General features: G+C 34.3%; 6 protein-coding genes across 12 annotated transcripts; 4 read left to right on the top strand and 2 right to left on the bottom strand.

Annotated features, from left to right (window-relative positions):
• Positions 1 to 17,826: 17,826 nt before the first annotated feature.
• Positions 17,827 to 23,873, bottom strand: LOC132060261 (protein S-acyltransferase 11-like). Of its 2 annotated transcripts, none has more exons than XM_059453208.1 (5): positions 23,613 to 23,873; positions 22,289 to 22,514; positions 21,250 to 21,548; positions 18,632 to 19,129; positions 17,827 to 17,914 (listed from the first exon to the last, which is right to left on the bottom strand). In XM_059453208.1, the coding sequence occupies exons 1-4, from the start codon at positions 23,688 to 23,690 to the stop codon at positions 18,644 to 18,646; spliced, it is 1,089 nt and encodes a 362-aa protein (XP_059309191.1). In that variant the 5' UTR covers positions 23,691 to 23,873; the 3' UTR covers positions 17,827 to 17,914; positions 18,632 to 18,643. The 2 variants fall into 2 exon arrangements, with proteins under 2 accessions (XP_059309191.1, XP_059309190.1); XM_059453207.1 differs by having other exon boundaries at positions 17,827 to 17,924; positions 23,613 to 23,872.
• Positions 23,874 to 26,977: 3,104 nt separating this feature from the next.
• LOC132060260 (uncharacterized) lies at positions 26,978 to 33,301 on the top strand. Of its 2 annotated transcripts, none has more exons than XM_059453206.1 (6): positions 26,978 to 27,205; positions 30,023 to 30,299; positions 30,384 to 30,518; positions 30,940 to 30,996; positions 31,893 to 32,027; positions 32,987 to 33,301. In XM_059453206.1, the coding sequence occupies exons 2-6, from the start codon at positions 30,024 to 30,026 to the stop codon at positions 33,050 to 33,052; spliced, it is 669 nt and encodes a 222-aa protein (XP_059309189.1). In that variant the 5' UTR covers positions 26,978 to 27,205; position 30,023; the 3' UTR covers positions 33,053 to 33,301. The 2 variants fall into 2 exon arrangements, with proteins under 2 accessions (XP_059309189.1, XP_059309188.1); XM_059453205.1 differs by lacking the exon at positions 26,978 to 27,205 and adding an exon at positions 27,237 to 27,379.
• A 2,011-nt stretch (positions 33,302 to 35,312) lies between these two features.
• Positions 35,313 to 41,392, top strand: LOC132060259 (uncharacterized). The gene is made up of 4 exons (XM_059453204.1): positions 35,313 to 35,851; positions 38,771 to 38,935; positions 39,739 to 40,223; positions 40,990 to 41,392. The coding sequence occupies exons 1-4, from the start codon at positions 35,563 to 35,565 to the stop codon at positions 41,362 to 41,364; spliced, it is 1,314 nt and encodes a 437-aa protein (XP_059309187.1). The 5' UTR covers positions 35,313 to 35,562; the 3' UTR covers positions 41,365 to 41,392.
• A 1,946-nt stretch (positions 41,393 to 43,338) lies between these two features.
• LOC132060258 (histidinol-phosphate aminotransferase, chloroplastic) lies at positions 43,339 to 50,937 on the top strand. 3 transcript variants are annotated; one of them, XM_059453202.1, is made up of 10 exons: positions 43,339 to 43,368; positions 43,528 to 43,766; positions 46,259 to 46,342; positions 46,461 to 46,615; positions 46,718 to 46,815; positions 47,767 to 47,875; positions 49,027 to 49,184; positions 49,459 to 49,601; positions 49,708 to 49,848; positions 50,402 to 50,843. In XM_059453202.1, exons 2-10 carry the CDS (start codon positions 43,548 to 43,550, stop codon positions 50,531 to 50,533), a joined length of 1,239 nt encoding a protein of 412 aa, XP_059309185.1. In that variant the 5' UTR covers positions 43,339 to 43,368; positions 43,528 to 43,547; the 3' UTR covers positions 50,534 to 50,843. The 3 variants fall into 3 exon arrangements, 2 of the variants coding, with proteins under 2 accessions (XP_059309185.1, XP_059309186.1); XR_009415905.1 differs by lacking the exon at positions 43,339 to 43,368 and adding an exon at positions 50,849 to 50,937 and having other exon boundaries at positions 43,508 to 43,766; positions 50,402 to 50,789; XM_059453203.1 differs by lacking the exons at positions 43,339 to 43,368; positions 43,528 to 43,766 and having other exon boundaries at positions 46,279 to 46,346.
• Positions 50,938 to 53,084: 2,147 nt separating this feature from the next.
• LOC132060257 (uncharacterized) lies at positions 53,085 to 61,584 on the top strand. Of its 2 annotated transcripts, none has more exons than XM_059453199.1 (12): positions 53,085 to 53,715; positions 55,438 to 55,554; positions 55,642 to 55,834; positions 56,024 to 56,190; positions 56,277 to 56,451; positions 57,955 to 58,016; positions 58,716 to 58,797; positions 59,050 to 59,107; positions 59,305 to 59,405; positions 59,850 to 59,933; positions 60,024 to 60,094; positions 61,115 to 61,584. In XM_059453199.1, exons 1-12 carry the CDS (start codon positions 53,321 to 53,323, stop codon positions 61,239 to 61,241), a joined length of 1,632 nt encoding a protein of 543 aa, XP_059309182.1. In that variant the 5' UTR covers positions 53,085 to 53,320; the 3' UTR covers positions 61,242 to 61,584. The 2 variants fall into 2 exon arrangements, with proteins under 2 accessions (XP_059309182.1, XP_059309183.1); XM_059453200.1 differs by having other exon boundaries at positions 53,514 to 53,715; positions 55,632 to 55,834.
• Positions 61,585 to 62,346: 762 nt separating this feature from the next.
• Positions 62,347 to 66,279, bottom strand: LOC132060256 (BTB/POZ domain-containing protein At3g19850-like). Of its 2 annotated transcripts, XM_059453198.1 has the most exons (4): positions 66,084 to 66,279; positions 65,091 to 65,979; positions 64,855 to 65,003; positions 62,347 to 62,971 (listed from the first exon to the last, which is right to left on the bottom strand). In XM_059453198.1, exons 1-4 carry the CDS (start codon positions 66,150 to 66,152, stop codon positions 62,525 to 62,527), a joined length of 1,554 nt encoding a protein of 517 aa, XP_059309181.1. In that variant the 5' UTR covers positions 66,153 to 66,279; the 3' UTR covers positions 62,347 to 62,524. The 2 variants fall into 2 exon arrangements, with proteins under 2 accessions (XP_059309181.1, XP_059309180.1); XM_059453197.1 differs by having other exon boundaries at positions 64,855 to 65,979.
• Positions 66,280 to 70,511: the final 4,232 nt, after the last annotated feature.

The raw sequence follows: 70,511 nt of genomic DNA, 5'->3' as shown, positions 1-70,511 counted from the left end.
ACAACAACAACAACAAGAACATACCCAGTGAGATCCCACAATGTGTCCGATGTGAAAGAAACAGACGTATACTTTTACCCCACCTGGAAGGTAGGAAAGGTCATTTTCCGAAAGACGCTCGGCAAAATTGAGAATGTTAAATTATTTTCTAATGACATCTTTTACCTCAATGTTAAAATTATTGTCTAATACTTTACATTTTTGTACCTCATAAAACAACTATAATATAATTACAAGTAATACTACCTAACATTTCTTTTTGGTGATAATTGATACGGAATAATGTCCAATGCACTTTCGTAGAAACTAGTATGTATATGTATATGTGTATATGTGTATATATATATATATATATATACAAAGTTTCAAAATACGAGTCGATGATACAACTTATGTTTTACTTGCTTCGCGTGTATTCGTGTATTTGAGTGTATTCAAATACACTATTTTCTCCTTCGAAGCACAAAAATACAAGTGAATACAAAACCTACACTGTATTTACATTAAAAATGAAGAATAAAGTCAAATTTGTTAAATCTTACACCGTATTTAAAAATAGATAATACAATCAAATGTGTTAGTATCTTCGGCTAAATAAAAAATACACTATATTTACACTAATAAAATGGAGAATATACTCAATCCGCTTAAGAATGTACTACATTTACTCAAAAAGTTGTATACAAACAATAAAATTTCAGATTTACTGTATTTGAAAGTATCCGAGCCCTGATCAAAATGTCCGGCGGCGACCAAATCTGAAACTGGTTGAATATATATGAGCTCCGAAATAATGCGACCACCGACGACCTTGTTGAATAATGTATTCAACGATGTATTTAAAGTAAAAAATGAAGAATGCACTCAAAAGATACACCGTATTCATACCCATTCCAGCGAAACTTGTTATTGGTTCAACACCTTTAGATGTTTCCAAAACTAATCTTTCTTCTTCCATTAGTGGTCTTCGCCTGTTTGGTGGAATTACTGAACCTGTCGCCATTGCTTCCATGGTGTTTGATGAAATGCCACACAGAAAAAAAAAAAAAAATCGTGTATGGCTCATGGCCGGTTGTTTATAAGATTGAAAGAAGGAGAAGCCCCAATTGTATTTTTGGTATGGATTTTATGTGAACAGACTGAGAGAGGAACCGATGTAAATTGTACTGTGTGGAGTAATATTTGTACATCTGACCCGATCCCAATTATGTGAGCTTTTTCCTTTTTAGTATGTCTAAAAAAAAAAAACTATACTTTTCTATAATTAGATTTAATTTTAATTTTTTTTTATCCTTAATGAAATAATTTATATTAACACGAATATGTAAGGTTTGTTTTAAACTATAAAATTTCAAAAGTCTTTCAAGTTAAACAGTGTCACATAAAATGAGATAGAGGGAGTATTATAATTAATTACTCCTTGTGTCCCAATTTAAGTGATATCGTTTGAATTTCGAGAGTCAAACTTGTTAATCTTGACCTATGTTTGAATAACGAATTTTTAAATTTTTTGATATAAAATTTACATATTTAGAAATTACATAAAAAAAATTATAAATTACAATAATTGACAATTCAAAATGTTTAAAAGAATCGTGTTTAAGGAAATCTTTATACAGAAAAAACGTGCCCTTTTGAAAGGAAAACGCGAGAGAGAGAGAAGGAGAAGCCGCAATTGTATATGGTATGGAGTAATATCTGTACATCCGACCCGACCCGAATTGAGCACTTCTCTTTAATTTTTTTTGTTTTTTTGTTTTTTGGTAGACTTCTCTTTAATTTATTAAAGTACTACAATTAATTAATTACATTGACAACTAATTCATTTCATACCTTGAAGGCTGGAGGATAAAGTAGTAGAGTGGTAATGATTTGGTTTGAGTGGATACAGATTATGCAATGCCTTTTTCGAATCATTTGACTTGGCAGGCTAGTTGTACAAAAATATTGTTGATAATGTGGTATGAGGCTAACTTGAGCAGTCCTTGACTAATTTCAGCAGAATATCTTCTATTCACTAGCAACATAAGTGTTGGATAACTTCACCAATGTTTGATGGAATTGGAAGAAACTGTCCGATGTAGTCATACATCAATTTTATATAGCAAATATTAATAATTAAATATTATGTGAATAATAACGCAAAGAGTTAAGAGTTATTCGATAGAATAAAATGCGATTATTTTTATCCCTACTTTTTAAATCATTTGATCAGCGAAGTATTCTTATGTGAATATAACGTGTGAAATTACACAATTTATAAGGATTTCAGTGTTTTTATGCAACTTACTTTTGAGACAGTTTTATCTTTAAATAGTGCTTTCTCCACAGCCTGTGCTATCCTTAGATGATCAATTGCAGAATACTAGTGGTACGATTCAAGACAGTCAATTGCAGAATACTAGTGGTACGATTCAAGACAGTAACAAGAAGCCGCAGTCTATATTTGAACACAAAGATGTGAAAGCCAAGACTAGTACTAGTAGTAATAACTTCAGGGAGCACACAAGCATTTATCTACATCAATAGTTCTTCACAACTAGTTTGAGATTTCATATATAGAAGCTAAGTCGATTGACTGAGGGGTTCTTCACAAGCCTACAAGCAAAGGCACTTAATTAGGACAGCAGGTTAAATATCTTACAAGTTCCTCCGACTTGTCTTTTCCATGAATCCTCAACAATCAATTGGTCGACTCCCCAATCTTCATAACTGATAAAAAGAACAGGAAAAAAGGGGTATGTTGGTCAAGAAACAATGAGTAATGGGAGGACAGCAACGAGGAAGAGAACAACTGAAGCAGACTTCAAAAAAGAAAAAAAAAAAAATTGCCTTCTATCAGGCAGGTATCGACGAGTTGTGAAGGGTATCTTTTTTTCTCGGAGCTCCTTCATTGCAATCTTTTCAAGCAAATGGACATTAAGGAAGATACATCAGATATTCTAAACTCTTGTTTTGGCATTGACTTCAGATGAACTTTTTCTTGATTAGTCACTGGAAGGATATAAAATGCAAAATAGAAAAAAACAATCTCACCTCAAGAGGATCAGTTTCACCTTCCAACTCGACCATCACAGGAGCATTCATGCTGCATGAGCATAAAAAAACTTATTATGTCATGAAAATCCCAAGTGTTTCAATGTTCAATACATAACGCCTATGAAAAGGCTAAATTAGGTAAGAATGGGGCCAGAACCTGATCTGGGGTGCTCGAGTACCCAAGATTCTTGCACATTCCTATTTTGTTATATACTTGAGGTATTCCGAGGTCGCTCCATGGGCTTTTGCTCTGGTTTTTCCTCACCTTCACCCAATAGGGGGTCTGATATGCCCTCTAATTTTGGGTGTGCGCGAAGAAAGACCTCAACTCAGATAAGAAGTTGAACAAGTAAAAACACAAATGATTTACAGACAATCCACGTGACACATAAATAATATTGGAGGCCCACATCAATGTCACGTCAGTATTTGTGTTACTGGCTTCAACTTTATACAAGTTGAAGTGCCTACTTGTGCACATCCAAAATTTAATGGCATACATGCCAGCTGAAGCCAGGTTTAAGGGTCAATTTATGTATTATGCCTTTTCTTCTTCTATCTCTGCTCCTTCCTGACTGTGAAACCCAACAATGTTTCACAATCAATAGAGTTAAGCAACATGAATTACATTCAAATACCGCGGAATATGAAAAGAAATTATCTTACATCAAGCTCAGGCTCAATGGGCTGATCATCCTCGTATCTGCATCAATGGACAGAGTTAAATGCCCAAAATCAATAGTCTCAATATATTTGGAAAATGATTGGAAAATAAGTAATTAATGTTAAGGCTAAAATAAGGAAAAAAATATTTGTCTTCTCTTGATATGCTAAAGTGGACAAGTGTAAATTTATTTTTAGGATCGTGGACAAGTAAAAATGAATAGAGGGAGTATGTTTTTCACCTTCTCGTTTGGTTGGGGAACAAGTTATCCCGGGATTGTTATTCCACCCTCTATATGGGATAAAATAACCGGGATAACTAATCCCGGATTAGTTACCCTGTGATTTTATCCCAACCAAACGTGGGATAAGATGGTACTAAATTTTTATCCCAGAACTATTTTTGCTTATCCATCGTACCAAATGACCCCTAAATGCCTAAAGTAAAGTTTATTGATATAAAATGCCTAGTATTTTATAACCTTCAATGTACACAGTTAAATGCCAAGAACAAAATGACCTTTCCAACGGTCCAACATAATTCATCTTCACAGTAATTAAATAAGCTAGGAACCACAACAAGAAACCGGTAAAATAATGCTTAACCATAAAAGACAACGTTTTGTAGAACCAACCAAGTCAAAACAATACTAATGCATGAGATGTGTGCCCTCCAATCACCATTCCCAACTAGTGAAAATAATGCGATTGGCGGCCGTTAACAAAAACAGAATCATTTACACTACAATAGAGCTTCAAATTGCACTAATTTGCTAAGGGACACAGTAATCACTTTAAACCAGTGGAACTATCTATCTTGCATCCTCCGTGCAACGTAGTGGCATCGAGTTCATCAAAACCCAGTACTTTTGTCGTGAAACATAACCAAACACAACTGGTGAAATTTGAAAAACACTTAAAACCATGTTTTTACTTTCAGTACATTCAAACAACCAATTATTTTTTGCGAAGAACTATAATCAAACACAACTCTCAAATATAAGTGAAAAATATTTGATTTTCATGGCCAAATGCCAACTTCATAATTAAATGTAAACCCTACTACATGAACAGATAAACCCCGATACTAAGCTCTACACAGATAATAATAATCGTACAAGACAACCAAATAAAATACGGTACAAAGAATAATCGTACAATACAACCAAATAAAACACTCAGAATAACTAATACTACTACTACTACTGCAGCAACAACAATATTACTGTCAATAGCAGAGGAGTGAAAATATGTGAAGGCTTTGTGGAAATGTAGAATGTAAGGGAAATACCGAACTCTCCAATATCCATATTAATTGATGTTTAGTCTTAAATTTTGAGAAATGATTTGAGGAATAAATAATTAATGCAAAATATGAAGAAAAAAATACTTCTTCCGTTCATTTTTACTTGTCCACTTTTGGCACTGCATTCTCCTTAAGAATTAATAAACAAAGTATATATGTTACCATAACACTCATATTAATTGGTGTATAGTCTCAATATATTTGGAAAATGATTTGAAAATAAGTAGTAATTAATGTTAAGGCTAAAATAAGGAAATTTTTTTTGTCTCTCTTGATATGCTAAAGTGGGCAAGTAAAAGTGAAAATTTATTTTTAGTATAGTAGACAAGTAAAAATGAACGGAGGGAGTATGTTTTTCTCCTTAATATGTTAAATATACAACAACAAACACAACAACAAGCTCAGTATAATCCCACCATGTGCCCCTGAGTGGGAAGGAGTAGAGTGTCTGTGACCAACCCCCACCTCGAAAGGTAGTGCTTATCAAGTTTCTCCTTAATATGTTAAATATGACGAGTAAAAACGAACTAATTTTTAGTTTTAGCAAAAAAAAAAAAAAAGAGAGTTTAAACATATTCATGATGTTTGTTTAATTTTGTATTATTCCATGTTAAATTTATTTAGTGATGTATATGTTGTGTTAATTATTAAGGTTACAAAAGTTTGAAGACACACATTGGATATAAATTCTACGTCCGAATTATAAAGTAAATAATTGCATAATTGGTTTTTTTTTTTTTGTTTTTTTTATACACTCCTATTTTTGGATATCGAATTTATTGAGACGTACATAATTAAATGGGGATGAATATAAATAAAAGATTTATATAGTCAACGCTATTAGTTTGAACTTGAACTGTACTTGATTCTGTATTTGATCCATAAACTACATAATTCATTTGTTATGTTAACTTAAAATCGACAATGCTACTGTGAATCCTCCTATAGACTGTTCAGTCAGTTTTCAATTGTTTATGTAACTTATTTTAAAAGTTAAGTCAAGAAATGATCTCTTATGATCAGTTACAATCAAATGAGAAAATTAATTTTATGATCTGTTTCAAATGTTTTTTTTAGTTATTTGACCTTTTTAACAAAAAGGTACGTAAATAAAGCACATGACATCTTTAAGGGTCGTTTTAACAAAAAGGTACGTAAATAAAGCACATGACATCTTTAAGGGTCGTTTCTTAGTACAAATTATTATTGATCGTAGGAAATCATTTCCTTGATGGCAGAGAGGAAAAAGTTAGAGCAGAACAATTGCTCCAAGAATCTACAACTTCGGATTTCTTAAAAGTTGATCAAATATATAATCAAACTAGAAACATTGAGTTGAATGATTCAGCAATGTTTGATGTCAGCACTTCAAATCTATTCCCCGGGAAAGACGCCATGCTCCATTTATCGAACCCAACTTCATCCCTATGGCAATCAGCTACATCTGTTGCAACGCGCTGTATTTCACTAAAGTGATCATAGAACACCTCCGAGGTATATGCTTTTGCTGCTTTGTAAAAGAATTTCTCGAAGGATCCGTTATGGAACCTCCCACGCATTCTCTCACAAAGATGCCTTGTGCAAACACCGTGGTGAGCATTGTGAGCATTGGTGTAAACATCTCGTATAGCTTTCTTAATGTTGAGGTGCCTATCAGATATTATGCACAAATCTAAGCTGTTAGGCACAATGTCAAGCAACAGTTGGAAAAAGTAATTCCAAGAGGCATCACACTCCGAGTCAACCACACAGTAGGCCACTGGGAAAACATGGTTCTCCACATCTTGTGCCACAACAGTCAACAAAATACCTCCATACTTTTCCTTTAAGTATGTGCCATAAACTGCTATGACCATTCTCATGTGCTTAAATCCCCTGATCCACGCTTCAAAAGCCAAGAAGTAATATAAGAATCTCCCCTCCTCATCAAGCTTTAAGTGTGTCTTGCTTCCGAGGTTTGTTCTATGTACGATCCAACTATAAGGAAAAAATTTCGGATACCCATCAGCCGCTGACCCCCTTACGAATTCCTTAGCAATTATGCCTGCCTGATAGGCCTTCCAATAGCTAATTTCATAGCCAAATCTTTCAGAAACTTCCTTCTGTATTTGTTTGGGAGTGATCCCTGCGCCTTCTTCAAATTTACCCATAATGTGCTTTGCTATAACTACACATGATGCTTTTGAATGGTTAGTAGAAACGTGTTGTATGCCGCATATGTTCTCGTTACAGTACACAGTCATAATAAACCTAGAACTTCTCACGTATTTATTGGCGCGCAGTCTCCACCTGCAAGAATCATCAATACATCTAGCCACATATTTTTTACGATTTGTTCTTCCAAACATAGAAATTGAAGCGTGCCTTCAAAGCAGTCGTCCCAAGTGCTTCCACTAGCATATGCTTGTCCTTGAAAGTGTCGCCACTCTTAAAACTTGTTCCATCAACATAACTATGGTTCTTTGAAGTCGGATTCTCAAATCATCTCCGTGATTCTCCAAATCATCTCCATGAACATTACCGGGATAGTCGTTGTCCATCGGAGGTTTTGAGGATCTTCGGTGATGTCATTGTCAGGCGGGAGGTTCGCAAGGGTCTTTTATCGATGATTGGTGAGGCCGCTCTGAATGAATTCTGTCGGTGATGAATTTGGACTTTCAACAATCCTCTCCTTCAAACTTACATATAACCTAGGTTTCGGAACCATCCTTATCAACATTCAGCCCGATATAGACGGACTTGATGGTCATTTATGATATAGGTAGGAGGCAATCCTTTGTGTGAGCATCGATTGCATAAGCTAACGGACACTTCGTCGACAAGGGGTCTATATTATCGGATTAATCACGCTCTCAACAAATCATCATAGGTGTAATGATTGTCCAATTCAACGGGTTGGATGTTTTGTGGAGAATTCCGTTTCCGGGCGGTTTTAAAAACAAACCCGGTTACCATCAAAATCACCAGCTGCTATCTTTTTACCCTCCATAATAAACTTAAATTGGTCTATACTACATGCAAATTACCAGAAATTATAAATTTTAAAGAACATGAATTAAAGCTTACCAGATCACGAATTAAAGCTACTGTGACCAAACTATAACCAAAATGAGTAATTCCTAAGCCAGAAACCTTAAAATAACCACCCAAATCGGAATTTATTTTCAAAAGCTTCAACGGGTTTAACAACGGCAGCTGGGAAAGAAGCAACAGGAGGAGAAAAGGAGAAGGAAAGCTCTGCTATATTAGGGTTAAGATCGAAAGAGAGGAGAAGAGAAGATTTGGGAGCTTCATCGAATGAAAAAGGTGAGAATGGAAGAGACGAATGGGGGTATTTTTTGTTTATAATTTTATAATATTTTTTATTTTATTGTTTTTATTTTTTAGATCCTTGGACGAAAGTGAATTTTTTAAAAATTGGGGGCTCATTTTGACGCCCCTATAGCTTGTATCCACTTAATTAGCACTAATCATAAAGGGGTCCTAATACCTAATAATTAAACTTGGGGTCTAGAACCCAAATAAATATCTTGTTTGGGCCCCGTGACCACACTCTTCTGCCATTGTGCTAAACTGAAAATCTTTTTCGAAGAATAACACACACACGTACCTCCCAAAGGTCTCTTGCCTCTACAAGACTGTTAGCAGGGATGTCAATGTCGTCCCAGAGATCTGAGCAGCATGAGTGTTAGGTGTTAATGTTGGGGCTTGATGGCCATTATTTAGTCTTTTTTACACTCAAATTTAAGTTAATAATAGCCTTTATTTCCCAAAAAAAAAAGAAAAAGGAGTGTCGTAATTTTAAACCATCACCAACCTTGTCAAACACACCGAGATGGTACAAGTAAAAATCGTCTGTGCATTATTATTTTTTAATATATTGTAGCTGGCAAGTTTTCTTCAACAACTATTTGGGTTTAAAATACAAGCAGTCGCATTTATATATGTGCTCTTTATCTTAAAAACTTCTGCACCAACTTCTTAACTATCTTCCATTAACATGTATTTGTTTGTTTATGTTTTGAACGTGCAGGATTTAATGTCTTACTTAGCTTACACATTTTTTACAAATTTAGACCATTGCTATTCATAACAGAAAATCAGTTAGACATTTGATCTAAGTCTTATTAATTTTATTTAATTTAATAGGACTATATACGAAATACCAAAAACGTCATCTACAAAGTACATACAGTCAAATACAACAACATAACATATTGGTAACTCATATAATAAATATTTATAATTACAAACATGATAATGCACCTAAAAATTTCATCTTCGGAGGTTTAGAAGATACTCAATTACTTGGAATTCAACCATTACGTCAACTAGTTAGGTGAGGCCCGGGAATATATATAAATTGTGATATTTTAATTAAAGAGTATAATTTGTATCATATATTCTTACTCCATAATTAATATAGTTCAATGACACATTATACATGTATTGTTGGTAAGCCTTCATAAGTATTAAAGTTTCTTAGTCACCTAATTAGATAATTTCTAAACAAAAAATTGTTTGTGAGGAAAGAGGTTTGGCACGAGAATTAGCAAATACCAAAGATATACAAATGACTCGACATTCTGTAAAGTAACATGATTTAAATTATATAAAATAGTTACAACTTAGTGCAAAAACATAATTAAAATGAAAGAAATGTAGCATTTTTATGGATTTGTGAGCATATTATTTCCATATTTAAAGATAGAAATGGATTTTTTATATTTAATAAGTTTTAATTTCACTCATGATATTTCACGTGGGAAGAGTTTATGCTAGTTAAAGTGATTATTTAAGCTTAGTATCGAAAAATTAAAATGATTATTTAAGCTTAGTATTAGACAAAATTAAAGTGATTATTTAAGCTTAGTATTAGACAAAATTAAGGAAAAAAACTAAATTCATTGAGTGTCTAAATTTTAATTTTAAAACATTAAATTGATCTTGTCACGCCCCGAACCATGGCCGGGGCGTAACACGGCACTCGGTGTCTATTTGCGTGTGTGTATAACATCCCGTAATCTTAAGCGAACGGTGGCACCCAAGCGTTAATTAAAGCGATTATTAAAGCTAGATCAACATGTGGTATAACCGATATCTAAATATGATAAACACATGCCAATCGAGTGAGAATAACTGACTGAAATATATCTTTGCGGAAGAAATACCAAAAGTATACAATACTGAATAAGTAGTAGCCAAAAGGGCTAACTTAATAATCGACAAAATACGTTTGTAGGATTAAATATCGTTTTATAGCCGTATTAGTTAATCTATTAAGCCTAGTTCGATGAATAAGGAAATACTAGCGACTATCGGGACAAGTCCCTAAATGCTAAATACCTATTATTCTAAAGTGGACCGAAATCGGCTATAACTTGTCACGCTGACATACAAATGGTTGAATAGAAAGATAAAGGTAGGGCCTCGAAGCCGAGGCTCGCGCGACTAGAAACAAGAATACGAAGGCCTCACAGCGGCCGCAGTCGTCTCCGTGTACATGTATATCGGTAATGCATCATGAGATGCGGGCCCGAAGCAAATGGGACGTGAGTAGGCTTAAAGGAATTGTCTTGGCAAAATGTAAAGCAATAATGAATGAAATAATATTCGGTGAATTTAACAATGCTCGAAATGTACGATTAACTGGATTGAACGAGAATGGTAAAGATATGGATACTCTGGTTATCCGAATAATGAATAACAAGTTTATAAAAAAGAAAAGTTACTTTCGACGACCTTAGGTCCGATAATAATAATATGCATGCAAAATACAGAATTAATACAGGGGCATGATGCCTAAGTATACGTATACATAATGCGTGATCTTAGGTCTGGAAGCCAGCGTCGTGCTATATACAAAGAGGGCGGATGCTTGACAACAAAATTAAAATACGGTATTCGATAACAGGGCGAGATATATGATCGAGATAATGAGCTAAACAAAAGATAAAATAATTTAGATAAGATAACACTGAACATACGGAGGAATGATTATGAAGATAAAGCTGGCAGTGGCCCTTAGCTCATAATAATTCTAAGCATTCATGACGAAACTCATGAGATACAATTCACATCTATATGGATTACGTATTGAGTTCATGATATTCAAATTAATCACCGTGAGCAGATCAATTTCGAAACTATAAGCCTAGAAGATAACAATTCTACAGCTATTCAAGAAACTAGGGTTAAATTGTATTCTGAGTCAATTTACAGATGAGTATGAAGAATGATACGTAGGGAGAATCATGAACATTCGCTAATGTAGATAGTTAGCCTCACATACCTTCTTTGCTTCACAATCCTCAGTCCAAAAGTCTGAATTTTGAGAAGAACCCAAAAGCCTGTGTCTCAAACCTTATCTGTGGGTTTTCATGAAAACTCTAGGTTAAGAACAATGAATTCCATCTTAGATTATCTAAATACATGATAGAATTTGATTGGAATGGATAGAACTTGCTTACCTTAGAGTTCTTGGGGTTGGAGAGGAGAAACAAGTCGTCTTTAGGGTTTTCAGAACTAGAAAAAAAAAAAGTTAGAACTGAAAATCAAGTATTTATAGGTTCTGGTGCGGGTTGAGAAATACGGTCCGTATTCTGAATTACGGTCTGTAAACCTGGACCGTAATTTAACATATATTCAAAACAGAAGCACTGCTTTATTTTTCCTCCTCAAATACGATCGCAGTTTATGAACCGTATTCCAAAATACTGTCTGTATTTAACAATATCGATTCCCCAAGCCAAATTCCAGGAAGCACAGTGATTTAGATGCCACATTACGATTTAAAATACGGGCCGTTTACTGAAATACGGTCCGTATTCTGGGGCGTAAATCCCCATCTGACAATTGATGAGAAATTTTCAATTCCCACATTCTTTATCTGGTTTTCTAAGTCTAGAATCGTGGTCAAAACTTAAGTTAAAGGTCTGAGATGCTACATATCTAATTTAATTTAGCTTCAAAGTTATAATTTTCACATACATTAAACAAAAGAGTAATTAGTAAGATCTAATACATGCTCCAGTTGAATAAGAATTGTGGCTTCAAAGTTGCCTAAATTTTACCAAAATGTATAAAGACAAATAACGTAAAGAGTAATTAAATACTCCCTCCGATCCATATTATATGGTGTTTTTGGGTTGGACACTTTTTCTTAAGAAATCACTTACTCCTAGAAAGAAAAAAGTGTTTTCACTAAATTACCCTTAATTAAACAGCATTCCCACCAGTTCAAAAAGAGTGTCCACTTAGTCATTTGCACACCCATTAAGAGAATACTACTCGTAAGCAAAAATAGGTATTTTGACTAAATTACCCCTAATTAAACATGTATTGTGATTTGGTCACTTAATACTTAATAAGGGTAAATCTAGAAAGATAAGGTAAATATTTTCTTGATTTGGTAAGTAAACACTTTTTTTGAACCAAAATATAAAGGCTAAGTGGGCACTCTTGACTAGAGAGAGTATCAATTTAAGAAAACTATTAATAGCTTCTTGATTATGTAAAAAATTATTTATTTTTGATTAAATGTAAAAATTAAAAATACCATATAATATGAATCGGAGAGAGTAATGGCAAGAATATATTCACAAAAAGTTACTCCCTCCATCCCAATTTGTGTGACACTTTTCAGATGTTGAGATTCAAACAAATCTTTTTTTGATCATAATTTTTTCACATATGTTTTAAATATTTTGAACTGTCAATTGTTACAACTTATAGTACTTTTTACTTAGCAACTGAATATGTAAATTTTATTTCAAAATATTTAAAGATTATATGCCCCAATTCATGATCAAAATTAAACCATTTGACTCTCAAAAATCATATTGTGGCACACAAATTGATACCAGTGAGTACCACAATATCAACATACACCAATTATAAAGGTCCATGTACGAATGAAGCTAAAAAAAACAAAGGAATGAGTGCAAAAATTGAAATAGACAAGAAAGGCAGCCACGTATAGCTAATGTCATCAATTTATCAAAATTCTTGTTGTGCCCCTGTGAGGACGACAACTCTTTCGTATCCGCATTTATATATTGTAACTAGCATAACAACATTTATTTTTTTATTTAAGTGAATGTTGCATATGTTTCAACTCAATTACTATTGCACATAATTGATTCTTATTCTATATTTTATACATTTTCTATTATCAAACGCAGAATACACGCTATAACTAGTTAAAGAAACAATCCATATTTATCCTAACATGTTTGTTGTTAACCGTACAAGTAAAATATGAAAAGAATGGGCTATAACCTATAAAGTGGATTTCTCGATGGCATATTTAAAATGGGACGACCAAAGGGTTGAGCCGGAGCCGTCCCTACAACCCTTTCCATGAATATTACGTCCTTCACTACTTCCGGAGGGTCAGCGTTTTGGTCTTCTACATTTCGACTCCAATAACGTTTTGACGATGAATATTGATGATGCCATTAATGACTTTGAGAGGGTTTGCTTGATTAGTTTTGACCAGTGTTTTAAAAGGCGGGGCGTTTTACATTTTTCACGGCGAGGCGTAAGCCCCAAGAGTATTTATTTTTAGTATTTCATAAGATATTATAATTACAATAAATATTTTTAAATAGGTGAAATTACATAAAAAATAAAAGAAAACTGTAAATAAATGACATAGAGTAACATCAGTATCTATATTAGTGAGGATCAATTCAAGTCAATAAGATATTAACCATGTGTTTTAAAGACATTACCCAAGATGTTATTGTAAAATCTTTATTTAATAATATGGAGATTTGAGTAGTTTAGTCCAAAGTTTTAGAATATTGCTCTTAAAAAGTAGATAATGTTTTTTCTTTCTTTTGTTATATATATTTTGTACTTCTTTTTACAATTTTCAATATTATCTAAGAGAAACTTAAACCATAAAATTTATCGGTAAAATTTTTTGGGGCCTCAAAAATTTTGAGGGCCTAAAACAAAAGCTTTACTAGTCTCACCCTTGAGCCACCCCTGCTTACAACTTATATAATATAATTTTACAAGTATAAACAATACAATAAAATAAAAGCTATTAGGGAATACAAATCAACTCCAACATCTTAACTTTCAAACAATGAAAAAATCACAATTTCTAAAACAATATTACTATTATACTATTCATTTTATATCAATAAACTTTATTAGTATTATAAGTAAATCTTCTATGTATTTTTAAAAGAAATATTAAGTTATATTCACCCTCACGATATTCTCAAATAGTAAATATTGATTTGTTATTTGAGTTACACTCAATCTTCTTATTTTTATAGATGAAAAACTATTAAGTATTATTCATGTGTTAAATAATTATGAGGGTCAACGATTTTAATTAAGGAATTTGACATATAATTTGTGTAAGAACTGTTAGGCGAGCCCCGAGTGTTGGGCGTTAGGTGTGTTTAGGGCGTACAATCGGGCACTTAGGGCGTAAGCCTCGCAAAAACTAAGTTCCGCACGTGAGTCCTGGACGTTTTGTCAGTACCTCACCCCGAGGCGAGTCTTGAAATTGCCTTTTAAAACACTGGTTTTGACGTTGAAAAGCAAGAAATTATCCTTTACTATTTCTTGCTCCTTGATTTCCTATATAAAAAGAAAAAAAGGTAGTAAGTTAATGAGTGTAGGGGTGACCCGCCTACATACAAAAAAATATTATACTATAATCGTCACTTTATGAAAATAAATAAAATATAATTACTAGTAAGAAAGCTTACCAGCTTGAGTCTCTTTCCCATGGTTACGAAATGTGAACGCTTCTCCATCTTCTAATTACTTAATCACTAATGGTATTGACGGTGCTTCGCGCGGTAAGTATAAGATTTATTGGATTTTTTAATTACTTTGGCCCTTTCCGTACAAAAAAATATTGTACTATAATCGTCTTTATGAAAATCAATAAAAATAATGTAGAAATAATCTCTCTTGGGATAAAATGTCTCTCTTGGTTACGAATGTGAACGCTTCTCCATCTTCTAATTACTTAATCATATCATAAAATTTATTGGATTTTTTAATTACTCTTTCTATAAATTTAATAATATATAATTAAATATCATTATAAATATAATAAATATCATTAACCATAGATCAAGAGCAAATTAAGAATGTGAGAAAAGAAATTAATAATAACCACTAAAGCAATGTTTGAGCTCACATTTTAGGTACAGAAAAGGGTCGAAAATATCCTTAACGTATGAAAGTGTCTTGCAAGAATTCTCCATCCTCATTTTGATCTAGAAATACCATCCGTCTTTACGTTATTCATATTATTTCGATAATACAAAACTAATGCAACTTGTAAACTTTCTAATTAGTGAAAAGGTTTAGTATGAGAATGCAATGGGAGCAGCGTTATCCTCTACTAATGGAGTGGTGCAATAACGTCTAAAAAGGTGTTTGGACTTTTTATAATAATCACATCAATAATTTTTTTTAAAGGAGGAAAAACCCAAAAAATTAAGATAAAAGACAAATAAAAATTCTGGCTTTAGAGAGTGTCACGTCACCTCTCTCAGTACCCCCAATAAAGACCAAAATAGTTTCGAGCCTTCCATCAGCTTCCTCCTCTCTCGTGGAAATTAAAAGCCACCATTGCGTATTAATTTAATTTCAAAAGAAGGTTGCTTTTGAAAATGCTTTATGAGTGCAAATTTGGTATAAATTTTCTCCACTATGTAACTCTGCAGAAAGAAACAAAGAAGAAGAGATAGAGTAAAACACAAGTGAGGAAGGCTAAATATATCAAAAAGATGAAGACATTACTAATAATGTGTTTACTATGCATAAAACTGGCAACTTCTTTTGGTTCAAAAGAATGTGTATTTTTCTTTGAAGAATACATCCTCAAATTCGCACGCAAGATAGGAAAAGATAATTGCACTGACTAACAAAAAAGAAGAGTTTCGAAACAGCTGTACACACTATTTAAATTTGTAACTGATCACTAAACTCAAACACAGATTTCAGAAAGAGTTACAAGAAGTGACTACCAAGTTTCCTTCATGCGCAGTTTTTCCTTAGTTACAATCAAAACGTTGCACCTAATGAGAATAAAACATTGTTTCTAGTAACTTTTTAGGCTACTAATTCTCGAAAGGGTGTGACTTTTGAGCAGGGCTTCTAGTTAAGGCCGATACTACTCCTAATAATAGGGAGACACTCAAAGCAACATTTCAAAATTGTGTGTCAAATCGTTTAGAGAAACCCTTTATTCTTCACTCGTCATTCCAACCAAACGCCTCAGTTCTGCAATTCCAGTGCCACAATGTAACAGAAAAGTAGTTTACCAGACCTAACGAAAAATGTTATAAGAATGGTTAAATGGGGACAACGGGAGAATTTGGAAGATAAATTATCAGGTATATATATATATTGGAGGAAATCCTACTCAAACGAATATGCAAACTTGCAAAACATTGTAGTTGGGGAAAATGTTGTGTTTGCGCATAATTTGCATGATGTATCTATATATAGTATCAAACATAGGAATTGGAAGTGTACCTTTACCAAAATCTACTAAAAGAGCCATGGTGGAACCGAAATGCTCTCTTGTTCTTGTTGTTGTTTTTCACTATCTCCCCTTAGTATACAGTGTTTCTTGTTTGGATGAATAAATTTCTTAGCGGAAGAAATTAAATAGGTTCAATCGATTAAATGATATATACGTTATAATTGAAGGAGCAATTGAGTAATATAGTTTAATGGGCTGATAAATAAATTCACCAAAATGGAGGAAAGTGATTTCCCATTTTGCACGGAAAGAAGTGACTCTTAATTGTTAATATGGCAACTGGAACAAAACATTGTGTCTGTTAGAGTAGGAAAGCAACGTTTTTTTTTTCCCCCTTAATTCAGGAAAATAAGGCAAAAAATCCAAAAATTTGAGGGAAAAAATGTAAATTCTAGCTTAAGAGAGTACCACATCATCAGCCCCATGTCCCTGCTTTTTATAGATATATAGATATAGATACTTACAACTCTCAGTAAAAAATTACAAGACGAGTATACAAACTTTGCCACTATTCTAAAACAACTTTCAACTTTGCATTTGTAACAAGTTTAACCCGTTGCAACACTTATCATATCTTTATAGTTTTCATTCACCCGACAGTAGTTTCTCTTTTAATTAAATTTTCCCTTTTTAATGTAGTTGTCTATAGGAAGCACGAAGTAGTGACTTTTTTCCAAAAAGTACTTTGATTGTGCAAGAATACTTTACAACTGTCATTATATGAAAACTAAACCTGTTTGTCCAATGTATGGAAAAATTCTATCAAATTCTAAATCTGATTGCTGATTCTATAATTTCAATATAATAATAGGACCACATTCATCAACTTTCTGCATTAATGTGGATTTGACTCAATCGAGTTAGAAGGTCAAATATTACAAAGGAGTAAATTTATCCATAAAAAATAAATTGGGCGGGGGTTTTGTCCTCATGAATTACAATCTAACAAAACCAGAAAAAGAAAAGATTCAAGGTCAAGGTAAAACAAGACTATATGCACCAAAATTTATTTATTTAAAAAAAAAAAAAAAAAAAAGGAACATGCCTACCCCACCAATACTTTAATTTCCTTGCAGGAGATATGATCATTTTTAAGGCATATGACACTGTCTTCTGTAGCTTCACCAGATTATAGGTTCTTGTCCACCATTGAACTATAAGTTAAACAAGAAGAGGGGGAAGGGGGTGGAGGGGGGTATTAGGCAGGCTTCAACTGTCTAACCTACTATTTCACTTATATTTTCAGTCTACCGATACATCGTGCCATAAATGGGAAACACTTCTTTCAGTCTTCCTACAGAAATTTGTAATGTTTGAAGGAATCTATCCGTATACATCATATGTCCACATGTCCTCGCGAAAAAAACAGCATATACCTGAAAAAACCTGCATAGAACATCATCATCAGATAACACAATCAGAATCCTAAGCCAAAACGCAATATAGAAATTACTAATCCTGCCCCCCCCCCCCCCCCAAAAAAGTCATGGACCAGGAAAAGAAGTATTTTATCCCTCTCGTGCAGCCCCGCACCGCTTCGCGCGGGCTACCAAGAAGGAGTATTATATCTGTGATCTTACCTTGCATTTCTGCAAGAGGCTATTTTTTTTTCTGTGCCTTGGTAAAATCTTGCAAACAATAAGTATACATTTATTACCATACATACACACGAAACACTTTTAAAAAGAAAAATAATTAAGAGAATAAATCAACAGATTGATAGGTCGAGAGACCCCAGGTTCCACAAATTAGTTCCTAATCCACCCAAATAACTGACGGACATTTTAGTGCAAAATGAAATCACAACTGTTGTCTAATTCTTATATTGGAGGCTACCGAAAAAGGCCCAAGCAGGAAGTGTTTCAACCTGAGGTACCATCTGGTCTATAAGGCAATGGTATCCATAAGCACATGATCTAAGAAAAATTTCAGCTTATAAAATGAGACAACTTTCCGACTAGATACCATCAACTAAAGCAGTATTTGGGAGAATTCAAAACTTCCTGTACGCTAAAATAAATAAAGAGTTCTATTTATTTTTCCTATATTTTAATGTTGATCCACGAAGAGCAAAGAAGGAGAAATTGATTTACCTCTTTTGAGCTTCATTTTTTGTGTCTCTTCTTAGAACTGAAGAAGCTTGGCAAATATCTTGTTGGAGTATAAGGGAAGCCAAAGAATCGGAAGAAATTTTGGCAATCCTTTACTGCAGTACTTTCACCACCTGATGCACTTATATGACTCAAGTATGTCTTGCCTTCATATATGAAACAGAGTTGCTGCCATAAAAGCACGCTTAAACCTATCTCAATAGAGACACTAGCAATAAAGAGGTAAATAAGAACAAGTCCTCTCGCTGGTAAAAACAACATAGAACTCATAAATGCAAGAAAAATTTCTTTTAACATTCTCATAAGCAACTTTTGACCAACAGCCCCATTCAGAAGGTGAATTTGCCAGTTGCTTAATGGTGGCCAAATATGATAAACCGCATAGGCTGATATGATGGATGCATAAATCATGCTAATGATTGCTGAAATGAGGAAAATGACGAAATGCCGATGGTTTGCTGCACCAACACAGTTCCCAATCTGGTACAATAAAAGAAGCAACTGTTATCATGAGAATATAATATGATTACCATGCCATATTGTTCATGTCAAATCACACAGGAATTACACAGAGTTGGGAGATGAATGCGCAGCCAGATGAAGTAGTGGAAGCCAGAGAACAGACAAATTTCCAGGTAAGTGTCACTATTTCCCATTAGAGGAAAACAACAGTATGTTGGTTCTATTTCGCCATTTCCGAGGAAAGTTAGATGGAAGACAAAGGCCCCTAAAAGGTTTCTTTTTTGCCTGGACAAACGTCCCTAAAGGGTTCTATTTCGGCATTTCCTCTTTGTATAGGACGGATAATTGGAGAATATTGAAGTTCGTGGGTTTCATAGCCTTTTTTAAGCCCCTTACAATTGTAATATTGTAAAGCTTTACCGCACCTCCTTGCTATATTTGTGAACAAATATTCTTATCATCATATACGAAAAATTGTCCCTCTTCAAAGAAATGGAGCAAGAAACGCCACTGCATCAATTACTTAAAATTCAGTAGTTCTAGATATTGTTCATCGATGAGCATGCTACCCATGAAGCAAGTAAAATAAAAATATATGCACCTGGCTTTGTTTAGTTTGGACTTTTTTCCACACCATACCTTTCTCTCTCTTGATTTTCTCTCCATATTCTCAGAGGGCTCATTTTCTCTTCACTCTCCCTATTGTGCATGTTCCTAACTATTAACCAGTGTTATTAAAAGCTATCACTTCATTGCTCAAATGGATGAAACGATGTGAAGCGAGGGTCATCACTATATGGGTGAAGCCATGCGATTCAGATAAGTGTGCCCTTCAAACAAAAAGCGATCCCACTGAGAAATAGTTGATTCTTTGAATCTCAACTTTGAAGAGTGGAATTAATATCGACATTATTTGTATAGTGGATGTTAAAATTAGTTAGTTTAATTGATTGATTATTTTAGAGTTAAATTCATTTACAAATACGTTCTTTATATCCTTATTCTGGAAATAAGATTTCCTCATAAGATCGTAGGCTTCTTTCAGATTCGTGGTATTTTTAGATTTTCTGTAAATTTTGCGCTTCACTTATCCTTTTTTGACCTTGTCGCTCTTTTTTCACTTTCGAAAACACTGCTATTAACTCATGCGTATCTTTTATTCTCTGGTGCTTGTTTTCTCGATTTTTATTTTGCTTCCTGCGATTAGGTTCTTCTTTTTTTCTATTTGAGGTGGTTTTAGCATCCTCCATTTCTCTCAACAACAATAGCTAGTACTATTTTCAGTTGATAAAACATAAAATATGACAGCAAAAAGATTCAAGTTTCTTGTAATTGACTAGGATAGAATATAACACTAATACCAACAGCCTTCTGGCAATCAGATAGTGGTAGTGCGAAGAACGGAGCTCGCAGATACTTTGACTTAAACTAAGAAGAAAAAAAATAACATAGCTAGCATGATATCGTAAAAATAATGAAGTATAAAATTTGCGTCATTTTCACCCCTTCTCACTCTATTAGGATATTGTACCCACTGGTGTCAAGTACGATAGGTGTTTATAATTCAGTTTTCTAGTTGTGAAGGATCTTCAGTTTCTCTCAAAATCTGCATGAGAATCCTAGTTAGCTCTTTCACAAATTAGTTCTCTCTAAAGTTTAGGTCAAGGAATTTAAATGCAATAGGTCCGAAAAGTCAAAATTAAAATTTGATACTGAGGTATAAATACAATATTTTCATTTGACGAGGCGGTTTAGAATAGGATCATGCATCTTATCAAGGCCCACGGGAATCAAAGATCTGCCATAGATGGGTCTTTCAGAAGTGAAGAAGAAACAACTAATCCATAAGAGATTTTTACACAAAAGGACAAACTCATCAACCGGAAAAATATCACCCACCTAATATTTCTACAATATAGGATCCAGCAACCCGTATAAAATTTGCAAGATAAAGAAACCCTTCAGAGCCTCAATTCTAGGCTTAAACTCCCAGACACATGGGTTATCCTCTTCTATTAAACTTCCTAAATTTCTTAACTACCTTGTTGTCATCTGTTTTCTAGACACACAATTTATAGGCATAACATTCTAGAGAATAAACAGCTTCTCCAAAGTGTAAAAGAATAAAGAGAACTTACAAATGGACAGTGATGATCCATGTCCAATACGCACATCCCACAAGAACGGCAATGATGTGCCCTAGGTGACTTTGGCTTTGAACAATATTCACAAAATCTATAATTCTCGAGTGCTCCTTTTGTTACGGCAGGATAGCTACCCCACAGTATGTTTGGTGGAGCACCAGCAGATCGAAATGCAGAAAGGCTAAATGTAGACAGGGTAGATATGGACAATAATATAGCAATCAAAATGATAACACCGCCATAGATGTAACCGGCAGAAACTACTGCTGGATAAATGGCCCACATACCGCCACCTGAAACACCAAAAAGCTATCAAAGCTGAATGTATAATAAAGTCTTACATCCAGCAACAAATTGAGATGAAGCTACAAAGAAATACCCCTACAATCAACGCAATGACATACAAGAAAATATACAAGACAGAAAAGAGTAAGAGAAAGCAAAATGTATATTGTGGAATTTGCTGCATCCTATGCTGCAATCAGCAAGGATTTGTGCATCCAATGACTAGAAACAATAAAAAGGTAAATTAGCAGTACTGTTTGCACATCTAAATATGAGACTAAGAGACAATAGAAACTGAGTGGATGCAGGATGCATGAATACAGCCATTATCTATAATTTATCAGCATCAATCATAGGTGACCAAGCCTAACTTTTAAATTCCACAAATTTCATTGATACTGCAGTCTTGGTGACTTCCAGCATGGATAAACTTCTCGATTGCTCTCCATGCTGTTTTCTTTTCAGTGGTTAGGAACAAGAAAAGGTAGAAAAATGTGTTTAGTTGGCGAACTGGAGGGATATACATGAAACACACAACACCCACACAAACAGAGAGATGTTCACATTGACTTCGGCCGGCATTTAAATCTCTGACATGAAAATCATTCCAATGGTGCAAGCCTTATATAAAGATAAAGCAGATAGAGAATGCAATAACCATACAGAACTAGAAGTTAGTCATGAAAAGAATCAAATAGTCCTGCAGATCAGGAATGAAAGGGAAGATGATGGATGTTTGATCACTTACATATTATCAATAGCATGAAGACAATGAGGATGCTGACAAAGCACCGGTCTCGCAATCGTCTCCACCTGAAGTTCTGGTTCTCGTTTTTAAATATGTTCTGGTTGGTTATAGCTCCGCACCAGAAACATTTGAAAGCTGGTACATGCGGTGAAACAAGTACACGGAGCCCACAGCCCCAACATGTCGTCTCATGATCCTCACTTACAGATGTCACGCTATGCTCCTCCTACAATAGCATGCCATTAAGTAACTAAGTTGTTCAGTATTGATTCAAGAATGTCTAAATTTTGCAACTTCAGAGAGGAAAAAAGATACTCCCTCCGTCCTAATTTAAGTGTCTTACTTTCCTTTTTGTTCTGTCCCAAAAAGAGTGCCTATTTCTATATTTAGTAAGTTGACAATTCAAAAATCCTACATGGCAAGTTTAACACCACAAAATTCAAAGAATATTTTAATACATTAAACACATAATTAATTTAGGACCGCAAGATTCAAAAGTCTCTTTTTATTCCTTAAACTTTCTGCCCAGTCAAACTAACACACTTAATTGGGACGGAAGGAGTAGAAAATTAGTGAAACCAACATTATGAGAAGCTTAAATGCTTCTTAGTTAACGAGTGAGAAGTTCCTGATTAAAAAAATAAACGAGTGAGACGTGCTCAAATGGTAAGTTACCTTTAACTCCAACCATAGGTAGGGCAGTTCAAAAGCAATACTTCAATGATAAAAGTAGACAAATGGTGTCAATAGAAGCAAAAAAAGCTATGTGATTTCTCCCTACTTTGCCTTAAGAGGACGTAAAACTTAGTAAAATAGTTGGTGTACACACAAGCTGAGTTCGATTTCTCAGATGATCACACATCTAATACTCCCTCCGTTTCAATGTGTTTGTCTTGCTTTCATTTTTAGTCCGTTTCAAAAAGGATGCCTCTTTCCTTTTTTGATAACTCTTTAATTTCAATATTTCACATGCTTATATTTAAGACCACAAGATTAAAGTCAAGTCAAAACCAGACAAACAAATTGAAACAAAGGGAGCAGTTAGTATCTCAGAAAGTCACTTTCTTTGTTGAAGGATATTAGAATCAAGACGAAAGGTGACTTTCTGAGATAATAATTATTAGTTGAGCGACCATGCGAAAAAGAAAAAAAAAAAAAGCCAAGATGAGATCGTGATCAATAGCTCAAAATTAACAGAAAGGAAAAAAAAAATCCAATTAATTCCTTAAAATACAACTGATCAAGCATTGTACAATATAATAATCAATAAAAAAAAAAAATGGAATCGGATTACATAGACACAAATGATCGTATTTAAACTTACAGGAGATATGACGTCATCGACGGCGGAGGGTGACGTCATCGCCGTCGTGGAAGTGGTGGCGATGTCTGCAATATCCATGTTTTCGACCACCTTTCACGGCGTCAACCGTTCTATTTATAGTTGGTTTGATTCCTACCAAAATGTATAACGACATAATTAGCTGTTATAATTTCTATGCTTCTTTTTCTCTAATTTTAAAAACAAGATTAGATAACTACTTCGACAAATTGGCAGGGGTTGGACTATTTCTCTTTCACATATATAACGTAAAATGTGATCATTTTAGTTCATTATATATATCACATAATCAAAAAAAGTCTTTAATGTATGAAAATGATGTTCATTTTAGTCCTTCGTATATGACACGTAACTGAAATAGTCCTTAATGGATGAGACGATTATTTAAATTCTAAAACTTAAAAATAGCGGTGTAAGGAAAAAAAAAAAAAGTGTTAAGTTAAACCAACAACTTTCGTTAGTTATATAAAAACATTAAATAAATGGAGTGAAACCTTTCAGTCATAGTCAAATCTATGATAACAAGAAATGTCAACTTTTGCTACCTTTAGGGAAACCCTTGTCCTGATAAGTAACATATGTTTTTTGTTTTTGAAACCGTAAGGGCAATTCTGCCCTTTTATTGGGGTGGTCTTTAATTTTGCCCCTTATATTTGTTGTCTTTAAATTTTACCCCTCATATTTGTGGTCTTTAAGTTTTCTTGCTTTCGCTTGGGTTCCTGAGGTTTTGGGTTCGAATTCCTACTTAGGCATAAAATAAAAAAATAATTTGACAAGGCAGGGCTGGGGGAAATGTATGTCGAATCCGGTATACAGTCCTTAAGGAAAAACCAAAGTTATGCCGAAGGAGGTATAACTTTTCCTCAAGGCATAGTTTAATTATGCCTTATGGGGCAGAACTTTTTGAATTATGCCTTATAGGGCAAGCTTTTAATTAAAGCATAAATAAAAGTATGCCCATAAGGTAGAACTTTTCCTTAAGACGATTTAACTTTTCTTTAAGGCATATACTTTGCCTTATAAGGCAAACTTTTAGTTATGCCTTAAGGAAAAGTTTCGCCAGGCATACTTTTAGTTATGTCTTATGGGGCACACTTTTAATTAAGGCATAACTAAAAGTATGCCCCATGCGCGGAACTTTTCCTTAAGGTATAACTAAAAGTTTGTCTTGAAAAGTTTAAAAAATAAAATATATATCTTAAAGCAAAGTCTGCCCCCTCCGGCATAACTTTAGTTTTTCCTTAAAGATTGTATGTCGGATCAGGCATACACTCTCCATAGCCTTGCCTTGCGATGTTTTTTTAATGCCTGAGCGGAGATTTGAACCCAGAACCTCAGGTATCCAAGTGAAGGGCAAGACTTAAAGACCACAAATATAAGGGGAAAAATTTGAAGACCACCCCAAAAGAAGGGCAATCCGCGCAAAAAAATGAAACGATAACCTAATTATGTCTCTTGATGCAAGAACGAAAACTAAGTTATAAGGAAAGCAAGAAAAACATATGCTTTATTGTTGCAGGTACGAGTACATCTTTGGTGGCGGGAGGAAAATAGTAATTTTTGCTTTCGTCATGTGAGTTGTTGGTTTTAGTTAACAAATTTTTTTACTTGCGCCCGATCCTTTTAAGCTTTAGGATTAAAATGATCACTTTTTTATGCATTAAGGGCTATTTCAGTTACATGTAACAGATGAAGGATTAAAATGAACACTACTTTCATATATTAAGAACTATTTCGCTTACATGGCATGAAAAACTAAAATGATCACATTTTCTATACATTAAGGACTATTATAATTACATGGCATATCTAAAGGACTTAAAATGATCCAAATCCCTTACATTAAGGACCATTTTGGTTGTTTTCTCAACTACTTATTTTGCACTGGATACAGAGTACGAGGTATTATAAACAATGTAAATCGTAATTAAAAACTGTTTGAAAAAAAAAAAAGATATTTCAAATTTTTAATTAAAGGGAAAAAAATATGGTTGAAAAGTCAAACAGTGATAATAATATGAAAAAATTAGGACCACTTCAAAAGAAAAAAGAAATCAGGGGACAAAAGTAGAACTACCTAGAGCCCGTTTGGCTCAGCTTATAAGTTGCTGAAAACAACTTATAAGTTATTTTTAGCTTTTTTAAGTGTTTACGCCAAATTTTATGTTTCATTTTGTCTTAAAATAAACCAAAAGAGTAAGTTAGCAATTTTGACTTAAATTAAAAAAAATTTTTATAAAATTTGAAACGAAATTTCATGTTTTGGCTTATAAAATTTGTTTCGAGTTATAAATCATTTTTTTAAGTACACCCAAAGAGGGGCTTTCCAGACACAACTTTGAATTAATAGGGTCTCTAAGTCTAAGTGGATACCAGACACCAAATAACGAGAAAAAAAAAATCTCTATATACTCACTTCCTGTGGACACTATAGATCAAACAATTCAACTGAAGGAGTTATTGTTATGAGACAACGATTAAGAAAGCAGGAACAACCAAAAGAAATAACACATAATTTTATGTGTGAAATCTTATAGGAATAAAATACACGATCAATCACCAACGCTTTATTTCTCAATGAAAAATAATTGCAAGATACAAAAAACACCAATTAAGCCAAGTTTATATGGCTGCCAAAACCTCTAACTCTAGAACTTCTTAGGGAGTTCTTAAGGTATTTTCCGTGTAACCCTGCAGTCAAGCCAACAAACTTTACGGTCATAAACTAAAGTAAAAACACATATTAGAACATGTTGACATTATATCAAACAATTCAACTTTAGAGTTATAAAGTAATGTAAAAACACATATTAGTTAAACACAATTAAGTAATAAAGTGTATATGCAAATACGAGGTGCAAACAAAACATTTATTTACACTTAAATGTTCTCAAAAAGATCCAAACACTAGCATGAAATGAAGAGGTTTCGAGTTCGAACCCTTGAAATGAAAAAACTCCCATACGAATGCTTCAATCCTGTTAGAAATGAATTTAAATTAATTGACCATTAAACCTTGAACACCAAACAATTACTTCATTTGTTCCCAATTTGCGTCGCGCAGTTGAAATTTCAACATTCAAACTTTTATATTTTGACAATGAACTCAAACATAAAAGCTTTAATTTTTCGAAATAATATTTATATATTTGAAAAGTACGTAAAAAATACTATAAATCACAATAATAAAAAAATTAGAATATTTAAAAAGCCTATAAAAGGATTCCGTTCAAAAAATATTTGATTGAATCTCGAAATTCTAAAAGTACCACACAAATTAAGACCGAGAGAGTCTAATATTGAGATCTTAAGAAAAATAAAAGAAGAGAGCAATCTCACACCATAGGACTTGTCTAAGATGACGTTTATGGCTCTCTCTTCCACCAAATAGTCCATATCCATTTTGCCCCACATACACATACACGACAAATAGGGAAAATAGTTCCCATTTTCTCTTCTATTTTGGTAGTTGTACAAGCAAAAGCAACCATAATTTAAAGCTTTTACACCTTTAATAACTCCTTTTGGGCCTCAGTACAAGAAAGCTAAACACTAGACTCTGCTGCTTCCACCAGGTACTTTTCTTTCCTCAATTTTATCCAATTATCTATCTTGAATCTTGATTTCTAGAGTTCTTTTTTTCTTTGAAAATTTTGATAATTTATAGAAGGGGTTGGTCTTGGAATTAAAGGGGTGTGAATATATAGTTGTATGACAAGTGTTTTTTCTAAGTATGTATCAAAAGCAAGGTATGTGCTAGATAAAAGATAGAATTCCATTGAATTAATCAGAGGCGGATTTAGGATTTGAAGTTCATGGATTCAGAATTTTAGTGCTTTTGAGTTAGCGGGTTGTAAATTAATAATTTGTACATATTAAATGGATTTTTCAACACCCAGAGGCAGAGCTAGAATTTAAAGTTTATGTGTTCTGAACTTGCCATTGAACCTATAGCTCGTTTTAGTTAATGGGTTCGTAATTAAATATTTATTCATAATATTTATACATATATTATGAATTTGGGATTTTAGTGATTTTTAAGTTTGTGGGTTCTAAATTAATAGTTTTTACATATTAAATAGATTTTTCAATATCCAGAGGCGAAGCAAGAATTTGAAGTTTATCACTTTTGAAATTGACAACCTATAGCTCGTTTTAGTTATTCGCAATTAAATATTTATGCATATATAATGGATTTCCTAATACAAATACAAGGTCTAAGCAACAACTATTGTGTTAGTCTGAAACCGTACCTAATATTGTACTCCCTCCGTTCACTTTTACTTGTCCACTATTCCCTTTATAGATTTTCATTTTTACTTGTCAATTTTCACATATCAAGGTAAAGGTAAGACCAAAAAAAAAAAAAAAAATCTGTTTTACCCTTAGCATTTATTACTCATTTCAAATCATTTTCCCAACTCCAATACAATTATACACCATTAATAGGGGTATTGTGGTAAAATACCTATCTTAATCATTGTTTCTTAAACAGCGTGAAAAGTCAAATCGTGATAAGTAAAAGTGGACGGAGGGAGTAGCTGTGCCCCTGCTTAAGACAAATATAGGATTTAGCCTAAAGCTACTGGTTCTGCCGAACTTGTATCCCAAACTGTACATCCGCTCCCGCCATTAATATGGTGTATTGGAGCAACAATTACTTGATGTTGGAAATATTATAAGTGTTCCTAGGATAAGCTCCTCTTTGATGCATAAAGTAGTAGCTCTAGTTTATTTTTTTTTATTAGATAACTATAATGACAATTTGATGTTGAATCAAATGATATACAATAGTCTAGCCAGAGGCAGATTTAGGATTTGAACATTATGGGTTCGAGTTTGGAATTTTTGTCAAACCCATTTGAGGTATTGGGTTCAAAATCTATTTTTTTTCTTGTCTAGTTGATAGTTGATTTTTTTAATACATACACAAGATCTGAGCCAAAGCTACTGGGTTTAGATGTACATATAACCTATGCAATACATCCGCGTCTTAGCCTATTAAAAATAAATTGGAGTGACTACAACATCCTACTTTATGAAAGTACCAGGAAAGTTTGGAGGAACAAAGTTTTCCTAATTGAGTTTATCGTAAACATGTTTCTTAAAGAAGATATTGTTTCTGATCAGAATCTCCATGAACCTTATGTTTGAATCTGTGTTATCTTGAACTAAGTACAGGTGATTGGACATCAGGCGTGCGTTATGATGTTAAATTATCAAAGCTTTTGCATGTATGAAATGTCTATATATACAAAGTGTTGGACCGTAGGTGGAAGGCTACAATAATAAGGATGAAAATTAATGTGTGTGACATCTGATTAGCATCTTCTTGATGCATAGGGTGAATGGTTTTAAGACTTATGCATAGTTAGTGTAACCTAAAAGTGATTCTTTTCATGAGTCTATACTAAATAGTGCAGAGTTTCTTCTTGTCGAAATATCTACAACTCCTTGGCTGCATGAATCAAGAAAGTGTCAAAGTATCCATATACTTTGATCAAGTCCAACACGTATTGCCCAACACCCCAAATTCATGTCGTTCTAGGCACAAGTATGCCAAATTTAGCTAAGATTTCAATTTTATGGGTTCTGGATTTTAGAACGACGACTTCAAGTGGTAATAATTGGGTTCTAAATTTAATAATTCTACATATTTAATGAATTTCTTATCACAAATACACTGTTTGAGCAAAAGATACTGGCTTCGGCTGACCCCGTATCCGGGCTTCTAGCTCAACCTCTATGCCAAAAAAACATAAGACCTGATATCATAGGTTTGAATTTCACAAATTCTTCCATCTGCTGAAGATTTTCTTCTGTATACCATATTCTTCTCAGTATCATCTAGCAACGTGCTTACTCTTTCTATCATCATCACATTTGTACCTTTTTTCTGTTGTTAATTCATTGTGGTATACTAGGTATCTAATATGTTCTTATTATGCCAACGATTGATTGCAAAAAAATATTGTTTCATCACTTAGCCATTGATGTATCTCCTAATTGCATCTTGAAATCCTCTAGCTATATATGGTTACCTGTCTTCAACATGTTAAGGTTTGGTTTTCTGACACGGAATATATTTCTGCACAAACCTGTGATCCTATAAATTTTTATATACTAACATATTTAATTGTTAAAGCTGCACGTCCTCAATTACTTTAACCAGTTGTCCTATCTTGTGCATTCTGATAACTTTGTTTATGCTACACAATACAAGCTTAAACTTGATGTTCAGTCATTCATGTCTTTATGGAATTACAGATTGTGTCTTTTAACCTAGGACTAAAAGTTCATATGTATACATGCATCTACCTATTTGATGTCTCAGAAAATTTCAAATAGATTATCCTTGGTCAGTAACTCGTGTTTCCGTGTCATATTTTCAGAATGACGAGTTCTATGGGGACCCACCCTCGTATCTGCTCATTAGGAGGTCCAGAGCATATTTTGAAGGAAAGAAGTTGCAAAATTTCATGTTTACGTTATACAGATGTAGAATCTTCTTGGAAAGAATTGTTTCCTTCAAAAGGTCAGAAGTTTATTAGCTGCCGCCACCTAAATACTAGAAAATGCTGGTCAATTTTTTCTGCTGCAACCGATGATGCAAAGGATCCGGATGACTCAGAAGATAATAAGAAACCTCCCGAAAATGAAGCTGGATCAGTAAGTTAAGATGCCCTTGCTGGTGGAATTCCATGACTATGATTGTCTGAATGTCAAACAAGCATCCTAATTTTTAGTTTTCAGGCAAATAGTGAAATTTTAAGGGGTAACCTTGAAAGAATCATCGGGCGGGATGACTCTGCTTTTAGTGGAATAGATCTTGCAGCTCTGATAAGGAATAGATATGGAAGGTCCTATGATGTTCAATTGATTAAGAAGGTACTTGCTTTCCTTATTCTTTAATCATTATTTCTGATGTATTTCTAACTTAATACTTATTTGATTGACAGTAGAGATACATGCAACTTTTCCAAAATTTCAATTTTAAAATATCTATTAGTTGGTGTAACGCTGTTAATAACAAAAGGATAAGGCTTAAAATCCCACTAAAAGTGCTTAGTCAAAATGAAGTTCTTTTTATTAGGTTGAGAGTTTTTGGTATCCACTTTGCTACCTGTTACTCGGATGACCATTTTTTACTATTTGGGAAGCTCATTTAAGACTATTTGACCACTAAAGCTGATAAGAGAGACCATTCAACAATTAACCATTACAATTGATGTTGCAATTTTTTTTGCAGTTCGAGTTATAAACATCGTTTGGATGCTTAACTTAGTATCTCTATATGCCCTTTATGTAGGAATTCATGGGGAAAAATCTGCTTGCTTTAAATGTTATGTGGAAATACAGGGAGCAGGTAAGCTGATCTCTCTAGCACTCCATAATGAAATTGGTTATTGCCATTGAATTATTTCTACCATTTGGGTTTGACGAATATTTTGAAAAATGTTCCACCGTGTGATAGATAGTTCTCAAGCACCTACGAATTTAGTTTAGCAGGATGTAACATGACATAAGTTCAGTATGTGAAGAACCAACATTTGTTTCTCTTATAATTTCCACTTGGAGAATGTCAGCACTCTGAAGACCCTAAACATCTTAAAGAACCAAATCCACTTCAGTATTCTCTAACCTTTGAAATACGTGGCTGAATTTCCTTGTTCTTCAGTTACTTCAGATCGTATATCCAACAAAAATTTCACCAACGAAGTTTCACGTGGTCCTTCCCTCGTTGTGTTTTCGTCTTGCTTTCTCATCATGATTGGGATTGGGCTTTTTAACTGAATATGCCAGAAGCATGACATCAGATGCGATGCTGCACTTTACTTTCTAGTCCTTGGCCCAAGTGTTTGAGAAGATTAGTAAAGGAGATAACTTGGAACGATATAGGACAGTTAACATTGACCTAATGACCCAGAGAGGAACTTCTAAATTTAGCTTAATTAGATACTGCTGAACACTAGATGCTGATAGTCATTAATAACTTTTTGGCTGAAAATGAGGTCTGTTACTTGCCTGAGTAGTTTGAAAGAAAGAACTTAGTTTGTTTGACTTGCGCGGTAACACCCCCCCCCCCCCAAAAAAAAACCCCCTTTTTTTCTTCTTCTGACAAAATGATTTGAAAATCCTTTGAAATCTGTTAAACCACAAGTCATGGATCGTAAGTGGTAGCATGTGTTGAGATAAATTATAGAATATTACATAGTTTTTGTGATTTTCCCATCTAATGTGCCTCATGCTTCTGTTTTAAAGCGATCTTTTCCTCTAACTGAAGAAGAGTACTTATTGAGGCTAGATGATGTGGCAAACACATTGAAATGCTGGGGAGCAGTTTCGCATATTCGAAATAGCCTCGAGACGGTGAAAGAGCGGCCTCGAATAGGGAAGGTAAATTAGTTCTAGCTGATACTTGAAGCTACCTTCTACCTGAATTATTCAGTAACTTCTGATTATATCAATCTCATTACCTGCATCACGGTTTGGTTAGAGTTAAGAGAATCACTTCTTAAATTTTAACAAATAGCCAACTATTTTCAAATGAAGTTGTAAAATTTTAGTCGATTGTCACTTCTAACTAATCATAAATTACTTTAGAATCAAAACCGAACAAGCACTTATTATTTAGACTTAATATTTCATAAGAAGCAGCCTTTCATATACAATATATTACTTTTGTCGCACAAAAGAGGAAAACTTGCATGAACAAAGACAAACACATAGTGAATGTGTATCTTCCTGGAACTCTATGGATGTTGGCTTTAGTATTTATTTATGCAGTATTTGAAGAAATCCATGAAATATAGAGTATAGACAGATCAATTATGATATTTTATTTCTTTCTTTCTGGGGATTGTGGGAAAGGTGGGGGTTTGCCTCATTGCATTTTCCATACACCATGACTCTGTTGTCCTATGCATACCTTACAGGGATGAGTCTAGTGAATAAGCTACGAGTTCATCTAAACCCAATAGCTTTGGCTTAGATCATGTATATGTGTTAAAAAAACCCACCAAATAAGCAGTATAAGTTATATATTTTGAACCCAGTAAATTAGATGGAATGTGATAGAATTTCGAATCCTAACCCATAAAATTGAAATCCTAGTTCCGTCTCTAATACCATATGTAAGGTTCCAACAATAAAAGAGTAGTGGTATCATTGCTTCCTAGTCCTATTAAGGCTTTGCATAAACCTCTACGCTTAGAAGAATATCGGATTTAAGCAATTGTTATGTTTATGAATCACGCCTCTAAAGGAAGATATATCAAACTTTGCATTCCAAAGGCAGTTACGATGACAGATATCTAACTATGGTTTCAATCTTGTTCTCTCGTTATATACCACAGGCAGTGAGCATTTTCATCGATATGGACGAATCTGGAGGCCGTGCAAATGAATGGATTTACAAGTAGACCAGTACATTGTAGTCCCTCCCTGTTGATAGTTAGCAATACATAGGTAGATATATAGTACAAAGTTGAAGAAACACTTGTATTCTTTATTAGTTACTACTTTGTGCATACACAATTTTTTATATTGTTCCCATTTGATGGCAACTCCCGTTTTCGTATAATTTTGGTGTTCACTTCTAAAATGTCATAGCTAAACCAAAGTTATGTGACATCTTCTATTATTCAACTGAGATCACTGTGTTCTTTCTAGTATGGTATGTGACACAGAAGGTTATATTGGGCAAATTTGGAAAAGTGCTCCAAACTTGTTTTCCAACTTCATCTTCATTTCTTGCTTTATAAAGATTGCAAACTTGTTTGGGAAAGTGCTCCAAACTTGTTTTCCAATTTCATCTTCATTTCTTGCTTTATAAAGATTGCAAACTTGTTTTGCAACTCCATCTTCATTTCTTGCTTTAGAAAGATTGCAAACTTGTTTTCCAACTCCATCTTCATTTCTTGCTTTAGAAAGATTGCTCGTTCGCTAGGCTGTTTTCAATAAGGTTCGGGCTAGGCGCTCACTTTTTTTGGACGAATCGTATCGTATCTTGCCGGTAATGGATTGATTCTTAAATCTTGCTTGGTTTAAGCAGTTCTACTGGCTGCAAGAAAATAACTGGATTGACTTTTCTTACTCTCTTTAGAAGAGACTGCTTTCAAATTCACTTCATCAAATACAAATAAAATAGATATGAGTGCTAAACTTCCTTTTGAGGAGTGTTAGAACAATGGATCTTGCAAGGAAAGAAGCGCGCATTCGACTACCAGAGAACGGAAAGGCAACAAGCGTTGCGGGCGGAACAGGAAAGTGCTCATTATTCATGAGCACTCGGTCGCTTGGGAGACTAGAATAAATCAACAAAAAGTAGTTAAGTCACCTTCAGGATTTTTTATTCCAGGAAAGTATGTAATTGTAAAATGAAAAATAGTAGTGCTAAAATGATCGCCCTATTAGCTGTTGTGGGTCACGAGCATGTAACTTGTTTTGCATTTCTCTTTATTTTATACATAAGTTTGCTCCTAGGTTATTTTTGAATTGTTTCCATTGCAATACTCTAATTCTATTACATAAATTCCAAATGAATTGCTCTCTTCTCCCCTTTGCAAAAATTATAATAAAAAACATTCTCCATTTTCGATTACTTAATAAATTCCAAATAAAATGATTTTTTTTTTTTTTTTGAAATTTATGGCCAAACGCCTCCTAATAGCTTTGCATGACTCCTTGAGTGAAGCTTTTTAGATATTGGATAGCGGTTCAAGGTGATTTCAAACCCTATTTATGGTTATTGTCCGTGCCTAACTGCTCGATCAAAATGAAGGTGATTGAGATGTGGATAGACCCCATATATCAGGGGTTTGTTATGGTCGTGGGGCATTATAGCTATTGAGTGTGACTTGGTGTATGACATGGCCATTTAAACCTAAAGGTGTATAATGCCATGCTGGTTAATTAGTGCGTTAATGATGGAACATTGTATCGTGCCTACTAGTTGCATTCATTTTTTGGTTAGAATCTAATATTGGAATGTAGATGGGCTAGCTTAGACATATTTTGGTCCCTAAAATTAATCCACCCACTTATAGTTCAAACATTTGTGAACTCGCATAGCCACAATTAATACCTATATTGTCAAAAATTCTATAAATGCATATCAACTAGTTTGAATTGGACCAAAGTTGAATGGGTTGTACATTCAGCTAGAAAAGTGGAACATAGCTGTTAGGAGCTATAATAATAACTAAAATTAGGAATCCAGGCCCAGAAGTATTTTTGCTTACATTTCAGTCCCTTAAGAATATACAATTCGGTCCCTAATTTACCGGTTGTTTTTCAATAATGTCCCTGTCCAGTTTATTAGGGCGCGATAAGATCCTTACGCGCCATTACATTCTGTGTAATCAAACTTTTCGATGATCAATTGAAGAATTTTATCTTAGTTTTGCCCTAATTTTAGCTCGATTGAGTTCAATCATTAGACTTACATCGATTAGACAAAACTTGAATGGGTTGTACATTCGGCTGGAAAGGTGGTACGTAGCTATTAGCAAACTGAAAGCAGGAACCCAAGCCCTAGAAGTCTTCTTCCCTTACATTTCAGTCCCTTATGAATAATATTTTGTGGTTTCTATTATCACACTAGGTCCCTTAATTTGCAGGTTGTTTTAGATTATGTCCCTGTCCAGTTTATTAGGGTGCGCTGAGATCCTTTCCCGCTATTCTATACTTTGTAATAAAACTTTTCGATGATCAATTGAACAAATTCGTCTGAATGTTGCCCTAATTTTAGCTCGATTAATTTCTTTTCTAAATTGTTATACTCCAATTGCATCAATTTGAGGATTGAATTTGATTAATTGATGATCAATTGAAGAATTTTGCTCGATTGACTTCTCTTATTGAATTGCTAAACTCGAGTTACATCAATTTAGGGATCGAATTTGATTGATTTTGAGCTCCAGAAAACTTAATGGACCTATTGTGTAAAGTTTATGGAGGTACCTCTGATGAAGAAGACAACAATGGTGGAATGGAACTTGGAAAACCTGTATTGCAACCAGCGAAACGAGCCAAAATCGAGAATTTTCACCAAGTTAAGAATCCTTTGCCTCTGTACAAGTCTAATAATCCAAGTGCGAATGTTACAGTGCAAGGTTCACTTCCAGGAAGATACATTTCTAAGCGAGAAAGAGCTGCTATGGCTTCAGCTACAAAAGTTCCAGAACCTAATACACCGCCTTTGCCTAACACTTCACCAGGTTTGCATCCGTTTCCTTGCCCCTCTCTCTGTCTTAAATTTGGAACTTGTTATGAGCTTTGTGTTTTGTTAGTGTGGAAATTTCGATGTGTTGTTTAAAAGAAGTTGATGAATATGTCTTGAAGGGGAATGATTTAGTAGTTGAGCTGTGGGAGTTCCAAACAAGGCTGCTATACTAATGTTTTAGGTGCTTTTAAGCCAAAATAGCTTTTAAGTACTTTTTTGGTGTTTGGGTAAGACCAGAAAGTGCTTAAAAACACTTATTTTTAAATAAGTAAAAGTTTTAAGTTAGAATTCACATATATATATATATTAGATATATATATATATATATATAAGCCTCATCCAAACACGATTAATAGGGCTTTGGATAGTATTTGACCTGAAGTTTCTTGAAAAAGAGTTTGTAGAAGTTAAAGTTTGTTTGGACATGTCAGAAAAAGAAGTTTCTTAAAGTTGAAGATTTGCGAGTGTCAATTTCTTTTTTTTTTTTTTTTTTTTGATATTGCTTGGTGTTTGGGTCGAACTTGTGTCATATACGCCCGAACCATGGCATGGGCGAAACACGGATTCGGTGCCAATCGCATATGACCGAGCGAACCACATGGCTTATTTCGTCGAATCATGAGGCAAACTTTAATATAGCATGAACGTGATGAGCTTTTATAAAACCGAGATGTCATTTTTTTAATGATTATATATTTTTTTAAATGGGGTTGAATGCGGAAATAAGATACTTTGAGAAAACATGGCTAAACACCTTGTTTGATCAACATAACTAGCGACTACTTTTTTGAAACATTATTGAATTTGCGGAAAACATATTTTTTAATATTAGGTTGTTTAATATATATGGGGCAAAAAAACCACAATTTTTGTAAACCCCGAATAGTGGGCTTTTTTGACATTATTACGTGCAAATCCTACTTTACGCATATATATATATATATACCGCATCGTGACTTTTTTTTTGGACAAAGGGATTATTAATTTACTTCGGTATTTAACGCGCGGCACACACACACACACATATATATATATATATATAACAGATGTTTAAAACATGATTAATATAATATACATAGTTTACATATATAATTTAAAATTTTATTATGATTAGGTGAGAATGAATATCACGTGGCAATAAACCATCATTATTGACTTAATGAGAACACTTTAAAAGATTTAATAATATTATTTTTGAAAGGAATCATTATGAGAGATTATTAATTGGAACAATTTTTTAATATTAGTTGTTGTTAAATATATAGCCCACGTAATTAACGCAACTCCCAAAAACATGAACGGATATATATATATATAAGTATTGCCCACATGGTTTTAAATGAATATAACTTGCTTGTACATGGGTTTTGAAATAATATATAAATGTGGTTTCATGAAATAACTTTATTTAGAGAGTATTTATTGGTATCACGACGAGAAAGTAATTATGTAATACATTTGCATGAAAACTTGTAGATATGTAGATATTTTGTAATCATTATCACTTAGTCAAAAACCTTAATTTGCAGGTTGGAATACGAATGATCCCGGGTTTTCATAGATTGCGCTGACGGATTCTCAATAATCATAAAGAAACATTAAGAACACAATGATGGAATTATAACAATTCATACATAATATAATCATGGACATGGACCTGGGTTTCATGAGCATACGGTATTGAAAATTTCTTTTTTGTATTGTTAAACCAATTAGCATTTAGTGAGAAATCATAATTTTATGGATTTTGAGATCAATTGAAGAACAATGATGTTCCCACACGATTGATAGTAACTCTACATACCTTGAATTGCTCCAAAACTTGAATTAAATACTTGAGCTTTGAATTTGAGATTTCCAAAACCTTGAATTCTTGATCCTTGAGATGGGTTTTCTTGAAAACCCTAGTTTTAGAATGATAATTTCTTGTTTAGATTACAAGAATATATGTTAGAATGGAGTTGGAATAATTAGAATGGACTTACCTTCTGTTCTGATGTTGGAGGAGAGTAGGAAGTCACTTCCAGGAAGGTTTGAGGAGTGAAAAATAATGAGTTGAGCGATATGGACGAATATATGCAGCCTTTGCCTAAAATCAACAGGTTTACGTCCAGCCTTTGTGCTGGCCTCTTTTCTGTCTTACGGGTCGTAAACTTTGTATTTGGTTAGTCGTATTTTGCGATACGGACTGATGCGTTTCTTTTGTAAAATGGCCATAATCTTTGCAAGGGTGTCGTTTGACCCGTAAGATACCGTTGGAAAGGTATTTCAATGCTATACAACTTTCATCAAGGAAGTTTTCTCAAATTCCAAACACGTTTTGAAATAAGACCAGTAAAGTGAAATACGGTCCGTATTTAACCATATGACCTCAAAATGTCAAATTCCGTAATGTTCGAAATTCTTGGTTTCGGTTTACGAGTTGGTTTACGGCCCGTAATCCGAAATACGTCCTCTGTTCATGGGCGTAAACCACTATATGACAACGGAAAGAGAAATTTCCAAGTTAAATTCTTTATGGATTTCTCAAGTCTAGGATTATGGTTAAAGCTTACGTTAAAGTACGAGGTGTTACATTGCCGACACCTCGACTAATTACATGGGATACGTGCCACTTCCCACCATCAACAAGTACAAGGTAACTCTATCCACTACAGATGGAAAGAAATAACCTAGTGTTTTTGTCCCTGCTGGGATTTGAAGCTTAGACCTCGAGGTTCAACCCTCTTCATTGACCAATAGGCCACACACTTGGGTGCAAGTTGAAGAATTTGCTCGGAAGGGGATGGAACTTTTCTTGTTGTGCAAATTCATAGTAATATTTTCGTGCAATAGTTATCACATTTTCTTTCAATTGTCGGCACTTAATTTGAGTTTTATTTGCAACTAATGGATTGAGGTTTTTTGTTCTCAGTTTTAGGGAGCATTTTGGATTCAGTTCTGCCACATAATATTTTGTCAGCTTTGAGAGATCAAACTAAAGTTTATAGGAACTTGATCCACACGCCAGAAAGACTCTCTGTGGTTCTTGAAGGACACAAAAGATCAGTTAATGCTTTACAGTGGTCTACAACTCATTGTAAGTGGTTAACCCTGGCAAAGCATTGTATCGATTTTTGTTTCAACTCATTGTAAGTGGTTAACCCTGGCAAAGCATTGTATCGATTTTTGTTTCAAGTTAGTCCTTTTTTCCATATTCATATTTATCAAATTAGCACATCTGCTTTTTTTAATGGGTGCCTCCTGATCTGATGATTAACTACCTTCGATGTTGGAATAGATTCAGAACTCCCTTGTGGTTATCAAATCTGTACAAATTTGACCTTCAGGTTACATTGGTTGCTCCAAATATTTGCTTGGGCCCTGGTGTATTTTGTATATATACTTGTCATATCATCAAAGATGGACACGTATGCCAAATCAGAAGATGCTTTACTGAAAGAAGGATTAGATAGATACTTGCATTCTTGTTCTTAACCAAAAACAATAAGGAAAAGAACTAATTATGCAACTTCTAAATGAATCGAGGCTTTGTTAAAAAAAATAAAAAAAAAATCAGAAACCTTGTGGAAAAATCGGATGGCTAAAGTGAAAATGTTAGAAGTTTTGGGCCATTTTAGACCAAAAAAGGGTTAGTTTTAGTCTTTTCATAAACCACGAAGAAAAACTTTTGCTTTAGGTAATGCTTTGTTAACCAAGCACAGTAAGTTTCAGTTCCTAACAATGATGTGAGTCAATAACTCGCTAGATTACTTAAAATCATGAAAACATTTAGTTGTGAACTTGTCTGATGTTTACTGTCTATTTTTTGATGTGTGATTCTTTAGTGATTCAATAGCATAATTGTATTCACGATGTTTATGTACGCTATTCACCTTGCAGCTCACCTTCTAGCATCTGCTGCAATGGATCAAACTGTCTGTATATGGAATGTGTGGAGCAGAGATCAGAAGAAAGCACGTGTACTTAATTGTCACCATGCGGCTGTCAAAGATGTGAAGTGGTCGCAGTATGGTTTATCTGTGCTCTCTTGTGGATATGACTGCGCATCAAGGTTGATTGATGTTGAAAGAGGAACAGAAACTCAGGTTTTCAATGAGGATCAAGTTGTTGCTGTGGTAGAATTTCATCCAGATAATTATAATCTCTTCCTCTCTGGAGGTTCGAAAGGTCATCTTAAAATATGGGATATAAGAGCTGGGAAGGTGGTCCATCAATATGTGCGAAATCTTGGCCCTATCCTTGATGCTGAATTTACAGTTGATGGAAAGCGAATAATTTCATCAAGTGATGTATCCAAAAGCAATATGAGTGAAAATTCAATAATTGTTTGGGATGTCGCACGGGAAATCCCTTTATCTAACCAGGTAAAGATCTTCATTAATGCCGTTTGGTTTGTTTCTTTGTGCTTCTGATTTTTTCATGTCATGAATTATATAGTCGTTAGGTGAAAATATAAAGATAATATTTCCCATCACATTTCATGACTGTTTTTCATCATCTTAATACTTGTTAGAAATGTTGATATTGTTCATGCAATCAAAAACGTTGAAAGTGTTCATGTATGTTTCTGCAAGTGCATGCCTATTAGGGAAAAAAAATCATCACCTTCCTATGATCTGCCATGTACTTACTCAGTACAGAAGTCGTACACGACCTTTCCAATTCTCTAACTGTTGCCAAATTCACTATTATCCAGTTGACCATCGTAGTGCTTTTCCCTAGGTTCCTTTTTCTTTTTTTACAATTTTCCAGGGAAAAACTTTGGAGTTTCTAATCTTCTCATTCTTTCGGTCAAAGGCCTCGTTCTTCTTTATTGCTCCTTCCCCTTCTATTTTTCTCTACTCTTACATAATACATGGCCTCTGTATTCTTCATTTGTATATTTGTCTGAGCATTGTGCACATCCATGACCATTAAGAAAGTGAGGAATGGAGAGGAGGATTAATTACCAAATAGAGTGGTGGTGGTGGATATAAAATTTATGTGCAAATATCCTGAAGTATGTCTTTTGACATGTCACACACGTCAATCATCTACGTTCACAAACTCAGGGATGTGTCATAGCGCATATGCCAAATTATGCTAATCAGAATTCTGTAAAAGAAAGCTAATTTTGTGAACATTTTTCAGGTTTATGGTGAAGCATATACATGTCCCTCAATTAAATGCCATCCTTCCGATCCCAGATTTATAGCACAATCAAACGGAAACTACATAGCAATTTTCTCTACCAAGCCTCCCTTTGGACTTGACAAGTACAGAAGATATGAAGGCCATAGTGTTTCTGGATTCCCTATAAAATGCAATTTCAGCTTGGATGGTGAGAAAGTAATATCTGGTTCCTCTGATGGATACATTTATGTTTACGACTCGAAATCCTGTGCGCTCATCAGAAAGATTAAGGTATATGATGAGGCTTGCGTCGATGTCGTCTTCCATCCTGTCATGTCTAATGTTGTTGCTTCATGTAGTTGGAGTGGACAAGTTTCAGTTGCAGTGACATAAAATTTTAAAAGACTTTATGAAGGGAATTGGAGATTGTATCATTTTTTTTTTATGTACAGTCTGTTTTTTTAAGGGAAACCTTGGACCAATGGTAAAGTTGTTCTCATGGGGATTCATAGTTGTCAAATGCCCCATGAATCATTTTACCATGCTTTGCGTCAGACAGCAAGGCTCACATTACACCACTTGGGAGTGCCGGCCCTTCCTCAACTCAGTGTGAACGTGGAATGTTTCGTGTATCAGGCTGCCCTTATTTTAATCTGTTTTGGCACATCCATGACCAATTGAAATCACTTATTGTTTCAGATTTTGATCTCAATAAAAGCTAAAGATATCTTGTAAGCAAACATGTTATTTTTCTTAAAAAAATTAACATGTGTACAAAAAGGCCTTCAAATCTTATCAATTTTTCAATTTCTGAGTGGAACACACATTTTCTCGTGCATATTTGCTACGAAGTATGAAATCAGCAGGAGTGATGACGAAACTCAAACTTTCATTTAAATAACAAAAAAGTAGAATAGACACACCATAAACATTAAAGAAGTAAAAGATATAAAAACACTCTCAATATCATATTTCAATGAAGCAAAGTGAAGATTCCCGTCGTTAAGTTGTTCTTCATGAACACTGCTATTTGTAAAAGTTCAGCTAATTGCGCTTTTAGATTCACTTAACTTAAGCTACTTTTTTTTTTTTTTTTTCAAATGGTTTTTATTACATAGGGGGTAGGGGTAGGGGTAGGGGAAGGGGAAATGGGAAGGGGATTACAAATTTACAATGTGGGGATTCGAATCCTCACCAATAAGGTGAGAGTTCAAGTAGCCAACCAACTGAGCTACTAGATCCCTACAACTTAAGCTATTTAAATTATCATGTTACAACATTATAAAAGCTTGAATTACCATGCCAAAATTGAACTTCATGAATTTAAACTGCAAACATTAAAATTCAGGACACTATCTTGAATCTGAACTTCAAGATTGTTCTGAAATTTGTTGTCAACAACAACATACTCAGTGTAATCCCACAGGTGGAGTCTCGGGAGGATAGAGTGTACGGATACCTTATCTCTATTTGATAGACCCTTGGTTCAAGTAAAGTACAAACTCAACAATTATGAAAACAGACACAGTAACAATATTAAGATAGTAAGAAACACGGAAAGAAAAAAAAAAAAAAAAAAAAAACAACAAGTAGCAATAGAAAACTAAGAATAAGAAATACGCGAATACTAAATAATAAAAATGATGAAAATATTACTAATCCTACTAGTAAGGAAAATAATACTAATTCTACTACTAGCCTTCTACCCTAATCCTCGACCTCCGCACTCTCCTATGTAAGATCATGTCTTGACAAACTGAAGACTTGTCATGTTGCGCCCGATCACCTCTCCCCTATACTTTTCAGCCTACCTTTACCTCCCTTTGAACCCTCCGTAGCCAGCATCTCACACCTCCTCATCGGAGCGTCTACGACTCTGCTTTGGACATGTCCGAACCATCTCAGCCTCTCCTCGTGCATCTTGTCTCAAAATTTATCATGAAAAAAATTACTCCTTCCCTCTGTCCCAATTTTATCCTTTAAAATCAGTCCCAAAAAGAATTACACATTTTCTTATTTGACAATATTTTAACTTTAAATTTTGCCTTTTATGCTTAACGTGATGATTTATAACCGCACAAATATCTTTGACTTGTTTTAGACCATAAGATTCAATATTTTTCTTTATCTGTTAAATTTCATGCCCAGTCAAACCATATCACATAAACTGATACAGAAGGATTAGATTTTTAAGACACTTCCTCAAGTTCTAAAGAATCCGTGTTGTGCCTTCTTTTAAAATTGTGGCTATATTTTAAATACATTACAAAATATTGATTATGTTTTAAATAACAATCCTTTAGAATGGCTACTAATGGCACTTCACCCAAATTCAACTCATTACAACACACTATCCTTAGCTGCAACACTTGTTCCTCTCCGCCGGCGAACTGAGTTGTACTCTCTCTCTCTCTCTCTCTCTCTCTCTCTATATATATATATATATATTATTTTATTTTTAATTTTATTTATTTTTCCTTCTTTTTTATTTATCATTTCAATGGAATACTGTATTAACTGTGCAATGATTTTTAAATGCAATAACTTTGAATGCAGGGAATAAAAAGTTTCAATTGATGGGTGTAATTGAAATTTGCAACACTTCATCTATCTGCATTGGTAGAACAAAACCTAGTTGTTTAATTGAAGTAAATCAGAGAAGGAGAATTACCTGTATGGCCTCTTCAGTGTCAGTGCAAGATGAGAGTCAGCAGAAACAATGTGTTACTGGTGATAATTTTATCAGACAACATCTTCGTAAATTGTCACCTTATCAGCCCATTTTACCCTTTGAGGTGAATATTTAGGATTCTTATTTCTTATTTATTGTTGTATATGGTTTATTACATTTATATCACTGGGTATGTTGTTGTTGTTGTTGTTGTTGTATGGCTTATTACATTTATTCACTCAATTTATAGGTGGAGGTAAGGGGTAAGGTTTGCGTACATCTTACCCTACCCAGACCCCACTTGTGGGATTACACTGGGTATGTTGTTGTTGTTTTTATTTATAGGTGAAGGAGTCTAAGTTATATACATTTAGAAAAATGCTTTCGTGGACAATAGGTTAGTTTCTTACTTATTTTCTAGTGTTTGGTGAGTAAGCGAAAAAATTATTATCCAAGAGCATTTATATGTAGTCTAGCAAAACACAATGGAGGTGGGGTATGGGGATGACCGGGCGGGGGGGGGTGTGGGATGGGGTAGGGAGAGGGGTACGGGGATGAGGGGGGTGGGATGGGGTACGGGGATGACGGAGGTGGGATGGTCAATTGATGGGTGTGATTGAAATATGCTACGCTTCATCTATTTGCATTAATAGAGCAAAACCCAGTTGCTTAATTGAAGCAAATGAGAGGAGGAGAATTACTTATATGGCCTCTTCAGTTCCAGTGCAAGCTGAGTGTGTTACTGGGGAAGCTTTTATCCGGCAACATCTTCGTAAATTGTCCCCTTATCAGCCCATTTTAACATTTGAGGTGAATATGTATGACCCATTTCTTATTTTATGTTAGATGGCTGCTTACATTTATTTGCTCTATTTGTAGGTGAAGAAGACAGTATAATGATATTTTTACACTATCAGTGTAATGATATTTTTACACTGTCACTGTAACTTAACCTGTTATAGCATGTTACTTATCATTTATTCTAGGTTATCAATAAGTGAAATTACCTTTTAAGTGATTTGACTTATCAGCTCATTTTGCCTTTTGAGGTGAATAGTTTGGCTCCTATTTCTTCTTGTATGGTTGATTACATTTCTGTACTCTATTTATAGGTGAAGGAGTTTATGTTAATGATTTAAGTTATTTACACTGACAGCATAATGATTCTTTTACACTATTTTAACATGTTATAGCAGGTTACTTATAGTAATTTGTTCTAGGTTATCAATAACTACAACAACATACCTAGTGTGATCCCACAAGTGGGGTCTGAGGAGGGTGGGGTGTTGTACGCAGACTTTACCCCTACCTTGTGTAAGGTAGAGAAGTTGTTTGCGATAGACCCTCGGCTCAAGAAAAGCATTTTCAAAACAGGTTTGAGAAAAATACAAGAGAAAGAAAATAGCTATGATGAAAATACTAAAGAAAAGAAATTGACAACAAAAATAGTAAAGATAACCGAAGTAAAGAAACAACAATTGTAATAAAATTGAAGAATAAAATACTAATGGAATAATAAAAATGATACTGATTAGGAGAAGAGGGAGCGGATAAGGTGCTCTAAACTTGAAAGACGCTCTTCCACAGAGGACAGAAATAGCTCGGCTAACCTATTCTAGGTTATCAATCAATGCAATTAATGGAGTATCTGCAATTACCTTTTAGCTGACCTCATTGTGTAAACAGGAAAGCGTTGAAACTTGTGAAATTTAAAAGGATAACAACTAAAAAAATGTGAAACATTGAATTGTTGCACCTTCTTCATGCCTTTTATTGAAATCACTTACTTCATAAGAAAAATGTGAAACATTAGGTGCGGTGTGGTGGCCGAAGCAGCTTCTATCCGGCGTCTGAGCTTTGTCATTGACTAGTTTGTCAATGGTTTCACAAACCATTCTATGGATCCTATCTATGTATCTTTATATTGCATTTAGCTTTAGGGAAATTAGATGTTCTCCACTATTTATTGGGTACTTGTTGATTTATCAGCTTTGCAGGTTTTGTGATATCAAGTCATGCTGCCAACTGTTTGTTATTGAAATGTTTGATATTTGCAGTAAGAGAGTTTACTAATGAAAAAATTTATTTTCTTGGCACAATAATTTCCCGTATATCATCCGTTGGATCTTCAACCATTTTCTGAGAACGTAAGCTAAATTTTATACAACAAAGCACTGAGTGAGCGCTCAAAAATTATATATTGGTAAAGGCCTTTGAATCATTAGACACACAGGAATTAGTTGTATCATGTTTCTATTTTGTATGTGAACTATTCTAGTTTACTTTTCTCCCATTCTTCGCTAGATCGGTGAAATGGCTACTAAGAAGTTCTCTTTACAATTTTTTCTTTTTTCTCCTTTTGTTGATAGACATGACATATAAGTTCTCTCTCTGTCTATCTGGGAAAAAATATTTTTTTAATTCAAGAATTGAATCATGTGTGTCTGTATGTAAAGAAAGGTATTGTGAGGAAAATCTGATATATTTGTTGTTTTCCTTCTCATTTATATGGGATATGATGAGTTAACAACCACCACATGATTGGTAATTATGTGTTAGATGTGATATTTTCTTTATTTTCTTGTTACTTCTGAAAAATTGCTTGCTATTGTACAGGTGTTGTCCACTCGTCTTGGTAGAAAACCAGAGGACATTGTGAAATTAGACGCTAATGAAAACCCATATGGCCCTCCTCCAGAGGCAAGTTAGTATCTTTTGCAATGCCCCACTATTTAATGGAAAAAATATCTTTTGGGACATTCTTCTTTGTGTAGTTATTTTCTGCCTTTTCAATTTTAAGTTGTTGAAGTTCTTGCAGGTAAACGAAGCTTTGGGGTCTATGAAATTTCCGTATATTTATCCTGATCCTGAAAGCCGTACGTTGCGTGCGGCCCTTGCTGAAGATTCTGGCCTTGAAGCTGAGTATATTCTTGCAGGGTGCGGTGCAGATGAACTCATTGATTTGATAATGCGGTAAGTATAATGATTAGACTATTCTTTATCTAAAGTCTTAACTATATGCTGAATATAAGTATTTGGCCTATAGTTCAGCTATTTAACTGTTCTCTGCTGCAGGTGCATATTGGATCCTGGTGACAAGATTGTTGACTGCCCACCCACTTTCACAATGTATGAATTTGATGCAGCTGTAAATGGTGCACATGTCATCAAAGGTAGGTACAAGCTTCAGTTATGTTCCTTGTTATTATCATACCGAATTTTAGTTCCTTTCTCTTCTAGAGGAATCTTGGACTTGTTTTGGTGCAACAAATCATCTTTGGTAGAATATATTTTGGGAGATCTTGGAAAATTAAATGGTATACAGTAAGAAGTTACAAAGGGATTTACATAAATGATACATGTATATATGTATATTTATATATGGAGAGAGAGAGAGAGAGAGAAGATCGAAGTGTTTCATAGTTCAATAAAGACCAAAACTTTTAACTCACAATCTTGAGCAATAACTTGGTTTACATTCGATAAAATACCCTGATGTTCTTATTTTTTTTGATCGGTAAAATACCCCTCCATTATCTAATGACACCTATATATTGTTTGGTGCCGGTTCTTTTTGATTCCTGAAAAAACTACTGGAATCTAATCAAAACATAGTTCAATAAAGACCAAAACTTTTAACTCACAATCTTGAGCAATAACTTGGTTTACATTTGATAAAATACCCTGATGTTCTTATTTTTTTTGATCGGTAAAATACCCCTCCATTATCTAATGACATCTATATATTGTTTGGTGCCGGTTCTTTTTGATTCCTGAAAAAACTACTGGAATCTAATCATTTTCACCCCAAAGGATGTCAGAATCCTAGCTTTCATCATTGTTGACATAAGCTGATTATATGTTGTCTTAAGAACTAGTTGCATTGGCATCACTACAGCTTGTTAGTTGTTGCTGTTACTTAATCAGAGAGAAATGCCAAGTTTAAGAGAGAAGTGGAGTGAGTACAATGAAAATTCAGAGACTTTACATTCTGACAAAGCAATGGTTTAAAGCATGGCAGCAAAATGAAATAAACTAATCATTTCTAATTTTCTTCAATGCGATGATTGTTGTTGAGTTTTTTTATCGCTAATCGTTAATCCGTGCCTCTGTCAAACTGGCAGCGCCTAGGAACCCAGACTTTAGCCTGGATGTAGAACGGATAGCCGAAGTGGTTGAACATGAGAAACCGAAGTGCATATTCCTGACATCGCCTAATAATCCTGATGGGAGGTATTGCTACATTCTATTCTTGGTCTATTTCTCTTTTTGGTTGTACGTTGCTCCCTTGATTGTACCACATGCGAGAGTTCCCCCCCTTCCTTCCTCATCATCTTCAAAGCTTTCAGTTGCAATCTTTTCTTTTTCTTTTTTCATTATTTTCTAACTCCACGAGATGGAGAAATTGACTACTAGGAAAGTATTATGAGAATTTCAAGTTAGCCAGCAATACTATACTGCACCCTGTAAATATGGAAGTGAAAACTCTTTTTCTTGTATTTTCACATTATAAATGTTGGCTTTATAATTTCTGGATGAAGCATCATTTTCCATGGTAACTTCCACATATGCCCCTTCCCGTGAAAATGATCTTTTCATCCAAATTCTCTTTGCTCAACCAATGTCGAATTCTTTACCTTATATGGATTGATTATGCTTAAACATAAAGCATTTACTGTTACCAACTTTGTGAAAGGTAACTGTTACTAGTTTCTAGAGCTTATTGTCTTGACAAAAAGATCTTTTTTCATTACCAATTAAAAAGGGTCTCTACATCATCTATGTGTTCCAACTGAATGGGCACAACAAAGCAATAATACGTTCAACAAGGAGTAGAATTGTAAACTTATATTGAAATGGCCATGTGCATTTGCAAGTACAAAATAATCAGTGGCCTTGTTTTGGTATCTTAAGTGGACCGAGAATACACTACCAGCTGGAATGGCTTTTATAAATGAAGGGTCTTTGGAAGTGTCATGTAGCAATTGTCTGTAGCATTTGGACTGAGGGGACCTAAATTTTTAAGATAGTATATATGTCCTGCTATTATGTTGGGTTGTCTTTTTGGTTTCTTTCTGGTTTAAGTCTAAACCTTATCTTTTGGGATGATGGACTTTAAAAGAAATTATGAAGTAAATTGAGCAAATATCAGAAATTTATTTTTGAAATAATCAAATAATATGTTTGTGCAGTTACTTTTCAATACGATTTCCAGATTTTTGCATGTAATTCTGTACCTCAGGAAATTGGACAATTGAAATTATTTTTCTATTGAGACAGTAAATTTGCTCGCTGGGTTGACTTTTCTTTTGTTTAGGGTTTGTTTGCAATAACCTCCTTTATGTTGTCATGTTATTGAGACACTCTATCTTCTTACTGAACAGTATAATTGATGATGAAACTCTTTTGAAAATACTTCGCCTGCCCATATTGGTAATATTGGATGAAGCATATGTTGAGTTTTCTGGGATGGAGTCTAAGATGAAATGGGTGAAGAAGCATGAGAATCTGATTGTTCTTCGCACGTTCAGCAAAAGAGCTGGTAGGTTCATTCTTTTCCATTTGACATCTATTAGAAAATTCAATATTATGCTTGGAAAAACCGTATGCTCCTTATTGCTCTTTTGCTGGTATAGTGCAAAATCTGGCTGATACATGCTCATCTCGATCTGTCTTCTCATATTATCAAATTGCAGTTATGATGAAGACTTCTTGTGTGTTCTCATTCGTGGAATTTGTATTTATGAAGGGTTGTTCTAATTGGGTGTTTGGGAGTAAAGTGAAGTTGACTAATAAAATTGGCATCCAATCGTCAGGTTTAGCTGGACTCAGAGTAGGATATGGAGCATTTCCAAAGAGTATTATTGAATTCCTTTGGCGAGCAAAGCAACCATATAATGTGTCTGTTGCTGCTGAAGTTGCTGCATGTGCTGCATTAAAGAACCCCATTTATCTGGAGGTATCTTAGGATATGAACATTTTAGCATAGTCGAATAACTTTGCCCAGTGCTCTAATCTCTTTTATAGGTAGAGAGCTTCACTGATTATTGTGTCATTTATGCCAGAATGTGAAAGTGGCACTGGTGCAAGAACGGGAGAGGCTATTTAATCTCTTGAAAGAAGTCCCATTTCTCGATCCATACCCCAGCTATTCTAATTTCATTCTCTGTAAGGTTATGTCTGGCATGGATGCTAAGAAATTGAAGGTAAAAGTGCTTATACCACTAACTTCGATTCTTGTAAAGTCAATTCTTTCGCTTCTTCTGTTCCAATTCATTCTTTTGTTTAATCGGTCTCATGTCTTTTCATTCTGGTGTAAACATCATCATGTAGAAGCTTGATAGCAAGGTGAAAGAAGAATAAAAGAACATGAATAAAGTAAAGCATTTTAATGGACTACCTCATTTCTATTTATGGTAGTGCCATGGAATTACGGAGTAAGTTGGATTGCCAAATTACTTTATGATTATGCTAAGCAAGAGATGACCAATCACGGCTGAAGTAGTTAATTAAAGTTCTACTGCAAAGCAAATTTAGATTTATGTGGTAGGCTAGAATAAGGTTTAACTATAATTGTAACATTAAATAGTAGGGACGAAGGCATGGTTGTGAAGTGATCCTACACAACCCTATGCTCACCCTTTCTTGGAACTACCTCTGTTTATGGGTATATTGTCATGAGCCGTTGAAGCAATTGGCAAGTCCATAATGCATTCCAGTTTCTCCTACATTTTAATCCTAGAAACTCGTGTTGTGCAGGAGGACCTTGCGACTATGGGAGTGATGATCCGTCACTACAATAGCAAGGAACTGAAGGGATACGTTCGTGTCTCTGTAGGCAAGCCCGAGCACACGGAGGCGTTAATGAAATGCCTCAAGCACTTCTATTGATCTTGCTGGGGTTCGGAAGTTCAAAATCAGAAGTGACTTGTGTTCTCTTACAATGAAGACAAATTGGGAGTTTTGCTGTGCTATTTATGCTAATTGCAAAGGAATCATTCTTCAGAAATCAATTGTTTGTATGCTGGACCAAACATCACCTCTTATTGTTGTTGTTAGACAAACTGAAATATGGAAATGAGGGGGTCACAGAGTTGTCTGGACTCTAAGTGTACATTATATTGAAAATTGCCATGCAATGGCATTTGTAGTTTTGTACCTTTAGCATTGGAATGGTTATGAATAAAACAACTTGAGCTGAGGGAGGGTCTATCTGAAACAACCTCTCTACCCAACAAAGGTAGGGATAATGTTTGCGCACACCCCACCTTCCTCAGACCCTACTTGTGAGACTACACTGGGTTGTTGATGATGATGATGAATAAAATAACTGAGAAGACCAACATAATCTAATAACAGTACATCCCTATATAATTATTTGTTGCTTTCTTTTATAGCTGAACCTACCTTTATATAGATGATAATAAAGGGGAAAAAATTAAAATAGATGAGTGGCATTTTTGGTTGTATAGTTATTGGTAAATTCTAACTAATTTCGATCATTCGAATGTATAATTAAAATATTTAATTCTTCGTAGACAGAATCATATGACGTCTGTATTGGGTGGGAGGTGGCAGACTCTAGTGGAATTAATCGAGATGCGTGCGATTTAATCCCTACACATAGTTATGATCTAAATATGACATATTTTTTGAAGAATTTAAACACATGAAATTCATTAATTTCTCGTTGGAGCTCCATTGGTACAGGACATATACGAGATGATATGGTGATATGCTTACTGCAAGGAATGAATAGAGTATAATATATAGCAAAATTAGGCCAATATCAAGTTCTTATGTCAGGGATGTAATCGCCTTTAAATAAGGAATTGTTTCACTAAGGAGCTGTTTGGACATGATTTGAAATCATAATTTGAAATCATGTTTGGTTATGTAATTTGGATTTTAAAGTTGTATTTCTTTTTTATAGACATTAAAACCCCATAAGTTGTAAAAACTATCAAAACTTTCTCAATTCTTATACAATCTTACCAAATGAGCAAGTCATAATTCATAACAAAATTAATATGCTATTATAAGACCTTTCTAAAAAATACGACATCAATTGATCAGACTTTAATTTAATAAAAAGGAAAATTTAACATGAATAATAATGTAACTACTCTTTAATATAATCCTCCCACATGGTACGGACATAAATAACGGTTAGTAGAAGTTAATGAGGATTTGTAAATGATTGGTGAGAGTAATTATTAAAAATATCTACCAACTTATGAGTCTTTTTTTACAAAATATAAACTTATGGGTCAAGTTTTATATTTAAAATTTTTGAAATTATGATATGAAATCCCAAATCATGCCTTTTTGGATGATTTGAGATTTCATGAGATTGCATATCCAACGCTGATTTTATCTCATGACTTGAAATCATGAAATCACATGTCCAAATGCCTACTAAGATTTCGAATCGCTATCCCCAATTCGAGTCATTTATTTACGAATTGAAATCATGAAATCACATGTCCAAATGCCTACTAAGATTTCGAATCGCTATCCCCAATTCGAGTCATTTATTTACGAAAAAGGCTTAAATATACCATCGAACTATCAGAAATGGCTCACTTATGGCACTAGTCAATAGTTTAACTCATTTATGCCATTAAACTATCCGAAATAACTCATTTATGACACGTGGCCTCCAACTAGATTATGGTTGTGGGTGGGTCGGGTGCAGGGGCGGATCCAGGATTTTCATCCAGGGTGTTCGGAAAAAAAAGAAAGCTAAATATACACTGTAATTTTTTGCCGAGGGTGTTCGAAAGTTAATATATGCACATGCATACAGAAAATTTACCCTATATATACACTGTAATTTTTTATCGAGGGTGTTCGGGTGAACACCCTCGGTTGGGCTGCATCCGCCACTGGTCGGGTGTATGGATGGATTTTTTTATTAATTTGGGATTTAAAATTGGGTTGATTTAATTAAACGACATAAACCTCTAATTGGAGACCACGTATCATATTTGGTATTATAAAATCGGCGGTAATGAAAAACGGCATGAATGAGTGATTTTGATAATGACAATGGCATAACTGATCCAAATTATTCATGAGTGGCATAAATGAGTCATTTCAAATAGTTCGATGGCATTAATGAGCTAAAGCGGGATAAATGAGTCATTTTCGACAACTCCATGGCATTAATGAGTGAAATAAAGGAACTATTTCTGATAGTTTGATGACATATTTGAGCCTTTTCCGTTTTATTTAAACTAAACCTCAAAGAAAGAGTGAAGGTAATGCACACCCGAAGCGTAGGGGCTGCGGTTCCATGTCATCAAAAAAAAAAAAAAAAAAAAAAAAAAAAAGAAAAAGCTAAACGTTTTAGGAAACTAAATTTATTATTTCAACCTAAATTCTCTAACAAAATCAAACTATTTTTGTTCAGACCATGATGATGACCAAGTGTATCATGACCAAGTGTATAAATATAACTGTTTCTTCTTCTTCACCACTATCAGCTCTTTAAATCCCACTTCCAAGTTTTTTTTTTTTCAACCAAAACCTCCCAAAACCCCCCTCAGAATTGAATCTTACCATTTGCAAATTTCTTCTCTCCAACTACATAAAACCCTAAATATACACAGTTACAGACACACATATATATATATAGCAAAAGAATCAAAGCACATATACATACGGAAATGATCAATGGTTACAGTCATGATGCATCCGCATCACAACTCCACTACACCCTCACCTCACCCAATCAATCCCGTTCTTAGATCCCCCAACACTACTCCTCCTCCTCCAATTACTCATTCGGGTCGGGACCATACAATCGGGTCGGAGTTAGCCCGAGTTAAGCTCTCGGATATTTCCCCTTATGATGGAGCTCCGTTTGGGCCTTATTTACGGGCTGTGGAAGCCCTTTCAGGATCACTTATGAGGCATAATGCTGCGGTGATTGAACTTGGTGGTGAAGGCACAGCGGTGTTACGGTGTGGCCTGGAATCGGTTAGGTATTTTTTTAAGACGAGGGCGGTTGCTCAGAATGGTGGGGTCGGTAAGAGTGGTCGCGGGATTTATATATACAGAGCTGGAAGGTAAAAGAGTATAACCAAAATGTGTTTGGCTGTAGAGTATATTAATTTAATTACAATGCATAGTAACATGTAGTCGACTCCAACTTATTTGGGACTGAGACATAGTTTTTGTTGTTGTTGTTGTTGTTGTTGTTGTCGCGTAGCCAATTCCAAACCTGGACATAAAAAGGAGAGTTGTAGCAGGTTGAGAGGTACACCAACAACAATAAAATACCCATTGTAATCCCACAAGTGGGGTCTGGGGAGGGTAGACTGTATGCAGACCTTACCTTTAAATACGTAAGAAAAACTTTTTTATGTATATATACTATGTGTTGAACCCCTTTAATTTCGTCGTATATTTACTTTTTTATATTTTGACACCCCTTCGTAAAAATTCTAGTTACGCCACTGCTTGGGAGGTAGAGAGGTTGTTTCCGATAGACTCCTGACTCGAGAAAAGGAATGATAGAAAGGGTTAGATAAGAATTGACGAAAGTAAAGAAGCCATGGCAAAATACTATAGATAAACATTATGAAGAAAAGTAACAGTAACTGCAGCAAACTAATACGATAAACGAAGTACAAGAGACAGCACGTAGTAACAGATAATCGAAGGGCAGAAAACTACAAAGATAATACTATGCATGCTAAAGATTGGGAGGTACTTAAGAATAATCTAAATGATACTCCCTCTGTTTCAAAAAGAGTAGTTGCAGTAGTTTGACTAGGCACGGAGTTTAAGAAACAAAAGGAGACTTTTGAATCTTGTCGTCCTAAATTAAAGATGTGTATAATATACTAAAATGTCCTTTGAATCTTGTGGTTTTAAACTTGCCATGTAAGATGTTTAAATTGTCAACTTACTAAATATAGAAAGAGACACTTTTTTTGGGAAAGTCCAAAAAGTAAAGTAATACACTTAAATTGGGACAGAGGGAGTATTGGTTATGACAGTTATGTATGTGCATATGAATAGAGCGGAAAGGAGACTAGTTTGGGTTTGAGGCCTAATCGCTGGAGAGATGATTAATTGGTGAATGAATCTAATTGATTGTTGGTCATCAGAATTTAACCACAATGCATAGCCAATTCCAAACCCAGAAAAGAGGGTTGCACCAGGTTGAGAGGTACTTAAAAATAATCTAAAAGATAAGTTAGTTCCGATGATTATGCAAGTGCATGTATAAATGAGTAGAGCGGAGCGGAGATTAATTTGGGTTTTGAGTCCTAATAGATGGAGAGGTGATTAAGTGATGAATGAATTTAATTGATTGTTGGTCATCAGCTTGTGTATGTTGGGTTTTGTGGCATGAAAAGAATTCCAGGTGCTTTGATGGAAAAGCAATCTTTTTTTACAGATGCTAAAGTACAAGTGTCTACGGTTTTTGCCTTCTGGTTGAAGATACGAGATGTGAAGGATGAAGATAGCATGTTAGAGTTCATCAACTTTTTACAGGAATTGAGAATTGTGCTAGACGGGAGCCTTTCTTTTTCATTTTTGTATATATGGCTCCCTGTCTATGCAATGCCAAGCACCATCTTAGTGCCTAGTTTTTTTCTCAATGAATTACTTACTTACCAGTTTCAGAAGAAAAAAAGAGTCTCCTCTATTTGAATTTGAATACATTCTTGTTATTTCTAAGTTTGTCTAGTTTCCTTTAAGTAGTCTCAAACAAAATTAGGGGTTAGACGCTCTTCCTCACGGGATTAAAGATTTGATAATGAGTTTTTATGTGTTAGGCCTTTGGAAGACATGGACTCTTCTCCCCCATGCATGGCTGAAGTATTTCGCTGCATGGGAACGGCAGCTCGTGCTGCTTTATGTGCAATTGCAAGGCATCTTCGTTTGCGAAGCGAGTAAGAACTTCCGTAAGGCTTTATCATACCATTCAAATCCTCTTTATGCGTTGATTGCATTCTGACAAAACACATAGTGCTCTGCAGCGTTTTTGATCACTTGCTTGATGATAATCCATTGCCCGTTAATGAGGCCTCTTCGTCCGTTGTTGTTTCAACCTTCTCCAATACCACCTCTCAAAATGGCAAAGGAGCTATTGGAGGAGGAAAGCTAGTTACAAATGGTGAAGTAGAGAAGGGGCTGTTGACACTAGTTTCATCTGATGCTCCTGGTCTTCAGGTATCTCTGTTAATTTCTTCCAGATTTTTCATTTGAGTTTCAGATTGTACATAGCTGCCGAATAATAATATGTTATAACCTCTTTTCTGGATCCTCTTCGTAAAAAAAAAAAAAAAAAAAAAAAAAAATCCTTTCTGGATCATCTGTCCCATCAGTCATCTTCCTCGTTTGTTTCTTTTTTATTCCTAGGTTTGTGATCCCAATGGTCGTTGGTATCTAGCAGATAGCGGCTTGACTCCAGGGGATTTACTATTGCTTACTGGGAAGGTTCTCAGCCATGCTACTGCCGGTCTTCGTCCTGCAGCCGTATACAGGGGTGCAGCTGATACCTATGCGGGCACTACTTGTGGCGGAAGGTGCACATTGATTGTAGAGTTTTTAAGTTGTTGCTTGAGAAATTCATTTTTCTTCAAATACTAAGCTGTTCAGCTACATCTTGTAGGACATCAGTTGCGTTTAGGCTTACACCTCAGAGCAATGCAATATTGGATTGTTCTCCGATTGCAGCTGCTGGTCATATTATTCCTCAGAGCTACATGCCAATTTCTGTAAGCCAGTTTATGGATGACCTTTCCGCCGAGGAAGACATGCTTTGTAGCAATACTGACATTGCTTATGTAAGTACTTTTTCTTTTCAGATGATCAACTGGTGTTTCTTGAAGTCGCAATGACACAGGCAAAATTCCTTTTCTGCAAAGTTTAATGCTAATGGGTCTTTTTTGGTTTTGTGCCGAGTAAACTTCAATTAAGATGTGAGTGCCTCATAATCAAAATCTCTTGCATTTTCACTTATCAACTTTTTTTCCTCCCGATCAGTACACAGAATAGTTCATTAATATGGCAAAAGCCAACACAAGATGGTTCTGGTCAGTGCAAAACACCTTATACAATCATTTCCGCCCTGTAATTGATTAATGACATCAATGAAGCTATTTTCATCATGTGCTTCTGTTGATTTACACCAGAGAGCTAGAATTTTAGTTACTTTTATGGCTTTCCGCACCTCTGGTTCTTTTCTCTCCATAGCACCTAACATGCCTCAATAGTGATTATCCAAAGTTTTTAAACCCTTTCTTGATCTTCTAACCATTCCATCCCCAAAAAGTTTCTTCTGCAGTGCTCGGCGACCCATTACATCCCAAAGATGTTAAAAAAACAGTTTACACATGAAGCATCTAGTGTTAAGCGCGCTTCATGTGTAATCATCTAGCAAGAAACATGGCACCTCCTAGGGGGCTTTTGTCCCTTAAGTCATCTTTTTTCTCTTTCAAAATCTCTCTTGTTGCATGCCGGGCATGGAGATACTTCTTTCCTACCACCTATGTAGCTTTATTCGGACAAATATTCTTCCTTGGATAATCATCAGAAAAAAACTTGAAATATGTTTTTGTGATGGGTATAAAATCACTGGAATACAGATGTTCTTTGTTTACCTTGGGTGATCAATTCCACTAGAACTGGAGGATAAATATCTTCATTTGAGTGCAGCGTGAAGAGACATGTCATTCTAGGAGAAGAGGAGACATCTCATTTGAGGTCAAGATTAACATGTGCTCTTAAAAAAGGAAATATCAATGTGGAACTTAAAACTTGGCTGCTTCTTTACATACTAGACCTGGGATAACCTTCTGGTTTGATACGTATGAAACTTCAGTTGGATATACTCTTCCTTACATAACACATGTCTTTGTAATTGGACAAAAAAGTGAAAGTTCTTGTAATGGAAATAAAAACACTTGATGTTAGTTATTCTTTACCTACTTTTGCTGGTTGATACCACATGAATTGGACAATATCTTTATCTGAATACAACATAAGAACTAAGTTACCCGGACTCTTCGAAAGTGTTGCCACACCCGTGGCGGATCCTCCAAAAATACGCTACTTTTGAAGGATCTGACACGCACCCGACAACATTTTAGGAAAGTCCGAGTAACATAGCATAAGAAGACATCTCATTCTTGGTATGGATCAGCAGGTCCCTCGAGACAACATAAGAATAAACATTTGATGTTAGTTATTCTTTACCTACTTTTGCTGGTTGATACCACATGAATTGGACAATATCTTGATCTGAATACAACATAAGAAGACATCTCATTCTTGGTATGGATCAGCAGGTCCCTCGAGACAATCTGAATAAGGAACCATCACTCAGAAGTGTTCTCTCAGATCCCTTATCGTAAGTTTCTATTTGTCAAATGGACTTTTTTCCCTTTTTGGTTAGCAAATATTTACTTCTCAGGGGGGGGGGGGCGGAAGAAGAAGATATAGCAGCATATTTACTGTACTGGTATATTAAAAATCTTATGCTTTCTTAGTCTCAAAACTTTTAACTTAGTAAATAGACATCCCTTACTTTCCACTTGTAACAAGAAGCTCAACAAACGGTCAAATGCTTCTACTCAATTGAAGTTTCCTGGTTTGGCTAAAGGTTAAAGCGTAGTTTTTTCCTTTTGTTTTTTGAGATTGCAACAATAGGTGAAACAATAGTTTTCAATTTTATATTTCTTCAAATTTCAAAGAAAATAACGCTAGACAACTGTTTTTTCAATGAAATACAGTAATTTTGGTAAGACATGATATCAAGAGGGTACTTTAGATAGTACAAAATCAAGACTTATCCTCCACTAAGGATTTAATGTCTCTAACAAGTCGATAATCTATACTCTTATCCCAATAAAAGAAATAGGTAGGAATAATTTGTCATGCTAATTACAAAGTTACCCTTAGTCTCTTGTTTGTATTTTTCCCCAGCTTGTATCCCAGGTTTCTTCTAGCTCCATTCATGATTCATATTAACATATGAATGGTTAATTTCAATATAGTTTCTTGCATCTGGCAAATATAATTACTTTAGTTCAATGTCAAAACATTGCAGTGGCGCATTCCTTGAAGATGCTATGTTTGTTTCATGTGGACATTCCTTTGGTGGTCTGATGCTGAAAAGGGTTATTGATATGGTAGGAGTTGGCGTAAATTTTTGTCTTCTTTTCTAGCCATTTTTCTGTTCTAGGTGAAGATTATGAAAATGGAATGAGCTACCACAAACTTTTTGAGCAAACCGTATGTGGATATTGGTGCAACTGCTTCATGGACAAAGCCACTCTTGCTTGAACATCATTTTCCTTTTTGGTTTAATGCTGTTGTCTTCACTTGCTTGGGCTAGTGATGGATGAGTCAAGAACATAATCGCATTAATCTCTTCATGACAGGCAAGATGTACCCTCTGCAATGCTGAAATTGAGCGTGGCTCCTTAATTCCTAACCTTGGTTAGCTCCAGTTCATTTATTGCTCTCTCTGTACATACATACATACATATCTTTTCCTTCAGATTCTTTTATTTCCTAATTTTTTTGTGTTTTCTAATGCACTCTACCTGATCCTCTTCTGGTAACTCTTGTTGGATTTTTGATGATTATTCTCATTAATTCTGTCATCTGGTTTACACTATGGATTTCGTCTTCAGTACTGAGAGCTGCAGCCGCAGCAGTGAAGAATGAGGATGACCGAAGACTCTTCCACAATGCAACTCTTAGAAAGCGTCGAAAAGAAGTGGGAGACAATAGGGTAAGCTTAGATCTTCCCCTTTTTGCTGCAGATTTGTCCATCCAAACTGCTAAGTAGAGCTCATTGTCTTCATTTTTTCTGGTGAAAGGAACTGTGGTAATCTGGTTATAACTTTTATGCAATGACATGACAACTAATATGTCCTAGTCGATTTTTGTATAATTTTCTGTCTCAAATGCACACATTAAAAATTTGGATTCTGGAGGTTAGAAATTTGTCATTAGAATTGTTGGGCTGTTATCTCTTTTATACTCATATAGTTAGATAAAATTGCATCTTGACAATAGCAAGTTGAACGTAATGCATGGGAGTAACATACTGAGACGTCCTGGGCAAGTCACAAATTTCTTGCTTCATTGATCTATATATGTTTGAAATTTGAATTTTTTTTTGGTTGAATATACCTGTGTTAATGAAAAATCCTCATTACTTCAATCCTTCCAGGAAAATGGCGAGATCCCTTCTGAAAATGGACCCCATAAAGGTGTTCAATATCCATTCTCAGTGAATGAGAAAGTTCTTATAAGGGTGAGATCTTTGCGCCTGTGCATTTTAAATTCTCAAAGCTATAGGAAAGTATTCATTGAATTACAGTAATGAGAATGCGAAACTTTGCAGGGAAATAGGAGGACACCAGATAAATTTGTTGGAAAGGAAGCTGTAATCACATCACAGTGTCTTAATGGCTGGTTAGCGACCTGAGTATTTCGTTAATATTTTGCTTACCTACTGTGGTTTGAATGTCAATTTTGATCATTAAAATTTATTGCATGGAATATGCTGTGCAGTGTTTTAGCTTAAATTACTGAAATCTGAGCGATACCGATGCAAGAGCCACACAATATAGAGAACTAATGAATTTGACAGCTCAAAACTTAAGCTATATCAATTGAGTGGGCTTTGGGTCTGCAAGGTAGTCCCAATTGTAGTTGTCTCGGATTCTAATATGATGGACATCTTGGACATTCTTGACTTGTGCAAGTCATAGTTATTGTAAGTGTATCAAGGTCATGTTCATGTCATAGTTAACCACTTAATTTCCAGACACACACCTTGTCACACAATTTAGTCCAATCCACATATCTATAATAGCATAAGTAAGAAATAGATAGACCTTATTTCAGGAAATATGTGTGTTGGTATGTAGCTGAAATATTCAAGCAACAATTGAAGAGAAGTGATTCCTGCGTTCAGTTATCATCTAAAAACTTCAATGAGATTCTGTCAAAATTGATTGGCAAATTTTAGGGGCTTTTAGTCCAATACGGAAAATGAATCCTTCTCTGTTTTTGAAGTGGAATATGACGAAATATCATGTTCCATTATATTGAAAAGAACCGCATTTCAGTTGTTAGTGATAATGTAGTACCTGCAAATTATCTCATGCTTTTAGTGTCACAAGAGATTAATACCATTTCCCTAATCATATGTTTTAAACAACTATATGGTGCCATAGTGATATGTTAAACAACTATTTTGATCCTTTTACGATATATGAGGCTGGTTTACTGGATACCTGATACCTCTAGCTGTGTGCATCGCCACTTAATTCCTAATAAGCGGATTGCAGTCGCATCTGAGACAATAATACTTTCTGACAAATGTGCCGGTCATATTTCAAAAGCTGCTGGAATATTCTTTTTTACTGACAGTCACATACGTTTCTCCTCGTTGAAGGATCCCTAAATTGATCCTCTCAATTTCTTCAGGTATTTGCTTAAGATTATGGACAGTGGAGAGAATGTGCGGTTGCAGTACCGCTCTCTGCGTAAGATCCTTCCTACACAGGAAACAGAGGAGAGATGCCAGTCACAGACAGTTCAGAACAGTAGCTAATAGACGATTACAACCAATTCCATGTGGGTTATGTTGTAGGACCTAGTCACTCTGTACTCCTCGAGTTTGAAGATGTAATTTTTTCCCTGTAACGTAACGTCATGTTTGTGCTGAGAGGGCGGGGGGGGGGGGTCATTATTTGACAATATTACTTAATATTTGCTGTTGTAAGATTGTAAAGAAACATCCCCACCCTAGAAAGAGAGAAATTTGAGGATAACATGGTGGCTCTGATACCCTGTAGATTGTAGTGCAATGTTGCTTATTTGGGACATGTATAGATATATTAAATTTGTGAGGGATTCCCTGTCAGTTTAAGTGCTCTTCCATGTTTCGTTCATCATCGTCTCTCTGCAGATACAATATTAACTTCCTTCCCTGTGCTCGTCTTCATCACTGATCACTTGCTGGTAAATTTCTGACCTTCCTTAGGTTCAGAATTTTTTTGGAGACATTTTATATCTGAGTGTTACTTGCGTAGCTTTCAGTTGGTTTTAGAAAGGAGCTCCTTAGTTTCCAATATTGTAACATTGGCTATACGTAAGATGCTGCCAACCAAGTGCTCAAAAGATTAATCTATATTACTGAGTTTGGTAACAAATGATCTAGTAAAATCTTGTTCAATTTATTTCACCAAAAAGCTACTAATATATTTTGGAAGTTGTCAAGTAGATTTTCATCAACCTTGTGGAAATTCTTCTTAATTCAAATAGAATGTAAGGATTATATTGTCTTCCATTTTATCTAATGGTTGGCTACGCCCGAAGTATAAGATAAATTTAGAGGAGGATAATTAAAATAGTGGATGAAAAGAGAGCAAATATCCATCAAAATTGAAGTGCAAATAGTTTAATGAATTTAAATTCTTGAAAGTCGTATAAAATAAAGCGGTATCAAATATTTTGGAACGTGCCGAGGCTGTCATATATATTGTGGACCAGTGGGATTACCTTTTAACAACATTAATTTTTGGAAATTGAGAAAGGTAATCAGCCTTGCATATGACCCCTTTATAATTTATAAATCACTTTTTAAATAGAAACAGAAGGAATTAGCCAAAAAAAAATATATATATAGGGGAAGGGGAAGTTAAGTACATGAAAACTTGTACAAATTGAGAACCTTCAAATTGGCAAGGAACTGGAACTTTACAGGCAAAGGATCTAGAAAGAAATTTTACACTTCATGCTTATACAGTAGAAATATGGGAAAAGGAATATAACATGTGTTGAATTATCCACATATGTCCTTTTTGCTTTTTTATTTTTTTGGTTTTCCTTTTTTCAGAAGTACTGACTTCTACAAAGCCTAGGCAAAGTTCTAGTATGAGAAGAAGGAACCATTTTAGACATTTGGCCTTTCATATCTCTACATATTTTCTCCAACTCCACAACTCTCCATTGCATCTTTTGCAAATTTAGCCTCATATATTCATGTTCCTCTTCTTGCAGACTCTGATGATCACTTGTACTTGAACTGTGGTCACTCTTGTTTGTCTTGTACAACAAAGCCATTTGGCTATTGCTGACATATTCCCTTTCCTTTACAAAATTGTTGTCTTTTATTGTTGGGGTACTTGAAGAACCTTGAAAAGCAAGTGCCTTGACAGTAATTCTTGGTGAAATTCTTGGATTCTTTGCTAACTCTTTACATGCTTCAAGGCTTAGTTTCTCATAGTTGAGACATCTGCATAATCTTGATCTTTCCTCTAATGAGAGGGCTGGATGAGACTGCAATCAAATTACACCATAATGTACCATATTAGGTGCAAGAAACATAACAAATAAGGCAAAATGAAAAAGCATTTGTGTTCTACTTGATATGACACTCCTTCCTTTGAAACACCTTTTAACTATAATTTTTCATTTTACTTTTAATGGACTATCTTACAGCTATAGAAATATTGCAACATATCTAAGATCACAATAATCTAAGGAATGTATGTTTCAAAAGTCTTGTCTTTCTTTCTTAAACTATATCTTTCAGTCAAACACCGTAATATAAAATAAAACATGAGTAATGCACCTAAGAGTGTGGCCTAGTGGTCAATGTCCAAGCCTTGGTGGGAGGTAGGTACTATCTCATAGAGTTAATCAAGATGCTCGTGAGCGGATCCGAACACCGCATTTATAAAAAGAATGAGGAATATCTAATTACAATAGATGAGACCTCAATAATACATTACCATTCTCTAAAAATAGATGAGACCTCAATTATCTGAGGGTGGAGGAAATTTCTTTGGAATAAAAAAAGTTATTATAGAAAGGATTCAGAACATAAAAGGACAAAGGGAAAATCAATTCAAACTTTCTAAAAATAAATATTCTGATACCTCCAAACCTTCCAAGAAAGGTGCTGCTGTTAGCGCAACTACAATCAGGTCTAAGGGTCCCATGTAGATAACTGATTGGTTTTCATAAAAGTATTCATGAATTAATGAGGTCACAAGTTCCCATGACAAACTTTTATGACCCTACTGTTTTTCCTTTTTAAGTCCAAAATTTAAAAAGGCCACACAAAATTAAAATACTTTACATTTGAGTCTTCTCATCAATGATCTATATAGATCCTTTATGAGTTATTCTGTCATATGATAAAGCATTTCCCCTTCCAAGAATTAAAGATAAAAAGAAAAGAAAAAGTAACTTTTGCCTTGTTTAGATTATCACAACTATATTAATCTGAACTTACACAGTAAACTGCATTGCACAAACAATATCACGATCTAGGTTGCTTGGACACTTCAAAAATATCATTGGGTGTCTCATCCTTCAAAAACTATAATTTTTGAAAATCCAACACAAATATGATAATATTTTTGAAGGGTTCGAGCAACATCGTCCATAAAAATAACTGACAGCAACTACTGCATACCATGCATATTCCCTTAGGGCTAGTACTCATTTAGCTAAAGGTAAAATTGTACTAGATCATTTCTTGTTTCCTGTGTCTGTTTTGCAAAAAGCAATCTTGCAGAGTTGCAGTTATCAAGTGGTGTAAGTGAAACTTTTTGCACCCTTGTGGGGTTTCCCAAAAACATTCAAAAAGTTTCCAACAAAAACACACAACCGTAAGGGAAAAGCAAAGCTGAAAAGTATTGCCTTATTGGGAGGACATCTTCTTGTCTTATCCCATATCTTTTAGCTTTTGTCAAAAACCTTAAAAACTTTTTATCTAAGGCATCTGAAGCTATTACTTCTTCTAGTTCCATTTTAGTCGGTCTAATTTTTATTTAGAAATAATTTAACTTTAAACTTTTCATTTTATTCTTAATGAGATAATTTATAGCCACACAAATATATATGACTTGTTTTAGATTACAAGTTTTAAAAATCTTCTTTTCATTTTTAAACTTCATATCCAATCAAACATAATCACACAAATAGGAAAAAAACGAGTACTACGCAGCTATGTTATTCCAACTTTTCAAAAATACTGCAATATCTGTGTCGGATCCTCAAAAAATGCACTATTTTCGAATATTCGACACACATGCGGCGATATTTTTGAAAAGTCCGAACAATATAATTGAGTAGTAAATCACTAGCATTTATTATTTCATAGATAAGGAGAAGATATAGAAGAAAATCAATGAAAGTGAAGTAATAATAACCTCAAGATAGATATCAATGGCTCTGTAGACCCCATCAAAACAATCCCTTGCATAATCTGGTAAACTCTCAGCAACACCAAGAAACTTTGATATTTTAAGGCTTTGATCAGGTGCAATCTCTCTCAAATACTTATCTATCAACCTTGCAACTTTTCTCAATTTTGTTATTGAAACATCTTTATCATGATGAACAAAAACTCTAATCAATCTCATCACAAGACTCACATCATATACACCTCCATTATTGTGATGACCACAAACAAGAATATCATCTAGTGTTGCTTCATCAAGCATCCCACCTATCATTTTCTCCAAAATACCCCTGCATTCTTTGCTAATTCCAAGACTAGACACAATTCTCAGTACCCAAAAAAGATTTCTGCAAGAAATTGCTGTTTTACCAATAAAAACAACCCCATAAACTGCTGTATCAGCAAGCCCACTATACTCAATTCTTGAAATCACATTGTGACAGTTACTATTATGGGCTGCTGATTTTAAGTAATAAAGCAAGAATCTTGTGAGGAGTAAGTTATTATTTTCACTACCATAAGCACCTAAAGTCCTCAAAAACTCTTCTATTATCCTTGGGGGTAAAATGGTCATTTCCTCAAACCACCAAGATTGGCTTTTTAATGAACATGATTTCACCATTTGTTCAGAAGATGAACAAGATGAAGAAGCTGATGAAGATGAAGAACCAAACAGGGCACTAATATCTGAATTTTGAGCAATTTTAGCAGGTAGTGAAGTCATAAGCTTTGCAATAACACCACAAGAATTTGCATGATTAAAAAAAAGTTCACAACTTTTTAAAGATTTTACAATATCATGCAATGACCAGTAGAATAACCCTTCAAGAAAGTTCTCAGCTTGATGCAAAAGATTGCAAGATGACATTTTTTCTGTCATTTCAAGAAAATTTGCAGAGCAAATTAGAAGGGCTACATTTGAAATAGTGATTTTGATGTTGCCATTGTTGTAACAGAATCTTGAAACTAGTTCAAACCCATGGGGTCCACCTGGGAAATCAAGAATCTCTATACCTGAACTTTTAATCTGAGTTTTTTTCTTTTCTTGTTTGATCATCTTCCTTAACTTTCCAGAGAATCTTGAAAGGACTTTCTGCAAAAAAAAAAAAAAAAAGTTCGTTAAATTAGTTAATTTGGATGAATTGGATGAATGGGGTGTTCGGATTTTTTTTGGTTTTTTTTTTTGTTTTGTGTTACCTGGTGCAGAAAGAATGTTTGCTGACCATTTACATGGATTTGGAGATCACATGGAGCTTGTAGTGGCATGGCTACTTTTGCATTCAATGAAACTAAGACAAAGTGGAAAGAGAAGGAAGTGCTTTAAATTTAGTACTTGACAGACATAAATGGCCTCTCACAAGATTGGTTGCATGTGAAAGAATTTATGTACTCCCTCCCCCTCGCTCTAATCTATATGTACTCCCACTATTTCATTTTTAGTGTGGCCGAAAAAAATATTATTTTAATGAGTATTTAAAAATAATTGAATTTTAAGATCTATATTTTATCCATAATGGCAGTATAATTTATCATCATATAAATGTCTAAAATTTATTTTGAATCATAAATTTTAAAAGTTTTCTGTATTTAAATTATATGCTCAGTCAAGTAGTAGTATCTTAAATTGAGTAGGAGGAAGTATATATATTAATTTAACTTAGATTATAGAACTCCTTTACATTATTGGTGTATTTTAGCAAGCTATAGCAAATAAGCTATCTTATTCTTTCAAGTTATTAGTCTCATTTTTTATGACTAGTTAGTAATTATGATCATCTTTTAGCTAACGTGATAGTGAAAGAGTTTATATGTATACTTCCCCCTCCCTTTCTATATTTTGAATATTCCAAGTATTTTAATGTGCTTATTTTTTTTATATTTTAACTTCTCTTAATGAAAATCCTTTTGTCACTGTCTCTTACTTCCTCCGTCTCAATTTATGTGAGATAGTTTGACTAGGTACGGAGTTTAAAAAAGAAAGGAAGATTTTTTAAACTTATGATCTAAAACAAGTCATAGATATTTGTATGCTTGGAAATCATTTCATTAAGGGTAAAAAGAAAACTTTTACGATAAATTATTTCTAAATATATAAATGTATCATTCTTTTTTGGTCAGACTAAAAAGGAAAGACAGAGGGAGTAATAGATAAAGTTAACGTTGGTGTAGAAAAATAGTATTTACATTATATGTACACCCATAATAATCATTGCTTTAAGTCGAGGCTTTTGTTTCATAAGATAAGGAAGTTCATCTGAAAGCGTTAAAATTATATCAGAGTATACAAGGCAAATTATTTTTTATGTATATATATGTTGAATCCTGCTTTTCTTTTCATACCGCTTTTTATATTTTTAAACCCCCTTTATTAAAATTCTACCTCCGCTACGGGTTTAGATGGTTTGCGCATGTTTGGACGTTGGGATGGTATGGGCGCACAGTGCAAAGCATATAAGATAAAAGGTGGGTACGTGTTATGATTTTTAGCAACATCACGAGTTCAGTTTCTGTACTTTATGGCAGCAAATACATTGAGTAATTGATTCTACTGTCCCTACGATTTTGTTTTGTTTTGTTTTTTTTCCTCTTTTAATTATTCTATATGCCTGTGGATTTTAATGCATAAATATACATGGTTGTTATAAAATGTAGTTTAAAAAAGAAATTACAATATCAAAGCGATTTAAAACCATGTAAATAGGTAATGTTATAAGAGATTTATCGTTTCTTCAAGATGTATGTTGTCTATCATATGTTACTATACATATGCATTCAATATTGTGAAACGGAGGAACCACAGACAAAGGATTAGCCATTAAGATGGGCGTGGAGGAAATGAGGAACCATTTGGAGGAGGTATTATATTTTTTTGACATCCATAATATATTTTATAACACTTTCGACGTCCATGGGAGCACGGTATCGTTAAAACCTTATCGAGAAACTTTAAAAAAGCTCCACCCAGTTTGAAAAAGATACACATATCTAGGTGCCAGAAATATTTCATTAAAAACCTTACCAAGAAAAACCCAATGGGACTGTGTTGGAAAGCAGTAACGGTTGGGATGGTATGGAGTCTTCGCATTCCAAGTGCAATATCATCTTCTCAAGATAAGACAAAGAGGTGGATTGTCACTTGAACGTGCGACATCAATATATGATCTTTAGCAGAAAATAACATCGTGAAACGTGCTTCGTTCTATCTCTTTTATAAATCCTCCTTTAATGCTATGCATGCACATTATCTTCATAATACATTGATTTTGTATCACATTTGCCACATTCGATGAAATGTACTGATCTCAACCACACACATTCTCTACTTGCTTCATGATTTTGTTTTGTTTTGTTGATATAGCAAGCACCTCCGCATGTTCCCTCTTTTAGGATCGATAAATAACTTGATTCCAGATAACCAACAAGATTCAGACTACCTTTGTTAGATAAAATGGTAATCTATTTTAATCGTATAAATATATGCTTGATCCGTTCCAATGTCTTTTTGTCTGTATATTGTGTGAACACACATGCAAGAAGATACATAAGTCAATTGCACTTATATAATCGGAACGGATCTTTTACTACAGAACAAACCTCTTAAAGGAGCATTGTCCATGTAAAATCATTTTAAAATTGATTCTGATAAGTGAATCGTCAAATGTTCAATCCGCAAACCAAGACAAAGGGCATCTTTCATCTCAAATTCTTTAAATATTCAATGTTTCGAGCTCGCAGTTCCATTAAGGTCTTAGTCACAAACTCCGTACTTTCTTTATAAAAACCATGGGTAAATTCAGCATCATTTGTATAGCCTTCCTTTAACAAATATTGGCCAAGTCCTCGAATTCGAACCATACAATGATCTTTTTTAATTTTTTTGTTAGCATTTTATATCCTGGAATCTTCATATAAATTTCATCTTGTGTCATGCGACATCTCGAGATGGTCCAATAAACATTACGCCTATGCATCATTTTAGTAATTATACTTTAAGAAACGAGAATCGAATCCTCATAATTTTATACAATATTGCCATATTTATCAAAGATATCGTCGATAAGATATCAAACGGCCGCGAACCGACTCTTTCGAGATCTCATCACTTCAACTCGAACCTCTCATAAGGCCTCTGACATAGGCTACTTTGCCTCCTTATTATGATCATGCTTCCTTTTCAAGGATTATTATATTTATGTCTTACGTTTTATAGACTCGTCTGACATTAAATGAAATATGAAATAGTTTAATTATTTGACTTGAAGTCCGAGGATGTACGATGATAATTTACAACATATTTCTTTAGCTTTTATTCTCTCCCCTTACGTTGACATTGTCCCCATTTTCTGGAAAATCCATCCGTGTGCATCATGGTATATATAATCATGTGCACATCAAATGCTAAAAGATGTAAATAAGTTCAACTCGAACCAAATACGAGGAGAATTTATCAAAATTTATTGATCCTAAGCATAGTATGCAATATATATAAACAACACGAAACTCGCTCTCATAAGCAATGGTTTTGTATTGAGGATAGTGCCAAACCAACTTAGATATAAAAAAAATCAAGATGATTGTCTTGATTACATATTCTGAAAATTGTGCTTCCAACTCAATCATTTTGAGCGAGCAAGAATGTAATCGGGGTTAATGATAAACATACATGTGATTTTGATGCATCTATTTAAGACATCACATTACGGTGAAGAGCCTACATTCACCTTTTATATTTTTGAATTTTGGGATCCCAATATTATGGTTTAATCAACTTATTATGAGAACAAGCAACACAAACAAATTCTTGAAGAATCTCTAGTTCTTCAATACGTTTTTAATACTCAACTGAAGACATCGATTTAAATACGATCAAAATGGTCTTGTAACCGATAAAATTATACGCGTAAACTTCAAGTTTACTATAGTGCTATTTCTTTTAATAAACTGGTTTACTTTTATGAAATTATATATCAACAAACTTTTTTATCGTGTACGTGTGATCTCATCATGCTATAAAATTTCACACGTGTATTTCTCACCATAGTAACTTGAAGATATTTGATATTCCGATCATTTGTAGTCTCCAATATGATAACCATTTTTATTGTTAGTAAACTTGGGTCTTTACGTTGTTCCGATCGTACCAATTACGATCTACGATGAATGGTATTATCATATATAACATTTTCAAGTAGTTTCAATTTATTTATCATATGATATTATTTGGAACTAGTGTACGATACTTGTAAATAAATAATTAGCTCTTCTTTTCTACTGATCATTAATTTCTATTACCAAATATTTCTCAAAACTTTTTGGTACCATGAAAGTAAATTTCGTACTAAATAAATACAATTCTAAACTTCAATATTTTAAACATCTTTTATGGAGATTAATCATTAACATCCGAACATTTTGTATCAAAGAGGCAACCACATAGTTATTAATTCCTACGGGGGAAAATACATTAATTGTTATTTCTTCATAAATCAATTACAACTATCCATAATGTATTAATGTGGTTATCGTAACCATTCTACTGCTCCCCTTTTCCTTAGAATGATACTTTGATAAAATTATTTAAGATGTTTTCACATAATGCTATGTCTTAATTTCATACCACCAAAA

The sequence above is a fragment of the Lycium ferocissimum genome, chromosome 6 (assembly GCF_029784015.1).
Source record: "Lycium ferocissimum isolate CSIRO_LF1 chromosome 6, AGI_CSIRO_Lferr_CH_V1, whole genome shotgun sequence".
NCBI lineage: Eukaryota > Viridiplantae > Streptophyta > Magnoliopsida > Solanales > Solanaceae > Lycium > Lycium ferocissimum.
Note: the sequence above shows the minus strand (reverse complement) of the source record. Positions and strands in the feature narration are given on the sequence as shown.

What these genes read in the sequence shown, in the direction of transcription:
- LOC132060261 (XM_059453208.1), bottom strand. Translation starts at nt 23,690, where the DNA reads ATGGATATTGCAGACATCGCCACCACTTCCACGACGGCGATGACGTCA. An exon ending in TCGATGACGTCATATCTCCT is followed by an intron (nt 22,515 to 23,612) that starts GTAAGTTTAAAT and finishes ATGCTATTGTAG; the next exon opens with GAGGAGCATAGCGTGACATC. An exon ending in CTTCATGCTATTGATAATAT is followed by an intron (nt 21,549 to 22,288) that starts GTAAGTGATCAA and finishes TTGGTGTTTCAG; the next exon opens with GTGGCGGTATGTGGGCCATT.
- LOC132060259 (XM_059453204.1), top strand. Translation starts at nt 35,563, where the DNA reads ATGGACCTATTGTGTAAAGTTTATGGAGGTACCTCTGATGAAGAAGAC. An exon ending in ACAGTGGTCTACAACTCATT is followed by an intron (nt 38,936 to 39,738) that starts GTAAGTGGTTAA and finishes TTCACCTTGCAG; the next exon opens with CTCACCTTCTAGCATCTGCT. An exon ending in AAATCCCTTTATCTAACCAG is followed by an intron (nt 40,224 to 40,989) that starts GTAAAGATCTTC and finishes AACATTTTTCAG; the next exon opens with GTTTATGGTGAAGCATATAC.
- LOC132060260 (XM_059453205.1), top strand. Translation starts at nt 27,342, where the DNA reads ATGACAAGTGTTTTTTCTAAGTATGTATCAAAAGCAAG. An exon ending in ATGTTCAATTGATTAAGAAG is followed by an intron (nt 30,519 to 30,939) that starts GTACTTGCTTTC and finishes CCCTTTATGTAG; the next exon opens with GAATTCATGGGGAAAAATCT. An exon ending in TGTGGAAATACAGGGAGCAG is followed by an intron (nt 30,997 to 31,892) that starts GTAAGCTGATCT and finishes TCTGTTTTAAAG; the next exon opens with CGATCTTTTCCTCTAACTGA.
- LOC132060256 (XM_059453197.1), bottom strand. Translation starts at nt 66,152, where the DNA reads ATGCCACTACAAGCTCCATGTGATCTCCAAATCCATGTAAATGGTCAG. An exon ending in AAACATTCTTTCTGCACCAG is followed by an intron (nt 65,980 to 66,083) that starts GTAACACAAAAC and finishes TTTTTTTTGCAG; the next exon opens with AAAGTCCTTTCAAGATTCTC. An exon ending in CCATTGATATCTATCTTGAG is followed by an intron (nt 62,972 to 64,854) that starts GTTATTATTACT and finishes ATTTGATTGCAG; the next exon opens with TCTCATCCAGCCCTCTCATT.
- LOC132060258 (XM_059453202.1), top strand. Translation starts at nt 43,548, where the DNA reads ATGGGTGTAATTGAAATTTGCAACACTTCATCTATCTGCATTGGTAGA. An exon ending in CCTAATAATCCTGATGGGAG is followed by an intron (nt 47,876 to 49,026) that starts GTATTGCTACAT and finishes CTTACTGAACAG; the next exon opens with TATAATTGATGATGAAACTC. An exon ending in TGGATGCTAAGAAATTGAAG is followed by an intron (nt 49,849 to 50,401) that starts GTAAAAGTGCTT and finishes CGTGTTGTGCAG; the next exon opens with GAGGACCTTGCGACTATGGG.
- LOC132060257 (XM_059453199.1), top strand. Translation starts at nt 53,321, where the DNA reads ATGGTTACAGTCATGATGCATCCGCATCACAACTCCACTACACCCTCA. An exon ending in CATCTTCGTTTGCGAAGCGA is followed by an intron (nt 55,555 to 55,641) that starts GTAAGAACTTCC and finishes AGTGCTCTGCAG; the next exon opens with CGTTTTTGATCACTTGCTTG. An exon ending in AAGAAGTGGGAGACAATAGG is followed by an intron (nt 59,406 to 59,849) that starts GTAAGCTTAGAT and finishes CAATCCTTCCAG; the next exon opens with GAAAATGGCGAGATCCCTTC.